Source organism: Hordeum vulgare, chromosome 7H, assembly GCF_904849725.1.
Source record: "Hordeum vulgare subsp. vulgare chromosome 7H, MorexV3_pseudomolecules_assembly, whole genome shotgun sequence".
NCBI classification, from domain to species: Eukaryota; Viridiplantae; Streptophyta; class Magnoliopsida; order Poales; family Poaceae; genus Hordeum; species Hordeum vulgare.
In genome coordinates, this window is record NC_058524.1 from 82,774,142 (window position 1) to 82,846,230 (window position 72,089).

Genomic DNA, 72,089 nt, shown 5'->3' on the forward strand with positions numbered 1-72,089 from the left:
ATTATAGCTCTCTTAAACACAAACAGTGATAATTCTTGTGGAATCTTCTCTCACATTAATGTGTGAAAATTGCAAGTACGGGACAAATAATCGTTCGAAAAAGATAAATTGAGCACTCAGACATCAAAGTGAATCAGAGCTAGTCATGACTCACCCACCCAGTTGCTCAGTGAGCTTCATGTATTTGCTCACCTCTCAACAAACCGACCACTATGTGGTCTCATGGTTTCATTTGAGTTTTATTTCCGTTATTATTCACCAATGAACCTCGAAAGGAGTAACCAAAGGTATCTTCACATATAACTTACCAGGGCCATCAGATATGGCATAAGCATCCAAAGGTATATTTAGGTATAACTTATATACAACAAACAGAGCCAACCAAAGGTGTCTTCAATTTTGAAGCCATGTAAAAAAAATTGTCATCCGGGAAAAACATTGCATGCTTGAGAGATCTATATGCCCCTTTCCATCTCTATTTACATGTTGAGGCCATATGCGCACGATCTATGTTACCGTAAAAGAAGGCGGTCGACATCTCCTCGACGTTGCCTTCTATGTACAAAACTCCCGTGATGGTGCTCCCCTCGCTGGCCACTGTGTTGACCCTCTCGCACTCCCTGGCAACAACTTCTATAGTATGAATATTGGAATAATATACCTGTAACCAACAAACTAAAACACTAATGACAAAATAACGATTTACATTCTTACTACATCAGAAAAGTTGAATATTGTCAGGTATATGAATCTATGGTACGTACAAGGACATTTGTGCGTGAGCATAATTACATGTGAGAGGATCCTGACGGCGGGGACGTGGAAGGTGAAGCTCAAGGAGTCGCAGGAGAAGGTGTGCAACAAGGGGTGGGAGTGCTCCGGGACCAAGTACTGCTGCAACCAGACCATCACCGACTTCTTCAAGGTGTACAAGTTCGAGAACCTCTTCGCCAAGCGCAACTTCCCCGTCGCCAAGGCCGTCGGCTTCTGGGACTACCAGGCCATCATCACCGCCGCCTCCCTCTTCGAGAACCAGGGCTTCTACACCACCGGCGGCATCGACATGCAGATGATGGAGCTCTGCGCCTTTCTCGGACACGTCGACGCAAAGACCTCATGTATGTAGTATGCTATTTTCATCTTCTTCTACCTGCTCCTTTCCGTCTTTTTCTTCGGTGGTGGTGGATCGATTCCGATGGATTGCTGGCTTTGCTCTGCTTTCCCCTGCCCGCTAGCCTCCCGCGCCGCCCCTGCCTGCTAGCCTCCCGCGCCGCCCAGTGTCGGCCCGGGCGTCCGCATCGCAAGCTGAAGATGCGGTCGCTGAAAACGTTTTTTCAGATGCACTTACACAGGGACCGCGGGTTGATTTCGAAGAAACAGAGGTTTTTGTTTTGCAAAAACGCCAACGACGGACGACAGAAGCGCTCCGTGCTTTATTATTAGGGGAGATATTCGTTAACCCCTGCATTTGCACGGCCAAGTGCATACAATGTTTTCGTGACAATGAGTTTTTGAGAACTCACAAAGTAACATATAGTTCAGCACAAAATTGGAATGTCAAGTATTATGCCTCTAATACAAATTTTCTTCCATTGTTGGCTTTGACTGGACATACTTTGGGTGTTTGCACAATTAACATTGAAATATTACATGTCATACTGTAAATCTAATTAGAGTCTCAGTAGCATAGTAGTATATTTCCGGAGGTCACCACATAATAGACATGACAAGTAATGTATTTCCGTTCTCGGATATTATCGAAGTACTATTGAAACAACACTTACAAATGGGAGGAAGGATTATGATGAAATGATGATATGATTTACGATTTGTGAAGCCTAACCGATTTAGTTTGACTCATGAATAACAATATTTGCATGGTGACCTTATAAGGTTACAATGGAACCAAATATGAAACAAACAGTCCACAGATGTTGATATGGCTCATGGCTCATGGCTCATGAACACTATGCTTTTACATTTTTCCCCCTTACGCAGGAATCTTATTTGAAATCCTCCAGCCTTTAACAACATTGCTTCCCCCTTGCAACCCACCAGCTAACATATGAACTGTATAATCACTCCCTCCATCAATAAAAAAACACCAATAAAATACTCATAATTAACTAATTTATGGAGGTCATGACAACATCATGGATGTGTCGAAATTGACACATACATTACCGCATTGCCTAGTATGAGCATAACTAAACATGGTCACTATAGCTATGTAGCATAAATAATTACCAATTGTTTGACCATTAGGTTAGATCAATCTGTATGCTGTTATGCTTCTATCTTTGTCTTGCAATGTTAGTAAATTGCTTATTTCATTGACTTTGCTAAAACTGTATCGAATTGTGGTATCCAGATGGGTTTTGCTGCATGCATGGTTATTAAGGGCACATGGAAGCATTCAGACTGCTTACAAGTACCGTCTCTCTACCTGCCAAGTGGGGACATCCCTTAAGATTTTAATTTTGTTTGCAACTTAGAACTATCAAAAACATTATGGAAAACATATTGCGTTACAGTTTAGTGGAGAGATATATCAAACAGATACACAACAAAGTATTTTTGTTTTGCGCTCTAAGAGGAGATGAATCACAAATTTTTGATTACCAGGAAAAAAACTCACCTTCAGCACATGCTCATATTGTGGTACGGGTATCTAGCCCCAAGTCGAACTAATTAAGTGACATGCGTGCATGGCTTGCTGCTCGATCTCAAGTGCATGGTGCAAACAGCAAATCAGCTAGCATGCAGCCCTACGAACACAAACATGCAGTTTATGTGTGTGGATTTCTTTTGGAAAGTGACAGGAATGGTGATGCACTTATGGATACAAAATAGATATGCAACAAATTTACTTTTGATAAGCAGATCATGTTTGAGCTTTGATGGAATAAAACTCGTGGTGTGTGTCTTCAAAATCGATAATTTCAAAAGCCTTAGTCTAATTCCTTGCTGCCGATTTAGAAATAAATTAGGAACTAATCAACTTCTCCCGGGAGCACATATGCATGAAGCGATAAATTGTGCATGGTCTTGTGTTGGGAGCATCAACGGATGAACTTGTTAACCACAACAGACATGATTAAGAGAGGAGATCGCGCACCACAAATAAGGAGAGGAAGGGTGGTCGTTCGCAACATAAATTAACTGTTCTATTTCCTCTTTTTTCTGACTATTCAATTAAAGATTTCACATCAAATCTGGATTGTCATAACTCAGACCCATAAAATCAACGTTGTGTTCTTTTTTTTATATATCACTTACGTGGGAATTTCTAGGAAGTAAATAATTAGTATAGTAATAGATAGAAAATAAGCATCTTGTCGCTTTAAAGTGGATGGAAATTCAAAGTGGATGTTACCTTATAATTTGATGCCATGTAAACTGAATCTTCATGCGTAAATAACAATAACTTGTTAGACAATAAACTGACCTCTTCATCTCAAGGTTGTTGTTGTCAAGGCTAATGGAAATATGGAATCCCGTAGGCTAATTACTAATTGCATGAAGCATATCGTACACCATTGTTTTAGATCTTAAATTGTAGAGACAAAGAAAATAGAACTTTAACATAACAGATCAAAGGAACACATAATTGTAAGGATTAGTCAAGCCGCAAATCAGAAAGAAAGGAGTATGGAACTTTGATCAACTCACGTCCTTCTATTACTGTAAGCCGTATATGAAGTGTGTACTCTTGCAGTGTGATTTAAATCGGTACAGCAAACCGCTAGAAGCAAATTGGCTAGAATGCCCTTGGCTAATCCAAATCCAATGGTAAAGTTGGGATAGATTCAAGTATAAACTGGAACAGTACAAAATTGTGTGAGAAACCAACTTCATCCAGATATTCTTAAATAGATATTTTGTCTGTTTGAGGTGAACCTGATCCAAATGAGGAAAAGAAAATTGACGCAACAAGTTCATTGACTACACTGGATCAATGCCCCCAGCTGGCTTGCTTCCGTGCCGCCTCTCAGTTTCTATGCCTCGCTGGAGAAGAGTATCCCGAGGGACATGATCTGGACGGATCTGTTGGATCCCTTGCCGCCGCTCCATTGTCCTTTGTTGGATAAACCTTTTTCGTTGTGGGTCATGGCCTTGCGCCCATCTTGTTGCGGTAAACTGGTGATTTTGTTTTCTATGGGGAAAGAGAGATAAATAGAAAGAGAGAGGAAGACACTGGGAGAGAGAAACAGAGAAAGAGGAGGATACAGAGGACCGTGGGAGATTGCATGCTTTGGTTCAACTTGTTTTGTTTCACGTGGAGAAGAAGAGAAAAAGAGTAGGTTAGATATTGTTATGTTTAACGTGGAGAAGAAGAGACGTGGAGTAGGTTAGATATTTTTGGGATGTCCTTGGCTTGTACGTGACTTCTTCATTTATCCAGATGAAGAACTAAAAATAGCAAGAACAGAAGTTATGGGAATCACAAGAAACATATACGGTGGTGCATGAAGGAATTCAGAATGGAAAAATAAAGTGCATGGATATTACTCTAACAATGCGCATCAAGAAAAACAAATCTAAGATTCTAAGTCAGTCATATACATACCTACATACCTTTGACCAGCAGCACAAAAAACTAACCTGGAAGAAGTAATTAGAAGATCAAAATCACCTCCCGGCCATGAACAAAGGTGCATTTAATTGCTCAAAAAAAGCTAAAAAAGTTTTTGAATCTTTAGGCACTATTTGATGATTCACCACAAAATTAAGATTAACTAAATAATCAATCTGTACAAGAGCACATCATGTAATTTACCCAAGATTAGCATGTGATTGTGCTAAGATGATTGCAGTCAAAAAAACTCTGACCCTACGTGATCATAAAAAATCAATCTGTACAGAAGATTACCATGTGATTTTGTTTTTCCCGGATCGGTGCAGCGCTGAGGAAGGAGGCTGGCCGCGGTGGTGGGCCATTGCTGGGGCAAGGGCACGGACCAAAAGCGCTGGCGAGGCTGGCGAGGTCAACGGGGTGAGGCGGCGCTGGCGATCTGGGTCCCCGATCCAGATCGGGTCGGCGACGCGGCGACGCGATGCAGGGTCTAGCGCGGGACGGCGACTGCTCTTGTGGCCGGATCTGGCGAAGAACGACGGTGAGCGGCGGAGCTCCATGGCCATGGCGGTCCTGCGGAACAGGAGAAGAGAGAGAGACCTCAGATGAGAGAGAGGGAACGGGAGGAAGGAGAAGGAAGGCGCGGCGTGGGCTTCCCTGGCCGGGATCCGGGCGGAGGAGCTGCCGGTGCTCCGGCGGCGGCAGAGCTCCAGTGAACGCCCACCGGAGGCGGTATCGGGTGAAAAGGAGATGAGGGTTGGCTCGTGGTGGCGGCGGAGGGATTTTTTACAAAAAAACAAAACGTTTTCTTCCACTATAGGATTGCGGGTTGATTTCGACAAACCGTAGGGGATTTTTTGCAAAATAGCCACGACGGACGGCAGAAGCACTATGTGCTTTATTATTAGGGAAGATCTTGCAAGTTGTAGTCACCTACTATGTGTTATGACCCGGCAACCCCAGAGTGACAATAGCCGGAACCACTCCCGGAGATGACCATAGTATGGGGAGTTCATGTATTCACCAAGTGTTAATGCGTTGGTCCAGTTCTTTATAAAAAGGAGAACCTTAATATCCCGTAGTTTCCATTAGGACCCCGCTGCCACGGGAGGGATGGACAATAGATGTCATGCAAGTTCTTTTCCCTAAGCACGTATGAATACATACAAAATACATGCCTACATTAGATTGACGAACTGGAGCTAGTTACTTATCTCTCCGTGTTATAACTGTTGCATGATGAATCACATCCGGCATAATCATACATCACCGATCCAATGCCTACGAGTCTTTTACTACTGGTCCTTGCTACATTACTTTGTTGCTACTGCTGTCACTACTGCTGTTACTTTGCTGCTACTGCTGTCACTTTGCTGCTACTGGTTACTGTTGCTACTGCTGCTATCACCCTACTTTGCTACTGATACTTTGCTGCAGTTACTAAATCTTTCAGGTGTAGTTGAATTGACAACTCAACTGCTAATACTTGAGAATATTCTTTCGCTTCCCCTTGAGTCGAATCAATAAATTTGGGTTGAATACTCTACCCTCGAAAACTGTTGCGATCGCCTATACTTGTGGGTTATCATGCATCATTTACATCATGTGCAACATCTTTCATCAGTTGTTGATCCACATCTTCACATGCATCTCGTTAGCATCACTAGGCAAACTCGATTTATCCCTCTCTTCCTTATCTTGATCATCTAGTGGAATGCCAATATTTTTGGCCATCCCAATGTCAGCCATTGGCGCAATGACCAAATCAGTAGTGTCTTCTAATTCCATTTAATTCCAATAAACCAAAATAACCCTTGCAGCACTATCACATCCTTCTTGTGCATCTGCATCACCCCCTCTATCACTGCCACTTCAGCCATACACATGGACGTTATCTGTCTCTTTGAATCCCAATCATCATCTACCATCTCTGAAGCCAATTTTGATGGCACGTATCCAACCTTAGAATATGATTTTAGCTCATCAAGCTCCGCATGAAATGTAGTCTGTTTGATTACCTAGCCGTCTAGCCAATCGATTTCATCAACCATCTCTTCACCATTCTCAATTCTCACATATGCACCCTTCCAACTATCAAACCGTAACAATGCTACCTCTTGCTTTGGACCCCCAAAAAATACTCTCCCCAATTTTCTCGACAACATTCTTCATGTCCCTCTCTTCCATGCTCTGCATTTCTTGTGAATCAATCTCTGCAAATACAACGTTCCATTTCACAATTGTATCTCTTTCTATGTCCCACACACTACCATCAACTAGCTTCTCCTTAGATGGAAAAAATCAATAGTGAGTTCGAATGTCCGAGCACCATCACCCCTGTTTGTCAATGGCGCGCAATGTGAGGCAGCGGAAATAGACGAGTCACACATCGCATAGGTTGGAAAGGGTGCATATTACCTAGTCTCCGGTGGCTCCATCTAGTTCACGTAGTCCAACGCCACCACCACCACTCTCCCCCAATCCGGACCCCGTCGAAAACAGAGGCCACCCCACTTGGTCAGATCTAATTCGAGACGGAGGGTAACGTAGGGTGCCGAATACACTCACCACATACACCGCCGTGACTCTGAACGAAAGCTCCACCGACGACGTAGCCTAGAACGAAAGCTCCGACACCGCCGCTGCCGTCGAGAAAAAAGAAGAGAACAAGATGGATTCAGTCACCGAGAAACGTTAACTTCGACTGCCAAGTGGGACCCATCACCAGTTGCACTCAGTGTTGACGACCGTTCCCCTTGTTTTAACCACCTGGTCTCATTCGGGCTATTATTGCCATAAAAACAAAGCACGTGAGCTATTCTCATGAACGACGTCGCTTTCTTTCTAATTCACGTCAAACGTGACACACAAGAGCTATTCACCCCTCAATGTTCCGTGGTGGTGAACTTCTGTACTTTGTCAGAACAGTAACTGTTTGTGTTTGTCGCTTTACGGTTGTTGTCTGAACAACTTTATACTCACTCTCTCCCAAAATAAGTGTTTTAAACTTAGTACAACTTTTTATTAGAGCTAGTATAAAGTTGAAACACTTATTTTGAGACGGAGGGAGTATGACATAACATGACAAAAGGAACGAAATTTCAGTATGCATGACGAAATTGGGGACTCTGTTGATTTCCTCATTTCGACTTGATGAGCTGATTTAGTGGTCAATTGGCAGTTACTAGTGACAGTTTCCAATTGCTCGAGAGAGCCTGAGATGTGCTAATTCAGTGTAGGACTTGCAAACTAATACATATTAGAAGGGTTAGGCGTGCTTTGCAACATTGTTGTGTTGTTGGGTTTGCTTTTTTACTCCTGTTGGGCCCATTGGACAAGGTGTATCCAGGCCCGTATACCCGCAGGCCCAGGCAAAACTCATGCCAAGGACCGAATGTAATCCGTCTTCGGATATCATGACCAAAGCCCTCACGAGGGCCCTGCCTCATGAGATGGATTCCTGCGGACGTCGCCGGGCGCCGCGTCAAGCCCCGCCTCACGAGGAGGCCTCTCGAGGTTGCCCTTGGGGCTCTCGTGAGGCGGACTAATCAAGGGTGGCTCGGCGAGGTTGGACGATCCTGCGGTGTCGCATGGGTGACACGCGTCGTGCCATGCGGTGCCAGGAGGCATGCGAGCGAGCGTAGATGAGGGGGTTTTCCCCTTTGGTGCTAAGAGAGCAGGGCCACCGCTAGTTCCCAAAGAGGTCCCTAAATTTTTTCCTCTGCAGTGCAAAGAGACCAGGACGGGACAATCGCCAAAGGAGGGGGCTACCCCAAGCCCACCAATGCATCACAACCGGGGATTTTGCAGGCGGAGACCTGATACGTCTCCAATGTATCTATAATTTTTGATGGTTCCATGCTATTATCTTGTCAACTTTGGATGTTTTATATGCTTGAATATGCTATTTTATATCTTTTTTGGGACTACCCTATTAACTCAGTGCCAAGTGCCAGTTTCTGTTTTTCCGTGTTTTTGACCCTTTTTCAGACGGAGTCCAAATGGAATAAAACTTTACGATGATTTTTTGGGACCAAAAGAGACCCACGAAGGTTTGGAAGAAGGCCAGAAGTGCCACGAGGGAGTCACAAGCCCGGGAGGCGCGACCACCCCCCTAGGCCACACCTACCAGGCTTGTGACCTCCTCGTGGGCCCAACTGACGTAATTCCACCGCCATAAATTCCTATAAATACACAACCCCCCAAAAAGATACCTAGATCGGGAGTTCCGCCGTCGCAAGCCTTTGTAGCCACCAAAAACCAATCTGGAGCCCGTTCCGGCACCCTACCGGAGGGGGAATCCATCTCCGGTGTCCATCTTCATCATCCCGACGATCTCCATGACGAGGAGGGAGTTGTTCTCCCTCGGGGCTGAGGGTATGTACCAGTAGCTATGTGTTTGATATCTCTCTCTCGTGTTCTTGAGATGTCTTGATCTTGATATATCGTGGGCTTTGCTACTATAGTTGGATCTTATGATGTTCTTCCCCCTCTCCCTTCTTGTAATGAATTGAGTTTTCCCTTTGAAGTTATCTTATTGGATTGAGTCTTTGAGAACACGTGACGTATGTCTTGCACGTGTCTATCTGCGGTGATCAACTTGCGGGTTTGTGACATTGGGAACCTATGCATATGGGTTGGCACACGTTTGATTCATGTGAGTACTCGATGTATGTTTTGGTGATCAACTTGCGGGTTCGTGACATTGGGAACCTATGCATAGGGGTTGGCACACGTTTTGACTCTCCGGTAGAAACTTTGGGGCACTCTTTGAAGTTTTATGTGTTGGTTGAATAGATGATTCTGAGATTATGTGATGCATATCGTATAATCATTCCCAAGCATACTTGAGGTGACAATGGAGTATCTAGGTGACATTAGGGTCTTGGTTGATATGTATCTTAAGGTGTTATTCTAGTACGAACTCTATGAAAGATCGAACGGAAAGAATAGCTTCATGTTATTTTACTACGGACTCTTGAATAGATCGATCAGAAAGAATAACTTTGTGGTGGTTTCGTACCCGACAATAATCTCTTCGTTTGTTCTCCGCTATTAGTGACTTTGGAGTGACTCTTTGTTGCATGTTGAGGGCTAGTTCTATGATCCAATTATGTTATCATTGTTGAGAGAACTTCATCGTATTGGCCTTGTTTCCACGCATTGCAATACCGCTCGTGCGCACTTTTGTTACTATTTACCTTGCTGTTTTTGTAATTTCAGATTACAAAAATCTATATCTACCATCCATATTGCACTTGTATCACCATCTCTTTACCGAACTAGTGCACCTATTCAACTTACCATTGTATTGGGTGTGTTGGAGACACAAGAGACTCTTTGTTATTTGGTTGCAGGGTTGCTTGAGAGAGACCATCTTCATCTTACACCTCCTGCGGATTGATAAACCTTAGGTCACCCACTTGAGGGAAAATTGCTACTATCCTATAAACCTCTGCACTTGGAGGCCCAACAACGTCTACAAGGATAAGGTTGCGTAGTAGACATTAAGCTCTTTTCTGGCGCCATTGCCGGGGAGGCTAGGTAAGCGGCACTCACTTCCCATCAACGAAGCTCTTTTCTAGCACCGTTGCCGGGGAGGTTAGCGCTTGAAGGTATATCTTTAGACCTTGCAATCGAATCTTTTTGTTTCTTCTTCTTTCTCTAGAAAACTACAAAAAAATTGGAATTGAGGATGCCTCATATGCTCCATCTTTTCAATGTCTTTCGTGAGCATGATGGGAAGGAAAATTGTGCTCAAGTGCTGAAAGAAGAATTACATAGAATGCTTGGCATAGAATATGTGAATGATGAGCATGATTGCAATGTTGTTAGCATGAATTCTTTGAATACCTATGATGCTAATGATATGCAAAGCCACAAGCTTGGGGATGCTATATTTGATGGAGATGATCTTTTTAGTTCTTCCACTTTGAATGATCAAAATCATTTTGATGAAAGCATGCCCCCCATCTATGATGATTATTGTGAGGATACTTATGCTATAAAGAAGATGGATGATAAAACTTGTCATACTCTCGAAAACCCCTTTGCTAAACCTTGCTTTTTCATTGTGGACACAATTTGTAGTGCTCAAGTCTTTTACGATACTCCCACTACTATTCTTGAGAATAGATTTCCTTATGTGGAGAGTAGTAAAATTCCTATGCTTGTAGATCATGAAAAGAAAGCCTTAGGTGCTGGTTATACTCATGATGCTACTGAAAATTACTATGAGAGAGGATCATATGCTTCTACTTATTGCAATAGTATCAAGTTTCCTCTCCATGTGTTGAAATTTTTGAAGCTATACTTGTTTTGCCTTCCTATGCTAGTTGATTCCTGCTCCAACAAGTTGTTTGTTCACAAAATCCCTATGCATAGGAAGTGGGTTAGACTTAAATGTGCTAGCCATATGCTCCGTGATGCTCTCGTTGTGCTTCAACCCTTATCTTTTATGTGAGCATCATTGAAATCATCATGCCTACCTAAGGGCGTTAAACAATAGCGCTTGTTGGGAGGCAACCCAACCAATTTATCTTTTTCTTTCTGTTTTGTTGCGTCCACACTATCTTAGTTCTATTATGATTGTGTATTTTGTGTTTCCTTCTGTGTTTGAGCCAAGCAAAACCTTTATGACTAGTCTTGGTGATGGTTGTTTGATCCTGCTGGAAAAAGACAGAAACTTTTCGCTCACGAGATTATTTTTCATTTTTATTAAGAAAGAGATTTTGCGTTAATTCTTTTTGCTCATGGTTGATATGCCTTTTTACCAGGCTGTCGTAAGTTTTAAGAATTTTTGCTGTACCATAAGTATATGAAGTATACAGATTGCTACAGACTGGTCTGTTTTTGACAAATTCTGTTTTTTGTTGAGTTGGTTGCTTGTTTTGATGAAACTATGGATAGTATCGGTGGGTACTAGCCATGGAAAAGTGAGAATACAGTAATCTAATACCAATATAAATAGAAGTCAATATTTCTACAGTACCTAAAGAGGTGGTAGTTTGTTTTCTTGTGCTAATGATATCACGAGTTTCTGTTTAAGTTTTGTGTTGTGAAGTTTTCAAGTTTTGGGTGATGTTCTCATGGACAAAGGGATAAAGAGTGGAAAGAGCTCAAGCTTGGGGATGCCGAAGGCATCCCAAGCCAAAGTCAAGGACACCAAAAAGCCTAAGCTTGGGGATGCCCCGGGAAGGCATCCCCTCTTTCGTCCTCAATCCATTGGTAACATTACTTGGAGCTATATTTTTATTCACCACATGATATGTGTTTTGCTTGGAGCGTCTTGTGTCATAGGAGTCTTTTCTTTTTGTTGTGTCACAATCATCCTTGCTGCCCACCTTTTGAGAGAAACATGCACTCATCGTGAATTTGCTAGAATGCTCATTATGCTTCACTTATATCTTTTGAGCTAGACCATTTTGCTCTATGTGCTTCACTTAGATCTTTTAGAGCACGGCGGTGCGTTGCTTGGTATTTGTCTTGTGCTATGAAAGTTGTCCCATAGGTGATAGGTACCCAAAGAGGATACAAAAACCTTCCATCTTCACGTGCATTGAGTAGAAAGAGAAGTTTGATTCCTCTCAGTTAGTTTTGAGACGTGGATTTGGTAATATTAAGAGTTATGATAGTAGGGTGTTGTGAATCTAGAAATACTTGTGTTCAAGTTAGTGATTCCCGTAACATGCACGTATGGTGAACCGCTATGTTAGGAAGTCGGAGCATAATTGATCTATTGATTGTCATCCTTTGTGTTGCGGTCAGGATCACGCGATGGTTAACACCTACCAACCCTTCCCCTAGGAGTATGCGTTTAGCACTTTGTTGCGATTACTAATAAAAACTTTCGTAATAAGATGTGAGTTCTTCATGACTAATGTGAGTCCATGGTATAGATGCACTTTCACCTTCCACCATTGCTAGCCTCTCTAGTACCGCGTAATTTTCGCCGGTGCACAAACCCACCATATGCCTTCCTCAAAACAGCCACCATACCTACCTACTATGGCATTTTCATAGCCATTCCGAGATATATTGCCATGCAACTCCCACCGTTCCGTCTCATGACTTGTGCCGTCACTCTCATATTTCCATTGCATGATCGTAAGATAGCTAGCGAGATGTTTCAACGTCATACGCCAAGCTAGATCGTTGCACATCCCGGTACACTGCCGGAGGCATTTCCTATAGAGTCATCATCGTTCTGAGCTTTGAGCTATGAGTAAATAAAAGTGTGATGATTATCATTATTAGAGCATTGTCCCATGTGAGGAAATAATAAAAAAAAAGAGGCCAAAAGTTGCCCACAATAAAAAAGAGAAAAAAAGAGGCCCAAGAGCCCAAAAAAAGAGAGAGAAAAAGGGAGAAGGGACAATGCTACTATCTCTTTCCACACTTGTGCTCCACGTTCTTCATGATTGAGAGCCTCTCGTTTTGTCACCGCCATATACTAGTGGGAATCTTCATTATATAACTTGGCTTGTATATTCCAAGGATGGACTTCCTCAAAATTGCCCTAGGTCTTCGTGAGCAAGCAAGTTGGATGCACACCCACTAGTTCTCCTTTTTGAGCTTTCACATACTTATAGCTCTAGTGCATCCTTTGTATGGCAATCCCTACTCATTCACATTGATATCTATTAATGGGCATCTCCATAGCCCTTTAATACGCCGAGTCAATGTGACCATCTCCTCCTTTTTGTCTCACAACCACCACCACACTCTATTCCACCTATAGTGCTATATCCATGGCTCACGCTCATGTATTGCGTGAGAGTTGAAAAAGGTTTGAGAAAGTAAGAGTGCAAAAACAATTACTTGGCCAATACCGGGGTTGTGCATGATTTAAATTAGTTGTGTGGGGATGATGGAGCATAGCCAGACTATATGATTTTGTAGGGATAATTTTCTTTGGCCTTGTTATTTCAAAAGTTCATGATTACTTTGCTAGTTTGCTTGAAGTATTACTATTTCCATGTCAATAGTAAACTATTGTTTTGAATCTTACGGATCTGCACATTCATGCCAGAATAAAGAAGTTACAAAGGACAACTATGCTAGGTAGCATTCCACATCAAAAATTCAGTCTTTATCACTTCCCTACTCGAGAACGAGCAGGAGTTAAGCTTGGGGATGCTTGATACGTCTCCAACGTATCTATAATTTTTGATGGTTCCATTCTATTATCTTGTCAACTTTGGATGTTTTATATGCTTGAATATGCTATTTTATATCTTTTTTGGGACTAACCTATTAACTCAGTGCCAAGTGCGAGTTTCTGTTTTTCCGTGTTTTTGACCCTTTTTCGGACGGAGTCCAAATGGAATAAAACTTTACGAGGCTTTTTTTGTGACCAAAAGAGACCCTCGAAGGTTTGGAAGAAGGCCAGAAGAGCCACGAGGGAGTCACAAGCCCGGGAGGCACGACCACCCCCTAGGCCGCACCTACCAGGCTTGTGACCTCCTCGTGGGCCCAACCGACGTAATTCCACCGCCATAAATTCCTATAAATACAGAAACCCCCAAATAGAAACCTAGATCGGGAGTTCCGCCGCCGCAAGCCTCTGTAGCCACCAAAAACCAATCTAGAGCCCGTTCCGGCACCCTGCCGGAGGGGGAATCCATCTACGGTGGCCATCTTCATCATCCCGGTGATCTCCATGACAAGGAGGGAGTAGTTGTCCCTCGGGGCTGAGGGTGTGTACCAGTAGCTATGTGTTTGATCTCTCTCTCTCGTGTTCTTGAGATGTCTTGATCCTGATATACCATGGGCTTTGCTACTATAGTTGGATCTTATGATGTGCTTCCCCCTCTCCCTTCTTGTAATGAATTGAGTTTCCCCTTTGAAGTTATCTTATCGGATTGAGTCTTTGAGAACACTTGATGTATGTCTTGCACGTGTCAATCTACGGTGATCAACTTGCGGGTTTGTGACATTGGGAACCTATGCATATGGGTTGGCACACGTTTGATTCATGTGAGTACTCGATGTATGTTTTGGTGATCAACTTGCGGGTTCGTGACATTGGGAACCTATGCATAGGGGTGTTGGGTAACGTAGCATAAATTCAAAATTTTCCTACGCATGTTCAGATCTTCCTATGGAGAGACCAACAACGAGAGAGGGGTAAGAGCATCTTCATACCTTTGAAGATCGCTAAGCGGAAGCGTTGCTAGAACGCGGTTGATGGAGTCGTACTCGCGGCGATTCCGATCTAGTGCCGAACAACGGCACCTCCGCGTTCAACACACATGCAGCCCGGTGACGTCTCCCGCACCTTGATCCAGCAAGGAGGAGGGAGAGGTTGGGGAAGAACTCCAGCAGCACGACGGCGTGGTGTCGATGGAGAGACGAGGTCTCCCGGCAGGGCTTCGCCAAGCACCGGCAGAGAGGAGGAGGGAGAGGAGCGGGGCTGCGCCGAGAGAGAGATGAAACCGTGTCCCAAACAGCCCCGAACCCTCAACTATATATAGGGGGAGAGGGAGGGGGCGCAGCCCTTAGGGTTCCCACCCCCAAGGGGTGCGGCAGCCCCAGATGGGAGAGGGGGCGGCGGCCAGGGCAGGGAGGAGGGGTGGCGCACCCCTCTGGTGGGCCTTAGGCCCACCTATGCTAGGGTTTCCCCCTTCCCCCTCTCTCTGGTGCGCATGGGCTGGGTGGGGGGCGCACCAGCCCACCTAGGGGCTGGTTCCCTTCCCCACTTAGCCCATCTAGCCTCCCGGGGTCGTTGCCCCCCTTCGGTGGTCCCGGTACATTACTGGTGACGCCCGAAACACTTCCGGTGTCCAAAACCATCCGTCCTATATATCAATCTTTACCTCCGGACCATTCCGGAGCTCCTCGTGACGTCCGGGATCTCATCCGGGACTCCTAAAAACTTTCGGTAACCTCGTACAACAATTCCCTATAACCCTAGCGTCATCGAACCTTAAGTGTGTAGACCCTATGGGTTCGGGAGACAGGCAGACATGACCGAGACACCTCTCTGGCCAATAACCATCAGCGGGGTCTGGATACCCATGGTGGCTCCCACTAGCTCCACGATGATCTCATCGGATGAACCACGATGTCAAGGATTCAATCAATCCCGTATACGATTCCCTTTGTCTGTCGGTATAGAACTTGCCCGAGATTCGATCATCGGTATACCTATACCTTGTTCAATCTCGTTACCGGTAAGTCTATTTACTCGTTCCGTAGCATGTCATCGTGTGACTAACTCCTTAGTCACATTGAGCTCATGATGATGTTCTACCGAGTGGGCCCAGAGATACCCCTCCGTCACACGGAGTGACAAATCCCGATCTTGATTCGTACCAACCCAACAGACACTTTCGGAGGTACCCGTAGTGCACCTTTATGGTCACCCAGTTATGTTGTGACGTTTGATACACCCAAAGCACTCCTACGGTATCCGGGAGTTGCACAATCTCACGGTCGAAGGAAAAGATACTTGACATTAGAAAAGCTTTAGCATACGAACAATACGATCTAGTGCTAGGCTTAGGATTGGGTCTTGTCCATCACATCATTCTCCCAATGATGTGATCCCGTTATCAATGACATCTAATGCCCATGATCAGGAAACCATGATCATCTATTGACTAACGAGCTAGCCAACTAGAGGCTTGCTAGGGACACATTGTGATCTATTCATTCACACATGTATTACTGTTTCCTGTTAATACAATTATAGCATGAACGATAGACGATTATCATGAACAAGGAAATATGATAACAACCATTTTATTATTGCCTCTAGGGCATATTTCCAACAGTCTCCCACTTGCACAAGAGTCAATAATCTAGTTACATTGTGATGTATCGAACACCCATAGCATTATGGTGTTGATCATGTTTTGCTCGTGGAAGAGGTTTAGTCAACGGGTCTGCAATATTCAGATCCGTGTGTACTTTACAAATATCTATCACTCCACTCTGGACATGGTCCTGGATGGAGTTGTAGCGGCGCTTGATGTGCTTCGTCTTCCGGTGAAACCTGGGCTCCTTGGCTATGGCAATGGCTCCAGTGTTATCACAAAAGAGTGTCATAGGACCCGACGCGCTTGGAATGACTCCAAGGTCGGTGATGAGCTCCTTCATCCAAATTCCTTCATGAGCCGCTTCTGAAGCAGCTATGTATTCCGCTTCACATGTAGATGCTGCCACGACTTCTTGCTTGCTGCTGCACCAGCTCACTGCCCCACCATTCAACACATATACGTATCCGGTCTGTGACTTAGAGTCATCCGGATCTGTGTCGAAGCTAGCGTCGACGTAACCCTTTACGACGAGCTCTTCGTCACCTCCATAAACGAGAAACATTTCCTTAGTCCTTTTCAGGTACTTAAGGATATTCTTGACCGCTGTCCAGTGTTCCGTACTGGGATCACTTTGGTACGTCCCTACCAAACTTATGGCAAGGTTTACATCCGGTCTGGTACACAACATGGCATACATTAGAGAGCCCACGGCTAAAGCGTAGGGGACATAACTCATCTTCTCTCTGTCTGCTGCCGTGGTCGGCGACTGAGTCTTACTCAATCTCATACCTTGCAAAACTGGCAAGAACCCTTTCTTTGAGTTTTCCATATTGAACTTCTTCAATATCTTGTCAAGGTATGTACTTTGCGAAAGACCTATGAGGCGTCTCGATCTATCTCTATAGATCTTGATGCCTAATATGTATGCAGCTTCTCCAAGGTCCTTCATTGAAAAACTCTTGTTCAAATAGGCCTTTATGCTCTCCAACATTTCTATATTATTCCCCATCAATAATATGTCATCCACATATAGTATGAGGAAAGCTACAGAGCTCCCACTCACTTTCTTGTACAGACAGGCTTCTTCGTAAACCTGTATGAACCCAAACGCTTTAATCACCTCATTAAAGCGAATGTTCCAACTCCGAGATGCTTGCACCAGCCATAGATGGAGCGCTGGAGCTTGCATACTTTGTTAGCACCCTTAGGGTCGACAAAACCTTCTGGTTGCATCATATACAACTCTTCCTTAAGGTTCCCGTTAAGGAACGCTGTTTTGACGTCCATTTGCCAAATTTCATAATCATAAAAGGCGGCAATTGCTAACATGATTCGGACTGATTTCAGCTTCGCTACGGGAGAGAAAGTCTCTTCGTAGTCAACTCCTTGAATTTTTCGAAAACCCTTTGCGACAAGTCGACCTTTGTAAACGGTTACATTACCGTTTGCATCAGTCTTCTTCTTGAAGATCCATTTATTTTCTATGGCTCGCCGGTCGGGCAAGTCCACCAAAGTCCATACTTTGTTCTCATACATGGATCCTATCTCGGATTTCATAGCCTCAAGCCATTTGTTGGAATCCGGGCCCGCCATTGCTTCTTCATAGTTCGAAGGTTCACCGTTGTCTAACAACATGATTTCCATCACAGGGTTGCCGTACCACTCTGGTGCGGAGCGTGCCCTTGTGGACCTTCGCGGTTCAGTAGTAACTTGATCCGAAGCTTCATGATCATCATCATTAAGTTCCTCTTCAGTCGGTGTAGGCGCCACGGGAACAGCTTCCCGCGCTGCGCTACTATCCTGTTCGAGAGGGGGTGTAATTACCTCATCAAGTTCTACCTTCCTCCCACTTACTTCTTTCGAGAGAAACCCTTTCTCTAGAAAGGATCCGTTCTTGGCAACAAAGGTTTTACCTTCGGATCTAAGATAGAAGGTATACCCAATAGTTTCCTTAGGGTATCCTATGAATACGCATTTCTCCGCTTTGGGTTCGAGCTTTTCTGGTTGAAGTTTCTTCACATAAGCATCGCAGCCCCAAACTTTAAGAAACGACAACTTAGGTTTCTTGCCAAACCATAGTTCATACGGTGTCGTCTCAATGGATTTAGACGGTGCCCTATTTAAAGTGAATGCAGCAGTTTCTAATGCGTATCCCCAAAATGATAGCGGTAAGTCGGTGAGAGACATCATAGATCGTACCATATCTAATAAAGTGCGATTACGACGTTCAGACACTCCGTTGCGCTGCGGTGTGCCAGGCGGTGTCAGTTGTGAAACGATTCCACACTTCCTTAGGTGTGTGCCAAACTCGTGACTCAAATATTCTGCTCCACGATCAGATCGTAGACATTTAATTTTTCTGTCACGTTGATTCTCAACCTCACTCTGAAATTCCTTGAACTTTTCAAACATCTCAGATTTGTGCTTCATCAAGTAGATATACCCATACCTACTCAAATCATCGGTGAGAGTGAGAACATAACGATAACCACCACGAGCTTCAACGTTCATTGGACCACACACATCAGTATGTATTATTTCCAATAAGTCGGTTGCTCTCTCCATTATTCCTGAGAATGGAGTCTTAGTCATCTTGCCCATGAGGCACGGTTCGCATGTGTCAAATGATTCAAAGTCAAGAGACTCTAATAGTCCATCAGTATGGAGCTTCTTCATGCGCTTAACGCCGATATGACCAAGGCAGCAGTGCCACAAGTATGTGGGACTATCATTATCAACTTTGCATCTTTTGGTACTCACACTATGAATATGTGTAACATCACGATCGAGATTCATCAAGAATAAACCATTCACCAGCGGAGCATGACCATAAAACATATCACTCACATAAATAGAACAACCATTATTCTCTGACTTAAATGAGTAGCCGTCTCGCATTAAGCAAGACCCTGATACAATGTTCATGCTTAAAGCTGGTACTAAATAACAATTATTAAGGTTTAAAACTAATCCCGATGGTAGATGTAGAGGTAGCGTGCCGACGGCGATCACATCGACCTTTGAACCATTCCCGACGCGCATCGTCACCTCGTCCTTGGCCAGTCTCCGCTTATTCCGCAGTTCCTGCTTTGAGTTGCAAATGTGAGCAACAACACCGGTATCAAATACCCAGGAGCTACTACGAGCGCTGGTAAGGTACACATCAATAACATGTATATCACATATACCTTTAACGTTGCCGGCCTTCTTGTCCGCTAAGTATTTGGGGCAGTTCCGCTTCCAGTGACCTTTTCCCTTGCAATAGAAGCACTCAGTCTCAGGCTTGGGTCCGTTCTTTTTCTTCTTCCCGGCATCTGGCTTACCGGGCGCGGCAACAGCTTTGCCGTCTTTCTTGAAGTTCTTCTTACCCCCGCCTTTCTTGAAACTAGTGGTCTTGTTGACCATCAACACTTGATGCTCCTTCTTGATTTCTACTTCTGCAGACTTGAGCATCGAGTACAACTCGGGAATGGTCTTCTCCATCCCTTGCATGTTGTAGTTAAGCACAAAGCCTTTGTAGCTTGGTGGGAGAGACTGGAGGATTCTGTCAATGATAGCATCATCCGGAAGTTCGACTCCAAGTGAAGTCAGACGACCGTGCAACCCATACATTTTGAGTATGTGCTCACTGACAGAACTGTTCTCCTCCATCTTACAGCTAAAGAACTTGTCGGAGACTTCATATCTCTCGACACGGGCATGAGCTTGAAAAACTAGCTTCAGCTCCTGGAACATCTCATATGCCCCGTGTTGCTCAAAACGCCTTTGGAGCCCCGTTTCTAAACTGTATAACATGCCACACCTGACCAGAGAGTAGTCATCACTCCGCGTTTGCCAGACGTTCAGAACTGCTGCGGGAGCGGGAGGGTCACCTAGCGGCGCATTAAGGACATAAGCCTTTTTAACTGCTTCAAGGATGAGCTTCAAGTTGCGAACCCAGTCCGCATAGTTGCTACCATCATCTTTCAGCTTGTTTTTCTCTAGGAATGCATTGAAATTGAGGTTGACGTTGGACATATACAATATTTATAAAGACAACTTTTAGACTAAGTTCATGACAATTAAGTTCATTTAATCAAATTAAGTATGAACTCCCACTTAAAACGACATCCCTCTAGTCATCTAAGTGATACATGATCCATGTTGACTAACCCGTGTCCGATCATCACATGAGACGGACTAGTCACCATGGTGAGCAATTTCATGCTAATCGTATTCAACCATACCACTCATGTTCGACCTTTCGGTCTCTTGTATTCGAGGTCATGTCTGTACATGCTAAGCTCGTCGAGTCAACCTAGGTGTTTCGCGTGTGTAAATCTGGCTTACACCCGTTGTATGCGAACGTTAGAATCTATCACACCCGATCATCACGTGGTGCTTCGAGACAACGAACCTTCGCAACGGTGCACACTTAGGGGAATACGTTCTCGAAATTTTAAGAGGGATCATCTTATTATGCAACCGTCGTTTTAAGCAATAAGATGTAAAACATGATAAACATCACAATGCAATCATATAGTGACTCTTTGTTGCATGTTGAGGGCTAGTTCTATGATCCAATTATGTTATCATTGTTGAGAGAACTTCATCGTATTGGCCTTGTTTCCACGCATTGCAATACCGTTCGTGCGCACTTTTGTTACTATTTACCTTGCTGTTTTTGTAATTTCAGATTACAAAAATCTATATCTACCATCCATATTGCACTTGTATCACCATCTCTTTACCGAACTAGTGCACCTATTCAACTTACCATTGTATTGGTTGTGTTTGGGACACAAGAGAGGAAATTTTGTAATCTCTTTCGCATCCAACCAATCGAGATAAGCACAGGTAGGGTCTTACACCGCGAGGTGGCCCGAACCTGGGTAATCTTTCGTGTCCACTATCCCACTTCCTGAGCTCGATCGCGTCATAGCATCATTGTGAGGTAGCGCTGTATAGTAGAGTAGAAGAACTTGCGCACTCCAGAGTTCGAACCTCTTCGGGTCCCTGGAGCCCCGATTCCGACATTTGGCATGCCAGGTAGGGGTGCGCTGCAATTCTTTGGCTTCATCTCGGCTCCAGCTCCGCCCACTCGACGGTTGACGCCCGTCGTGTTCATGTCGAGTGCCGGACGGCGCGCATCGCCTAGAGTGCCCCGGCAGGCCACAACAGCGACGATCGCCACTCCATCGGCTAAGCGAGTGGTGCCGACCCTGTTGGTCGCACACAATAAGACTCCTCCTTCCACCCTTCCATGCAGCAGGACGGCCGCACCTCCACGACTTCCTCCCCCACGCCCTCCTTGAGCACAAGAACGCACAAGCTGCGCTACTCATGGCGCGCGAGCTGCTTTGCTACCGCTCGGCGAACATCCTCTATGACGCCTGGCTTGTCCATGTCACCGTGCTCGTCATGGCCGGTGGAGAGGCCCCGACACCCTCCCGCTCGCTTTGCCCTCATCTGTCTTACGCTGGGGACGTGGCCTATTGAGCTTCTCCGCCACCTCTCTTGCGCAACGACCCGGTCGAGCCACGGTGCGACGTGTGCCCGCTCGACCAACATGATGGAGCCCCTCAGCGGGCCCAAGATGAGGCCTGCTACTAGGTCGTTTGCCGCGCGCTGCCGGATGCGCAACAGATCCTTGAGGAGCAATGCCAGCGTCAGGACGAGATCATCCAAGATGTCGCGGCGACCGGGCACCAGAAATGGGCCGCCCTCGCTCGCGGTGTCCCCTCAAGCAGCGTGGGTTGTTGGCCTTCACCCGCGAGCTGCATCGGGTGGTTCGGCCCGTCAAGTTCAAGCATGAGCTGCCCCCGCGTTACGATGGCATCCCCGACCCCATGGAGTTCCTCCAGTTCTACGCGCTTAGCATTGAGGAGCCGAGTGGAGACAACAAGGTTATGGCGAACTGGTTCCCCATGGCCCTCAAGGATAGCGCATGCTCGTGGTTCTATGTGTCGGTGCCTCAGAAGACTGGGAACGTCATCCTGCTGGATGCGACATGTTACAACCCGCAGCACGAGGCTCCTCAAGCTCCTGGTCACTATTCCCATCTCCACCCTCAGTCATGTACACATCTGTAATCACAAGATTATCCTCAACATAGGGGTGATCCTCAATGTCAACCTCCAAGTCATAAACCACGCCAACATAAGCCCATGGTACCTCATGTGGCACATAATCCAAGTGTAGCACACTGACCAGCAACCACGCAATACCATGTGTACGTGTAAAGGGCATGTCCACCTTCATAGTCTTACCAATTATAGACTCCAGACTCGAGACCATGAGAAAATCATTAAGGAATCCTCTTGAAACCCTGTGAGCCTAATCCAGGTATGTTTGACTGTTCTCTCCTTTGGCTCTGGTTTTTTGCATTCATCAAACTCAACAAGACACTTACTACCAGGGACCTTACTAAAGCCAAATGTCAGAAGTCGACCAAGACCCTCCCTCCTAGGGAACTCTACATGGTATACCTGATCCTCCACTCTCACACGAGACTAGTGGAAAGAGTTTGATACAAGCCATCCGAGCTGCTAATCCACCCGCTCTGCTGTCAAAGTCCCATGTGAAACCTTCACCAATCCGTTTCTCGAACTCTCCAAGTGAGGCCTCTCTGAGACCACATGTGGAGTCTCGAAAAACATGAGCCTAATATCATTGACTCCATATGTCGTCACACTCGGTTTAGGCACCAACAACAGCGGGCACCCGTGTGCCGGGTGGCTTGGTTTCATACAATTGTTGCAAAGATCTATTACGTAGTCAATCGCAAAGTGTCCTCGCTCCCCTCACATGTAGAAACACATCTTTACTTTCTTTCATGCCACCTTATTAGGGCGCACATTATGAGATTTGTCACTTTGTTTGTTGCTCGCTGTGTCCTCAAGCTCCTCAGAACTGGCAACATGAACACTGACTGCCGCCAAAGCCATAACAACCGTTGTCGCTTCCTCGAATAGCGGTGTTGAAGTGTCGTCCATAGCCCTTAAAGAACTCGTCGACGTGTTGTCCACTACGGCAACAATCGCTCCCATCGGAATCACCGCTTTAGGGTTCGATAACCTCCTGAGAGGGAGCGTACGGCCAAAGTTACGCCCTCCCTCACCACGTCCGCCACCACCATAGAATTTGTACCGCGGCCCGGATGCTCTGTTGACAAAGTTTCCGGCGGGAGGGATGAACCCACGATCATCTCGGCCCTGCTACCGGTTCCCCTTGAATCCTCGGCCCCCATAGGTGGACGAACCGTGCTTAATAACACTGATTTCTGTCGAACCGATAGTCGAAACGCCGCCCATCATTGCCGGACGCTCCATCGCGACCAGCAACGGTGCCGTCCCGGCCAGCTCCGAGATCGCCGTGACCCGCAGTATCGCCGCAAGGAGCCACACCTTCGCCGACACGAACGTCAACCAAAAACAAAATATTTTCTCATACAGAAAAAGGAATAGACAACACAATTGACAAAATGCAAAATATGCCGTGGCAGCCTACCAATAAAGTAGTTACATGGCATAAAGGCCAAAGTAAATGTAAAATAATAAACCAACAAAAAAATTGTGGTCCAAATGGTAGATAAAAGAAGATCATGCATGGCAAGTTTGCATATTAATTAAAAAGACATACAAGGAAATTTGCCTTGCTTTATATTTTCAATTTCATAATCACATAGAAATCAAACACTGGAAGTTGGCATGATCCAAAAATAAACAATATTGCCGTGCTCTCATAATAATAAAATTTCCATCCTCTTAGTAATAAAATTGCCATGTGTGAAGGTATTTTTTCTCTTCCACAATTGCTATGAAAATAATTTATAAAAAATCCCAAAGCTTGCCATGGTAGCATTACAAAAAAGACTAAATTTGCGTGTTTGAAACTAAAAAATGTTATGATTTGTCATGGGACCATAAGAATATTTTACTAGTAAAAGTTTCCATCTGTACAAACAAACTTGACATTTATAACCTGAACATGCAGAGTTTAGCAAATCAAACAGTGTTATTAAGTTGGCAACGTATAGTTGAATGATGTAATATTCACTGATAGTTACAATTACACAAGGCATGCCTATATATACATGAGGAGGAGAGAGTACCCATAGGAGTCGGCACGCATGCCTTGTGGGCATCTGTGATCGTATAATCTAGGCATGTATAACCGAAGCTGTTACAACAGTTTAACACCCCCGCTCAGCCGGAACTCCATGACCGTGGATGTTGAGGCTGGTTCTGAACTCGTGGAACACCAGCGATGGCAAGCCTTTGGTGAAGACATCGGCGAACTGCGAGGATGATGGAACGTGGAGAACGCGAACGTCTCCCATGGCAACCCGATCACGTACAAAGTGAAGATCAATCTCGATATGTTTGGTACGTTGATGTTGTACAGGGTTGCAGGCGAGGTAGGATGCGCTGATGTTGTCACAGTAAACCACGGTTGCACGTGTGGGAGGATGTTGTAGTTCGGCTAGGAGCTGCCGTAACCAACAGGACTCGGCGACGCAATTAGCGACGCCCCGGTATTCGGTCCCGGCGCTGGAACGTGAGATGGTGGCTTTGCGTTTGGAAGACCAAGAGATGAGGTTCGAGCCAAGAAAGACACAGAACCCTGAGGTGGACTTGCGAGTGTCGGGGCACCCGGCCCAATCAACGTCGGTGTAGGCGACCAAGTCCAGTGAGGTGGATCGATAGAACTGCAAGCCATAGTGGGACGTACCTTGCAGGTAGCGTAGTATGCGTTTGATGAGTTGCATGTGTGTGTCCCTCGGTTCATGCATGAACAAGCATACCTGTTGCACAACATAGGAGATGTCGGGCCGGGTGAGTGTGAGGTATTGGAGAGCCCCGGCCAGACTCCGGTAGTGTGTTGGGTTGGAGAGAAGGCGACCGTGAGTAAGAGACATCTTAGAGCTGGTGTCCACAGGGGTTGGAACGGGCTTGCAGTTGAGCATGTCGGCACGCTCAAGGATCTCTAGCGTGTATTGTTGCTGGCTCAGGAAGAGACCGGACTCGGTGGACGTCACGTTTATGCCAAGGAAGTGGTGGAGAAGACCGAGGTCCGTCATGGAGAACTCGGTCTTGAGCGAGGAGGTGATGGTGTGGAGGGTGGTAGTGGATTTGTCCGTGAGGATGATATCATCGACATAAACTAGCAAGTAAGCAAGTGTGGTACCATGATGGAGAATGAAGAGGGACGTGTCACTCTTGGATGCATGGAAGCCGATGGAGAGTAAGAAGGCCTGAAAGCGAAGAAACCATGTGCGAGGAGCTTGCTTGAGGCCATAAAGTGATTTGTGGAGACGGCATACATGATCCGGGGAGTGTGGATCGACAAAGCCGGCTGGTTGGGAGCAGAAGACGGTTTCGTTTAAGGCGCCGTGGAGAAATGCATTTTTCACATCCAGTTGATGGATGGGCCAGGAGTGTGATGTGGCAAGGCTGAGAACCACACGGATAGTTGCTGGTTTGACGACGGGGCTGAATGTTTTGTCGTAGTTGACACCCTCGCGTTGCGTGAAGCCGCGAAGCACCCAACGAGCCTTGTAACGAGCCAAGGAGCCGTCCATGTTGAACTTGTGACGAAAGATCCACTTGCGAGTGACCACGTTGACACCTGTAGGCTTAGGCACCCAAGACCAAGTAGAGTTATTCATTAGAGCATTGTATTCATCGAGCATAGCTTGGCGCCAATGGGGGTCTTTGAGTGCTGATTTCTAGCTGGCTGGTATGGGGCAAATGGCAGAGGACGTTGCGTCGGCGAGAAAGAGGCGACGGGGCATGTAGAAACCAGTTTTGGAGCGGGTAGCCATGTTGTGGGAATTTTTGGTGGGTGCGACGGGTCGTGCACGTAGCGGAAGCGGTCAAGGCGGTGTGCATGGGGGAGAGGAGTCCGATGCAGATTGTGTGGGGCTGTCGGTGTCTGGGGTTGGTCGGGAATGCGCGCGTCGCGAGGAAGATCTGGTCGTGGCGAACGGAGTGGACGCGGAGGCAGCGGAGTGGGAGTGGTGATTGGCGGAGTCAGAGATGGTAGGTGGGGAGGCGGTCATGGCGCCGGGAGGGTCGGCGCGAGCAATGCCGGGCGGACGCGTTGGAGGAGCGGTCGGCGCGGGGGGTGCGCGAGCGGGCTGGCGCGACGTGCATGGGGTGGAAATCGAGGGCGGGAGATTTGGTCGGGGTGGTTGTGACCCGTACGAGGTGGCCGGATGTGATGGGTGATTTGGTGGGTGGTTAGGTGGGATTCTGCATGCAGGATTGTTTGTGGACGTGGGATCTTGTGGCAGTGTGTACGGGAAGCAGGTCTCGTCAAAAACGACGTGGCGAGATACGATTACGCGGCGAGTTGTTAAGTCAAAACAACGGTACCCTTTGTGTTCGAGGGGGTAACAGAGGAAGACACAGCGGACAACGCGCGGGGAGAGTTTATGTGGCATAGTAGCTGCCGTGTGGGGAAAGCACAGACAACCAAAAACTCGTAAGTGATCGTATGTTGGGTGGACGCCGTGTAGGAGAAAGTAGGGCGTGCGATCGGCAATGGCGCGTGATGGACACCGGTTTAGGAGATAGGTTGCAGTGTGTAGGGCCTCAACCCAAAAGGGTGGTGTGAGGTTAGTTTGAAAAAGGAGAGTTCTGACAATGTCATTGGTGGTGCGGATGAGACGTTCCGCCTTGCCGTTTTGGGGAGAGGTGTGGGGGCATGAGAACCTATAAGCAATGCCATTGGAGGAGAAGAAAGAGCGTAGTGTATGGTTGATAAACTCGCCGCCGTTGTCACATTGCATTGCCTTGATGACGACATTGTATTGGGTGTGGACAAAGGAGAAGAAGCGTTGGAGGGTGGTGGAGGTGTCGGATTTGTTACGCAGTGGGAACGACTAGGAATAATGGGTAAAATCATCCAACACAACAAGATAATATTGATATCCAGAGAAGCTTACAATAGGGGAGGTCCACAAATCACAATGTATACGATCAAATGGTGCAAATGTTTTACTAAAGGAAGAAGAAAAGGGTAGGCGAGGCTGTCGGCCTAGTTGACAAGCGGTACAAGGGGGTAGAGGGTCCTTATTGCAGTCGGGAAGGAAGTCCCGAGCTAATGTGGAGAGTGACTGTGTGCGAGGATGGCCGAGGCGACGATGCCAGAGAGCTGACGAGGCGTGGGCGAGGAGCGCGGATGCCGGTGAAGGTGTGTTGCCAGTGAAGGGGTAGAGGCCGTCGTGGCTAATGGAGATCATGAGGACCCTCCGCGTGCGTAGATCCTTCACAAGAAAGCCACAAGGGTAAAATTCAACAGAGCAAGAATTATCCTTGGTGAATTTACGAACGGAAATAAGGCTGGTGATGACAGTGGGGGAGACGAGGACGTCGGTGAGGCGGAAGTCGTTGGGTGGTAGTGTGGTGGTGCAGGTGGCTGTGACAGGGAGCGATTGACCATTGCCGACCAAGATTCGAGACGGTAAATGCTTTAATGAAGAACTAGACGAGATTAGGTTACCTGAGGTGCCCGTAACGTGGGAAGAGGCGCCGCTGTCGAAGTACCAGTCGGTGGAGGGAGTAGCCAGGACGCCGCCGTTGCTGTACGCAGCGTTCAACATGGCGAGATGATCCCATGACGGCGGCTGCGCGGTGAAGTATGGTGATGGTGGAGACGGCATCGGCGGGAACACGGGGTAGGCGTGGGCGTGGGAGCCAGGGCGTGGCCCAAGGACACCGGCGGCATTAGGAGGGACCTAGCCAGGACGTGGAGGAGCGATCGCCATGCCGTAGGGGGCGAAGTAGCCCGTGAACGGGGTGGCCGGGGGGTGGGATGGCTGGCCACGACCACGACCGCGTCCACGGCCACGGTCACCACCGTCGCCACGGTCGCGTTGCTGTTGGGGAGGATAGGGGTGATTCGCAGGCGGGCGATCAGAGGGGCGATCGGGTGCACGGTCGCCTTGGGGGCGGCCGCCCGAGCTAGAGGCGTTGGTGGAGGAGCCGGCACCGGGGAGGGCGAAGGCAGACGCGCTCTCCTCGGCGGCGCGGTGTGTCATGGACTCTTCGGCGAGGACGACGCGGGAGAGCACGGTGTCGAAGGGCAGTCCTTGATCGCCAAGGACGACGCGGATGGTGTCCAAGCGCTTGTCCAAGCCGTGGAGGAATTGGGTCGTCAAGTCCACCTCTGTGACGGCGTAGTCGATGTCGGCGAGGCCGTCGGTGAGGAGCTTGAGGCGGCGCGCGTACTCGGTGACGGAGAGGTCGCCCTGCTTGAGATTGCGATACTGGCGGTTGAGGAGCATGAAACGAGCGGCGCGGTTGGGAAGGAAGTAATCCTTGATCTTGGTCCAGACGGCATAGGTGGTGGTGGCGCCGACGACATGATCAATGAGGGGGTCGGCGAGAGTGGCGTAGATCCATAGGGCGACATGGGCGTCGAGCTCGCGGTACTGGGTGTCGGCGTTGGGTGGTGGGGGGTGTTCGATCAAGAAGGAGACGCCATAGCGAACGAGCACCATGAGGAAAAATGATTTCCACTTTGTGGTAGTTGTGATCGGCGGGGTTAAGAAGAAATTTGATGTGGTTTGTGATATGATCATTGAAGATCGGGTGGCGAGGAGGAGGCAGAGAGGGCGCCGGGTTGGAGGTGGTGAAGAGGGGGGCCAACTGGGAGATGGGGGTGCTCGCAGTGGCCTGGAAGGTGAAGGGAGGTATACCAGAGGAGGTGATGGGCGACGTCGCGGCGGAGACGGCCGGAGTGGTGCCCGGAGGTGGCGCCGTGTTGGAGGAGAGGGAGCTGGACGATGCGGCCGAGCTGGGGGTGCCGGAGCCGGAGGAGGGGGAGGTCATGGCGTCACCTGGTAACTGATACCAAGTTGAATGATGTAATATTCACTGAGGCATGCCTATATATACATGAGGAGGAGAGAGTACCCATAGGAGTCGGCACCCAGGCCTTGTGGGCATCTGTGATCCTATAATCTAGGCATCTATAACCGAAGCTGTTACAACAGTTTAACACGTATTAGCATAAGCAATGCAGTTGTGTGTTGCTTTTCATGTGATTCTACCAAAATATATGGCCAAGGGCACCAAACGGTAGGAAATCGTTGCAACACTAGTCCAACTTTGAAAGCAAATCATTTGTGCCCGACGTAGCTGAGCAGATCAAAAGTTAGCACCACCCAATCTAAAAAAAAAAGAGTTAGCACCACCCATGTGGCCCTAATCGTAGTACATCAGGCAACACGAATCGTAAATCTGTGGCCTCCGGATCTTTCTGGAAGGCTCGAGGTGCCAACCGATCTCTCGAGAAGCTTCTAAATCCAGTTTCCCAAGAAATCTCTCCCGCTCCTTCTTTACAAAACCCCCTCCATTTCGCACCCCGTCTAGCTCACCACAAGAATCCAAAATCATCACAGCAGAGAGAGAGCGAGAGAGAAAGAGGGAAAAAGAAAAGAGAGAGAAGAGGGAGAGAGAGACCATGGCTTCCGCCGTCGCTTGCAAAGTTGCCGCGCCGGCCAGCCTCCTCAAGTCCGGCGCTCCCGTGGCCTTCTGCCCCCTCAGCACCACCGCCGTCACCGCCGACCGCCGCCCGTACAACACCATGGTCAAGGAGGCCATCCGCTACGACGACGATGACGACGACTACAGCGGCCGCCACCTCGTCCTCCCCAGCTTCTTCTCGCAGGGTATGTCTTCCTTGGCTGTGACCTCTCCTCAGCCGCTCTTTTGCGTTCGTTCTGCACATCGCGAGGCAGGGTTCTGATCTGTTTTTGCCGTCCTCGATGTTGATTCTGCAGACGTGGTCGACCCGCTCGGCGCGCCGACCAGCATGGCCCGTCTGCTGTCTCTGATGGAGGACGTCGCAACTCAGACCGGCCTCTCCTCCACTGCTGGGGCGTCGCGGCTCGGACGCTGGGTGGCCAAGGAGGACGACGGCGCGGTGTACCTCGAGGTGCCGATGCCGGGGCTGACCAAGGAGCACGTCCAGGTGCGCGCGGACAAGAACATCCTGGTGATCAAGGGCGAGGGCCAGAAGCAGCCCTGGGACGGCGACGACGACTCCGCGGTGCCGAGGTACAACCGCCGCATCGAGTTGCCCGCCGACGCCTACAAGATGGACAAGATCAAGGCCGAGATGAAGAACGGCGTGCTCTGGGTCACCCTGCTCAAGCTGAAGGAGGAGGAGCGCAAGGACGTCTTCCACGTCAAGGTCGAGTAGTCCTCCTTGTAGTTCCACGTGGTACTGCTCATGGAGGATGGCCGGTGCGCGAGTTTCTGAGAGGCGCCGTGTTGATGCGGTCATGTTTGGTGTCTTTCTTCCTTGTTTTGCTTCCTTGAGCGTCTTGGATGGAAGTTCGACTAGGTAGTGGTCTGGCGGTGAAGTCTGTTATGAACTCTGTTAGTTTCTTCTATGTTCGGCATGGGACGAACTTGCTTTGGTGGTGAAATTGGTCATGAAATTCTGTTGATTTCCTCAAGTTTGGCATATGGTGAACCGATTTGGTGCTCAAATTTGTCATGAAACCTTGGTGATCTCCTTAAGTTTTGCATGCTGGCCTAATTTAGTAGTGAAATTGGTCATGATCTTTGTTGATTGTCTCAAGTTTGGCCTGATGAACTACTTTGATTGTCTTAAGCTAGTCTCGCATGTCTAGGCATTGCTTTTGCTTTAAGCTTTGCTCGTCCTTGATCTGCATTGCTTTTGCTTTAAGCTTTCTGTAAAAAGCTAGGCAGTTAGACTTCATGGAGTTACAGCTTTTGCTTTAAGGTCTCTGAAAAATTGACGACTGATGGAGTTATCCCCTCCAGTTTGACGTCATGGAGTTGGTGAACGGGCAGTTAGCCAGCTACTGATTGATGATTTTTTGCTGGCTGTTCCGTGAATTTTGTGTGCTTATCCTTGAGTTTAACTTCTTGTAAGAACTGTAACTTCTTACGTGAACAATCACATCAGATGGCCGTTTGTTTGTTTATGTAAGAACTGTAACTTCTTACGTGAACAATCACATCAGATGGCTGTTTGTTTGTTTATGTAAGGACCGTAACTTCGTTGATTTACTCACGTACTTATAATGTGATGAACTGATTTGCTGGTTCCCTGAATGTTTTGTGTTTATCCTATGTGTGACATTATCAACTGTACTTTGGTGGAGAAGTTGATCCTGAACTCTGTTGATTTTTCCAAAAAAAAAAAAAAACTGCATGGTGAACTACTTTGCTGGTGAATATTCGTCATTAAACTTTGTTGATTTTCTCTAGTCTGAGGTAATGAACTGATTTGGTAGTGAAACCGATCGAGTTTTCGTTCACATACACAATCGAATTGTTAGAAAAGATCCCTTTACATGAAATTGGCAAAAAAGACCCATCGGCCGTGGCAGCTGGCGCGCCAGCCGAAACGTGGCACCTGCCGCCACGCCCAGAGGCGACAACACTGTTCAGTCGGACACGGAGACATTAGTGTTCACCCAAAAATGAACAATATTTACAAGAAAAATAAAAAAACAAAAAAACACAAAAAAATCTGAAATTTTTCACCCATCTAGAACACTCGATCATCTTTGCTGCCAAATTTTTTCACCTTTTTAAAAAATTTCTGCTATTTTGACTTTTTTTTCAAGAATACCGTTCATTCCTTGTAAACCGGGCCTCACATGAATGGTGATGTGAGCAGTGCTGCCGCCTCTGTCCGTGGCGGCAGGTGCCACGTGTCGGCTGGCGCACCTGCCGTCGCGATCTGGGAATTTTTTTTATCAATTTCAACTCGAACTGGTCTTTTTTAGCAATTTCATTGAGCAGGTGGTTCTTTTGGACAAAAAATCAAACTGATCATGAACTTTTTCTTTTTTTTGGGGGGGGGGGGGTCAATAACTTGTTGATTTCCTGAAGTTTGACGTGATTACTTGATATATGGTGAATGTGTGTATGTTCCTCAATGTTGCATGCTGTTGATCTTCTGTACTTTGTCAGAACAGTAGCTATTGTGTTTGTAGTTGGACGATTATTGTGTGAACAGTCTTATATGGCATGACATGACAAACGAAACGGAATTTCAGTATGCATGACGGAACTCGGACTGTGTTGATTTCCTCAGTTCGGCGTGATGAGCTGATTTAGCGGTCGATTGGCAGTTACTAATGCATGGTTGTTGCTTGCTGTTGCGTGACATATTTGTGTTTATCCAACGTGTTTACCTATAAGAAAAATAGCCGTTTCAGATAAATGAGATGGACATTTGTTTATCTCATACTTTGCCGGGGTCAATAGCTCTTGTGCGACGTTTTTGACGTGAATTGAAAATTATTCAACATAGTTGATGAAAATGGCTCCTGTGCGACATTTTAGTTGGCAATTATAGCTCATATGCGGCATGATCCTCTTTTAACTCTAAAACGGAAGACACAAGGAGTTAGCGATTTGAGCTATGACACGGGAGCCACCGGTTATCCACATCAAAGCGGGACCCACAAATTACTAATATGCCTGGGGGACCCACAACTTATCCACATTAGCATGCGTGTGCTAATCAGCGTGCCCAAGCCAGCCACGAGCTCGAGTCGGCCCCATTCTTCTTGCCCTTACCCTTTCCTTTCCCCACCCTCTTCTTCCTCGTCTCCGGAGACGAAGCATGGCAACATCGGCCGACGAGTAATGTCTAGCTTGATATCGACCTCCCGCCAATCATGGCTATAGTACGGTCCACTATGATTGACAAGATGCCCCAATCGCCCGCGCATTGAGCCTTTGAAGCGTTTGACTTGTGTGAAGGAAGAAAATGGCAACCGTGGGCGCGAGTTCGTGAAATGCTTGAGGTGGCCACAACAGGGGCAGGTTACCTCTGTGTACTTCACCAATCGTATGGTCTAATTTCTCCCGATTTCTTTCTTTTTTTCATCGATTTTGGGCGGTGAATCTGTGGTTCATGCGCTGCCGACCCCCGCTTTTCATGTTCACAAGAAATATGGGCATTTCGAGTGGCTCAATGAGTACGTTGAGAGGTTAAAATTGGAGGGATCAACCCAAGAGCTCAATTTTGATGGGAGCCGCTTGCTGTGGAACCCGCCCCTCATTTGGCTGACATAGCCGATCCAATGATAGACCTGAATGGGGAAGTGAACAAAATAAACAAGAAACTAAAGGAGATGATCGATTTGAAGCATCAAGCAAATATGATGGTGGGACATTTTATTGTTTTGATGTTCATAAACCACTAGAAATCGTTAGAGTTTCAGTTTTGTGTGTCGAGCTAGTTTCAGGGGTCCTTAATTTAAGTTTGTGTGTCAAGCTAGTAGTTTCAGTTAGACCATGAAGCATTTGCTAGCAGAAGTTATATCAAGAAAAACTTGCCCGAATTCTTGTAATGACCATATTTCGAGTTAAAATTCTAGCCCCTGATGAATAAAATGCAACAATTCATGAAGTCTGTCTCCTCTGTCCATGGATCATTTGCTTCACCTGATAATAAAATGTAGTAATTTGGTCTCCTCTGTCGCATACACTTGCATCCCCTTCTTCAGTTAACAAAGAGTTCAGTGCAGACTTGAGGGTCAAAAAAAGTTGTTGGACCATGGGCTGATGACGACAGAAAGAAAAAGCATTTGTGATGGGTCATTTTGTGATACACAATGTTTCTGAATAAATAATGAAGAAAATAAACGAGATGTGTCGTGCACAATTGCACATACCATAGCATGTTTGTTTTCGGATAAATTAGTTGAATCATATTTAAGGGGGATAGATAGATCCATTCATGTATGGCTGCATGAACATATGTATGTATTGTAACTTGTCCACTATTGTTGATTGTTCTGATGCATGAAGTAGATAGATTCTTTGTATGCATGAACATGGTTGCATGTCCATCGTTGCATGTCCATATAGTGGAATCTTACTTTTATTACCAACACATAAATCAACTAGATAGAACATCAAGCACGACATAAATCAACGGGTAGATGGAACAACATCAATATAGTAGCATACATGGTACCATTATCACTTACATAGATATTTTGGGTCATCCAGGCCACAACACGAACATACACTACTGGAATTCAGTTTTTTGTCGTCTGCCAAATCTTTGTCGTCCGCTGGCTGATGGCAAAGAGTGTCTTTGCCGTCAGCTTCCACAAAGCGGATGCAAAGAACTGGCCGATGGCATAGAATGTCTTTGCCATCAGTCACTTCTTTGCCGTCAGCCGCAGATGGCAAAGATTAGGACAGCAGACGGCAAAGCTTTGGACTGGGCCCACCTGGCCGAGGGAATGTTAGGTCAAACTACAGTCGCTTCGTTGCTGTCTGCTAGCGGACGACAAAGAGTCCGGAGGTAGACGACAAAGCTTAGGAATTATGTAACAACCGTTCCTATCCACCCTGGCCCTCTCTCTCTCTCAAACGGCCACTCTCTTCCACTCCTCTCCCCTGATGCCCACCGCCACCACCACCGTCGCGCCGCCGCCCCGGTGCCCCACAACACCGCTGCCGCGCCACCGCCCCCGGCGCCCCCGGCGCCGCCCCGAGGCCCCACAGCACCGCCGCCGCCACCCCACCGCACCCGGCGCCGCCCCGGTGCCCCACAACACCGCCGCCGCCACCCCACCGCCGCCGCCACCCCACCGCCCCTGTCGCCGCCCCGCCGCCCCAACACCCCCAGCCCCGCCGCCCACGACGCCCCTGCCGGTGAGCCCCCACACCCCAGCCGCCACTGCCACTAGTTAGTTAGCTTAATAGAAAGAAGAGGAAGAAGAAGAAGAGGAGGAGGAGGAGAAGAGGAGAAGAAGAGGAGGAGGAGGAGGAGAAGAAGCAGAAGAAGAAGAAGAAGAGTAGAAGAAAAATAAGAAGGAGAATAATAATAATAATAAGAAGAAGAAGAAGAAGAAGAGGAGAAGAAAAAAATAAGAAGGAGAAGAAGAAAATAAGAAGAGAAGAAGAGAAGAAGAGAAGAAAAAAAAAAGAAGAAGGAGAAGAAGAGAAAAAATAAGAAAAGAAGAATAAGTAGAAGAAGAGGATAAAGAAAAATGGAAATAGAAATAAGAGGAAGAAGAAGAAGAAGAAGAAGAAGAAGAATTAGAGGAAGAAGAGGAGAAGAGGAGGAGGAGGAGGAGGAGGAGGAGGAGAAGAAGAAGAGAAGAGGAGAAGAAAGAGGAAACATGAAAAGAAGAAGAGAAGAAGAAGGAGAAGGAGGAGGAGGAGAAGGAGCCCTCCTTCTTCTCTCCTCCTTCTTCTCCTTCTTATTCTCCTTCTTCTTCTCCTTCTTCTCTCCTCCTTCTCCTTCTTTTCTCCTTCTTCTTCTCCTTCTTCTCTCCTCCTTCTTCTCCTTCTTCTTGTCTTTCTTCTTGTCCTTCTTCTCTCCTCCTTCTTCTCCTTCCTCTAAAATGACATAATTAGCCCATTTAACTCCCAAAAGACATAATTAGCATATTTGTGTTGATCGGGTGGATTTACATGTGACAGTTGTCTCGTCACTGTGAGGTCTGCTATGCGAAGACCTCCCCGTGTGTTGTACGAGCTCCGCCCCTGCATTCGTGGGTCAGTACAAATGTCATCTCCTCCTCGCCCCTTCATTTACTGTGGGTCGGTTTTGGATGAAACTTGCTAGATTTAGGTAATTAAATTAATTTATGAGTATGCGTGACCAATATGCGTCTCCCGTTCGAAAGGGTTACAATTTTAAATATGCATGCATTTTCTTATATTTATAACCGTGATTCTTTCGAATTGTCCAACGTTATCCATGGACTGCCCGAGTATATGTAGATTGGGTTCGTTTTCCCATATGCTTTGGTACGGATCCGATGCATAATTTCGTCAGTGCCCCCTATTGTTCTCCGGATACACATCCTCTCTGATTATTGCGGAGACGTGTATCAGGAGAACATCGGGGAGGTGCTGCCGAAATTTTGCGTTGGATCCGGAGCAGAGCATGGGAAAACGAACCCAATCTATACATAATCGGGTGGGATTAGGACCTATCTTTACCTATTAGCGTGTAGGTTGCATGGACGTAATAAAAATGGCGAACTTGATTAATTGATGAATATATATGCTAAATTATATAAATATATTTCTTGTGTCTTTAGTAGCTAGGCAAGATGAGTGATCGTGCGTGGATGTATACCTGTCACCCTAGTCAGAAAGAGATGACGAAAGAATGGTTTCTAAAAACCAAGGAATTTGTGAAAGCCGCATTTGCAAATGGCCAGGAAAGAAACTATTGCCCCTGTCCTGGATGCGACAACTATAAAGAGACGACAGAGGGTGTTATGATTAAACACCTGCAGAGGAGGGGTTTTAAGCTTAATTATACGGTGTAGACATTTCATGGTGAGTCTATACAACGCACCAGAGCTGAGGTGGTCCGTCGTTGCACCGACGAGCATGGTACCGGGATCGAAGACATGGTGTAAGACTTTGATGATGCTCGGGATTCGAAAGATGAGATGGAGGAATCTGCAAAGGCCTTCTATGAAATGTTGGAGTCTTCAAAACGTCCTCTCCATGAGCACACTGAGCTTTGTCAGCTGGATGCAATTGCACAAGTAATGGCTCTGAAGGCTTAGTTCAACTTGGGAAGAGAATTCTACGACGCGATGATGACACTATTTGGACGCTTCCTACCCAAAGGCCATGTCATGACTGCAAACCTGTACCAGTCGGACAAAATACTTTGTGTACTTAAGATGCCCTATGAGAAGATAGATGCATGTGATAAAGGATGTGTCTTATTTAGGAAGGAGTATGCACACTTGGACTATTGTCCCAATTGCGAGTATGGGTGAGAAGAGGCAGACCAAAATCGCAGTTAGTGTTCTTCGGTATATGCCAATCGTACCAAGGCTTCAACGTCTTTTCATGGTCGAAGAGACAACAAGACAGATGACATGGCACAAACTGGGCAAAAGAACCGAACTATATGCGGTTGGGAATAAGATGGCGGTACACACATCGGATGGGGAAGCATGGAAACATTTCGATGGATTGCATCAGGATAAAGTGGCAGATCCAAGGAATCCTCGAGTATGCGTCGTCATGGATGGTTTTAATCCATTTGGTATGACGACAACCCAATACAGTTGTTGGTTTGTATTTGTCATTCCACTCAATCCCCCCCCGGGCAGATTATGCAAAGAAAGAACATATTTCTGACGTTGATAATTCCAGGGCCCAATTATCCGGGGAAGAATATGAATGTGTACCTACAGCCGCTTAAGGATGAATTGGAAGAATCTTGGGATAATGGGGTCAAGACATACGGTGCTGCTAGAAAACAAAACTTCAAAATGCATGTGTGGTACATGTACTCTATGCATGACTTGCCGGCGTATGCGCTATTCTCTGGATGGTGTGTGCGTGGAAGGTTCATGTGCCCCCAATGGAAGGCAACTCTTCAGTTTCATTGGTTGCAGGAGGGTCGGAAGTATTCTTGCTTTGACTTGCATAGACAATTCCTGGATCCTGACCATTAGTTCAGAAAAGACAAGAAGAACTTTACCAAAGTTAAAGTTGTCAAAAACTTGGCACCACCTGCGTTGACAGGCCAACAGATCCTGGATCAGTTAAACACCCTCGAGCCTGATCCAGAGCATCCAGGGTATTTCAAGGGGTATAATTCAAAACACGCGTGGACTCACAAGCCATGCTTCTGGGATCTGCCTTACTTCAAAGACCTCCTTCTTCCACACAATATCGACATGATGCACACTGAGATGAATATCGGACAGGCTATTTTTGGTACATTGTTCGACATAGATGGGAAGACAAAGGATAATATTAAGGCTAGAGTTGATCAAGAGACATTATGTCATAGACCGTTACAAAACATGCGAGAAGGCAAAGGAAAGCAGAAGTGGTCGAAGCCAAAGGCCTGGTTCAATCTTGGAAGGCCAGCTATGAGGGAAATTATCTTGTGAGTCAAAATGCACTTGATGTTCCCCGATGGGTATGCAGCGAATCTAAAGAGGGGAGCGAGTCTTGAAAAAATAAAAATCTTTGGTCTCAAGAGTCATGATTGGCACATATGACTAGAGCGGGTAATATCGGTGATGTTACGTGGCTTTATTCCTGAGAATGAATGGCTAGTACTGGCGGAGCTGAGCTATTTCTTCCGTGTTCTTTGTGCGAAAGAATTGTCGCCTGGCGTGGTAGATGACATGGAGGAGTTTGCACCAGAGTCGTTGTGCAAATTAGAGAAGATCTTTCCGCCGGGCTTCTTTAATCCAATGCAGCATTTGATTTTACATCTACCGACCGAGGCAAGATTGGGTGGGCCCGTGCAAAATCATCGGTGCTATGCAACTAAGAGGATGCAGAATACGCTTCGAGCTAAATGTAAAAATAAGCATAGAATTGAAGCATCTATGGCTGAGGCATTCATTACTAAGGAGGTGGCAAACTTTGTGAGAGCACACTACAAAGCCAAAAATCATCATTTGCGTAATCCGAAGCTTCGGCACAATGATGCAGACCCTAAGAAAGGTGGGTCCAACCACAGTCTATTCAAAGGGAAGCTCGCAACAGCCGGTGCTTCGAAACCAATAATGTTGGATGTCGAAAAATGGCGGAACATTTCGTTGTATATATTTAACAACCTAACAGAAGTGCGGTTGTACATTGAGTAAGTTCTCGGCACATTTTCCCGTAACTTCTAATTCCTTTGAACTGCTCTTATTCCTGGATATTACATACAACCGATACGTCGCCAAATTCTCGGATGGAGCGGTGATCGAAAATGATTCCATCGAAGAGTATGAGCTTCTGGCAAAGACAGGAGGCGGCTATCCCGGTTTCATCTCTTGGTTCAAACAAACGGTAATTATCAATAACGAACCATTTCATTTCTTGTTCTAACTTGCGGCTAATGCAACAATCGTTTCGTATTAAACTTGTAGGCTAATTCAGAGTCTATGGTCACCGACTTGAGACAAGCCGCTAATGGTTTTGACTATAAGGTCCGTTCATTTGAGAAATACAACATCAACGGGCATCTCTTTCGTACCTTTGGCATAGAGCTATCTATGCCCGACCGGAAATCTACAAATTGTGGTGTATCTGCTATCGGCGAAGGTGTTATCGAGTATTATGGAAGAGTTGAAGCAATTTATGAACTTCAATTCTATAGTGAAAACCCACCGAACGTCGTAGTCTTCAAATGTTATTGGTTCCACCCGAAGGAGACTAAAAGGACTCATGAACATATAGGACTAGTTGAAATCAATCTAAACACCCATTTAGATGTTCCCGATGGCTATATTACGGCTCAACAGGCGACCCAAGTTTTCTATCTACCGTGGGCATGCCAAACTGATAAGAATCTGGAAGGTTGGTATGTTGTTTATGAAGTGCCGCCACATGTTAGACCACCTCTCCCAAATGAACAGGATTATGAACCTCACATTAACCTAGACACATATCATGGAGAATTCTTTCAAGAAACACGTCTTTCCAAGAAACGTTTCAAGAACCGCCGTGCTTCACCCTAGAACATGGAAGTAGACAGCGACAATGAATCCAACTTCACCCCTGAGCCGGAACCAGCAGAGCTGGAACTAGAAGAGGTTACTGATGCGGATGACCTGTCAATGCTTGACCGATTACAGAAAGGCCTTCCACAACTTCATGCCGTTGAACCCGATGAGCACAACATTCATGAAGATATGCGTGATAGTGATGATGATGATGCATTTATTGATGATGATTATTAGTTTGTAAGATTCACAACTTAAATTATGTATGTACATATTATTATTCATGATAGTGATTATGTTGTACTAATTTATTTTAATCTTTATCATGGCAGGTTAAGTCCCTCTGCCGATGCCCGTATTCTCTGCGATTGGCACGGTGAGTTTCATTTCATTGGTCATTATAAACTAGTATTAACAAGAGGAGAAGAAATAGGAAAAAACCTTGGTTAGCTCATGAATATTATATTCTTAGTTTGTTTTCCTGTAAAATGACATAATTAGCCCATTTAGCTCCAAAAAGACATAATTAGATAATTTAGCTCCATCAAGAGGAGAAGAGGAGAAGAAATAGGAAGAATAAAAAGAAGGAAGAAGAAGAAGAAGAAGAGAAGGAGAAGGAGAAGAATAAGAAGAGGGAGAAGGAGAAGGAGGAGTCCTTCTCCTCCATCTCCTTCTTCTGCTTCTTCTCCTTCTTCTTGATTTCTTCTGCTTCTTCTCCTTCTTCTCCTCCTTCTCCTCTTTCTTATCCTCCTTAACTTATTTTCCCCAACAATGACAAAATTAGCCCATTTAGCTCCAAAATGACATAATAAGCTCAGAATGGAATAAAAACCTTGGTTAGCTCATGAATATTACATTCTTAGCTTGTTTTCCTCTAGAATGACATAATTAGCCCATATAGCTCCAAAAAGACATAATTAGATAATTTAGCTGCAAGAAGAGGAGAAGAGGAGAAGAAATAGGAAAAATGAAAAGAAGGAAGAAGAAGAAGAAGAGAAGAAGAAGGAGAAGGAGGAGGAGGAGATGAAGGAGAAGGATGAGGAGGAGAAGAAGGAGAAGGAGGAGGAGAAGGTCACCTTATCCTCCTTCTCCTCCTCCTTCTTCTTCTCCTTCTTCTTGATTTCTTCTTCTTCTCCTCCTCCCCCTCCTCTAAAATGACATATTTAACCCAAGTTAGCTCCAAAACGACATATAGTTAGCTTGGCTTCCACCTAAATGACATAATTATCTTAGTTAGCTCCAAAATGACCTATTTAATAAAACAATGACCTATACTTAGCTAAGTTCTCTCCTAAATGACATAATAAAGCTTACATAGATCCAAGATGACCTATATTCCCCCTAACTTAGGTATTAAATGGCCTATAATTAGCTTAGCTAGCTCCAAAATGGCGTAATAAGCATAGTTTGCTCCGGAAATGACCTATTTTACCCAAGTTAGCTCCGAAAGGACCTATAGTTAGCTAGGCTTCTACCTAAATGACATAATTAGCTTAGTTAGCTCCAAAATGGCCTATTTAATAAAAATGACCTATACTTAGCTAAGTTCTCTCCTAAATGACATAATAAGGCTTACGTAGCTCCAAGATGACCTATTCCCCCGAACTTTGGTATTAAATGGCCTATAATTAGCTTAGCTATCTCCAAAATGGCTTAATAAGCATAGTTTGCTCCGAAATGACCTATTTAACCCAAGTTAGTTCCGAAAGGACCTATATTTAGCTAGGTTTCCACCTAAATGACATAATTAACTTAGTTACCTCCAAAATGGCCTATTTAATTAAAATGACCTATACTTAGCTAAGTTCTCTCCTAAATGACATAATAAGGCTTACGTAGTGATACGTCTCAAACGTATCTATAATTTTTGATGGTTTCATGCTGTTATCTTGTCAACTTTGGATGTTTTATATACCTTTTATATCTTTTTTGGGACTAACTTATTAATTCATTGCCAAGTGCCAGTTCCTGTTTTTTCTGTATTTTTGACTATTTTCAGATCTGATTTTGGAACGGAGTCCAAACGGAATAAAATCCCCGAAAATAATTTTTCCGGAACAGAAGAAGATCGGGGGACTTGAGGGCCAAGGCAGGAGGCCCACAGGGGGCCCACAAGACCTGTAGCCGCGGCTAGGGGGCTCGCGGCTACCAGGCTTGTGGCCCCCCTGGAGCTCCCCTGCCCTAGCTCTTTCGCCTATATATTCCCTAAAATACCACAAAAAATTAGGGCGTCCACGAAACCACTTTTCCGCCGCCGCAAGCTTCCGTTTCCGCGAGATCTCATCTGGAGACCCTTCCCGGTGCCCTGCCGGAGGGGACTTTGGAGTTAGAGGGCTTTTACATCAACATCATTGCCTCTCCAATGACTCATGAGTAGTCTACTTCAGACCCACGGGTCCGTAGTTAGTAGCTACATGGCTTCTTCTCTCTCTTGGATCTTCAATACAAAGTTCTCGATGATCTTCATGGAGATCTATCCGATGTAATCCTCTTTGGCGGTGTGTTTGTCAAGATCCGATGAATTGTGGATTTGTGATCAGATTATCTATGAATTATATTTGAGTCTTTGCTGATTTATTATATGCATGATTTGATATCCTTGTAAGTCTCTCTGAGTCTTGGGTTTTGTTTAGCCAACTTGATCTATGATTCTTGCAATGGGAGAAGTGCTTGGTTTTGGGTTCATACCGTACGGTGACCTTTCCCAGTGACATAAGGGGCAGCAAGGCACGCATCGTGTTGTTTCCATCAAGGGTAACAAGATGGGCTTTCATCATAAATTTGATATTGTCCTTCTACATCATGTCATCTTGTTTAAGGCGTTACTCTCTTCTTATGAACTTAATACACTAGATGCATGCTGGATAGCGGTCGACGTGTGGAGTAATAATAGTAGATGCACAAAGTATCGGTCTACTTGTTTTGGACGTGATGCCTATATGTATGATCATTGACATAGATAACGTCATGACTTTGCGCGGTTCTATCAATTGCGCGACAGTAATTCGTTCACCCACCGTCTACTTGCTTTCATGAGAGAAGCCACTAGTGAACACTACGGCCCCCGGGTCTACTCACAATTATTATCTCAGCTTTTACTTTTACTTTGCTTTGTTTACTTTTTGCTTTCAGTTCTCACTTTGCAAACAATCTATAAGGGATTGACAACCCCTTCATAGCGTTGGGTGCAAGCTCTTTGTGTTTGTGCAGGTACTTGTGACTTGACGCGATCCTCCTACTCGATTGATACCTTGGTTCTCAAACTGAGGAAAATACTTACTGCCGCTGTGCTACATCACCCTTTCCTCATCAAGGGAACACCAAAGCAAGGCTCCAAGGCCACGGGGGAATCCTTTGCATACTTGCCAAGGAAATCCCTATAGGCGTAGCCAGCAGCACGTAGCTCCAAGATGACCTATTCCCCCTAACTTAGGTGTTAAATGGCCTATAATTAGCTTAGCTAGCTCCAAAATGGCTTAATAAGCATAGTTTGCTCCGAAATGACCTATTTTACCCAAGTTAGCTCTGAAAGGACCTATAGTTAGCTAGGCTTCCTCCTAAATGACATAATTAGCTTAGTTAGCTCCAAAATGGCCTATTTAATAAAAAAATAACCTATACTTAGCTAAGTTCTCTCCTATTTTACCCAAGTTAGCTCCAAAAGGACCTATACTTAGATAATTTAGCTCCAAGAAGAGCAGAAGAGGAGAAGAAATACGAAAAATGAAAAGAAGGAAGAAGAAGAAGAAGAAGATAAGAAGAAGAAGGAGGAGTAGGAGAAGAAGGAGGAGAAGACCTTCTCCTCCTTCTCCTCTTTCTCCTTCTTCTTCTCCTTCTTCTTGATTTCTTCTTCTTCTTCTCGTCCTCCTCTTTCTTCTCCCCTTTCTTATTCTCCTTACCTTATTTTCCACAACAATGACATAATTAGCCCATTTAGCTCTAAAAAGACATTATAAGCTCAAAATGGCATAATAACCTTGGTTAGCTCATTAATATTATATACTTAGCATGTTTTCCTCTATAATGACATACTTAGTCCATTTAGCTCCAAAAAGACATTGTTAGCTAATTTAGCTCCAAGAAGAGGAGAAGAGGAGAAATGAAAAGGAAGAAGAAAAAGAAGAAGAGAAAAAGAAGAGAAGGAGAAGGAGAAGAAGGAGGAGAAGAAGAAGAAGAGAAGAAGGAGAAGGAGGAGAAGAAGGAGAAGGAGCCCTCCTTCTTCTCCTTCTTATTCTCTCCTCCTTCTTCTCCTCCTTCTTATCCTTCTTCTTCTCTTCTTCTCTTCTTCTGCTCTTCTCCTCCTCCTTCTCCTTCTCCTTATCCTTCTCCTTCTCCTCCTCCTCCTCCTTATTCTTGTTTTTCTTCTCCTTCTTCTCTTTCTTCTTCAATTTAGCTTTTTTGTCATATATATGTTGTTGTTCTTCTTCTTATGACTATCTTATTCCCATTTTGCAGATTGGATGTACTACATGCATGGAAGCTGGCATTGGAGTGCTTTAATTCTAGTTTTCATTTGAGTTGATGAACAATGTCGAACTATATGTATATGTATATATGGATGAATAATATATGTGGAACTATATGGATGAACAATATATGTGGAACTATATGTATATGTATATATGGATGAAACTTTGTATGTGTTGGTTCTTTCGATATATAGGATGTACATTGATGAACAAATGACATTGATGAACTTTATATGTATATCATATATGTGTTGTGACCTATATATCATATATGTGCTATGAATTATATATATATGTGCTGTGAAATAGAAAAACTAAACAAAAATGTGACAATATTGGCTCTTTGCCGTCTGTCAGCCGATCACAAAGGCCTTTGCCATCAGGGAGCAGACGGCAAAGAGGCCACATGTCACCCAGCTGTGCAACCTAGGCAGCAGCAGCTGGCCATATGGGCTCTTTGCCGTCCGCTGCCTCGGGAGGCTGACGGCACAACGGTAGGGAGGCTGACGACAAAGAGGGGGAGGGAAGCAGATGGCAAATAGGGGACAGGGAAGCGGACGACAAAGCCTCCGTTAGCCCTAACGGAGCCGTCGCCTGTCGGCTGCCGTCTCAAATTCTTTGTCGACTGCTCGGTGCCAGATACTAATGACAAAGCTCTTTGTCGCCCGCTTAGGGAAGGATGACGACAAAGAAGCTACAATGCTGTCGTAAGCTGACGCAGAATCTTTGCCGAGAGGAGTTTTCTTTGCTGTATGTGTATTACTCAATGCCGTCGGTGGAGTCCTCTTTGCCGTCTGTTATGGCAGACGGCAAAGAAGCTGATTCCTGTAGTGATATAATATGCTTACAACTTAGGATAACAAAAGACAAACATAGATAGATAGATTTTGCGGAAAAAGATAGATAGATAGATAGATGGATAGATCTAAACGCCTAGCTCCCACCTGGGTGTTGCCTTCTCCACCTTGCTCCTCCTCGCTCCCTCTCCACCTCGCTCCTCCTTCGGGCGCCTTTCACTGTTCCTCCGGGGTGCTCTTGATGGGTACGGGAGAGTATGCATGCGCTACACGGTAGGGAAGATGTTGGTGTAATCCGTGAAGATATTGTGGGTGGTGAAAGCGATGAACTCACAACCACACCAGAACATGCGACCAAGGAGATAGATTGCGTCGATGGAGTTGGTGAAGTGGGCAAGGATGGCAACCAAAACACTATTGTGGGTGACCTCCTCAACTCGGGACATCCTTTGGAGATCCCCGGGGGAGGTTGTAGTAGCCGAGAGCAAGGAAGAAGTAACTAAAGTCCCTTGCACCCCTCCACCTTGGCATCGATCACACACGGAGGGTTCTCTCAACATACACGTCGCCGGGTAGAGGAACTTCGGCATGGTGGGGGGCATGCGGTAGGTTAGTCCGGTGAACTACATGGTTGCTGTGGGCTTGTTCTTGGCTGCTTGCTGGTCTTTGGGTCTGCCTTGTAGAGAAGCAGGGAAGATGGGAGAGGATGGGATATGGATGAGTGTGAGAGGAAGAGGAAGACGATAGGTGGCTTAAATAGCCATAATGCGACGTGCCGATTCACGGGTTCACTGGTTTCACTGTGGAAGTAATGATAGTCGGGCGGCGGGGTGTGGGTGTGTATCATCGGAAGTGTGTACACGTGTGGGAAACCAACCCTTTCATCGAGGGGAGTGTACACATTGGGCATCAATAGCCATAATGCAACGTTTCAGCGTTGCACGCATATGTGGTGTCGGTCGGTGGTCGGGGACACGCCTGCTCGTTCTTCTCTGTCTGTGCATGCATGCATCGTTGGCGGCTCGTGCCCATGCATGCAATGTAGCCTGCTGGCTATGGCCAGGCAAGAGGCAAGAATGGCAACATTCGGTCCAAGGGTCCAAAGGGGGGCTTCTTTTACCAGATCCCAACGGCGCGCATCCATTGTAGCCCAGTCACCCCATTCGAGCGTAGAACGAGCACGCTGGTAGATCATTGATGTGGAATTGCATGCCGATCCACAGCATTGAACGCGCGATGATCTAACGGTCCACAATTGGGGGAGGGTGGTCTTATCTAGCGTTCTAGAATGTAACTAATCATACCGTAGAATGAGCCTCACTTGGATCAGTGACGTATCCCTTGTGCGCGATCCACACCGTCCACTGCAACGGCGACACAGATCTTCTGTCGTCTCTTGAGCTTGCATTCGTTTTTTCCTTGAAGAGGAAAGGGCGATGCTGCACAGGAGCAGTAAGTATTTCCCTTAGTTTGAGAACCAAGGTATCAATCCAGTAGAACAATCTCGTCAAGTCCAGAGTACCTGCGCAAACACAAAAGAGCTTGCACCCAACGCTATAAAGGGGTTGTCAATCCCTTCAAGATTGATTGCAAAGTGAGATCTGAAGGCGGAAAGTGCAACGAAGTAAAAGTGTAAGGCTGAAAATATGATGTGAAGTAGACCCGGGGGCCATAGTGTTCACTAGAGGCTTCTCTCAAAATAGCAAATATCACGATGGGTGAACAAATTACTGTCGAGCAATTGATAGAACCGTGCAAAGTCATGGCGATATCTAAGGCAATGATCATACATATAGGCATCCCGTCCGAGACAAGTAGACCGATACTTTCTGCACCTACTACTATTACTACACACATCGACCGCTATCCAGCATGCATCTAGTGTATTGAGTTCATGACGAACAGAGTAACACCTTAAGCAAGATGACATGATGTAGAGGGATAAACTCAAACCAATGATGAAAACCCCATCCTTTTACCCTTGATGGCAACAACACGATACGTGCCTCGCTACCCCTTCTGTCACTAGTTGAGGTCACCGCACGGTATGAACCCAAAACCAAGCACTTCTCCCATTGCAAGAATCATAGATCAAGCTGGCCAAACAAAACCCACAACTCGAAGAGAATTACAAGGATATGAAATCATGCATAAGAGAGATCAGAAGAAACTCAAATAAGATTCATAGATAATCTGATCATAAATCCACAATTTATCGGATCTCGACAAACACACCAAAAAAGAAGATTACATCGTATAGGTCTCCATGAAGATCATGGAGAACTTTGTATTGAAGATCCAAGAGAGAGAAGAAGCCATCTGGCTACTAGCTATGGACCCGTAGGTCTATGGTGAACTACTCACGCATCATCAGAGAGTTCATGGTGTTGATGAAGAAGCCCTCCGTGTCCGAATCCCCCTCCGGCAGGCCACCAGAACGTGCCCCAGATGGGATCTTGCGGAGACAGAAGCTTGCGGCGGCGGAAAATTATTTTCGATGATCTCTTGATTTTTTCGAGGATTTTAGGGAATATATAGGCGGAAGACCTAGGGCAGGGGAGCCGAGGGAGCTCACAAGCCTGCTAGGCCCGCCCCCCTAGGCCGGGTCTGGTGGGCTTGTGACCTCCTCCGAGGTCCCCTGCCTTGATTCTCAAGTCTCACGCGTGTCTTCTATTATGGAAAAAATAATTCCGCATATTATATTCCCTTTAGACTCCGTTTAAAATTCTCCTCTGAAAAGGGTCAAAAACACGGAAAAACAGGAACTGGCACTTGGCACTGAGTTAATAAGTTGGTCCCAAAAAATATATAAAAGGCATATAAAACATCCAAAGTTTGACAAGATAATAGCATGAAACCATAAAAAATTATAGGTACGTTGGAGACGTATCAAGCATCCCCAAGCTTAACTCCTGCTCGTCCTCGAGTAGGGAAGTGATAAAGAATGAATTTTTGATGTGGAATGCTACCTAACATATTTGTCCTTTGTAACTTCTTTCTTGTGGCATGAATGTTCAGATCCGTAAGATTCAAAACAATAGTTTGCTATTGACATGAAAACAGTAATACTTCAAGCAAACTAGCAAAGTAATCATGAACTTTCAAAATAATAAGGCCAAAGAAAGTTATCCCTACAAAATCATATAGTCTGGCCATGCTCCATCATCCCCACACAACTAATGAAAATCATGCACAACGCCGGTATTGGCCAAGTAATTGTTTTCGCACTCTTACTTTCCAAACTTTTTATAACTATCACGCAATACATGAGCGTGAGCCATGGATATAGCACTATAGGTGGAATAGAGTGTGGTGGTGGTTGTGAGACAAAAAGGAGGAGATGGTCACATTGACTCAGCATATCAAAATGCTATGGAGATGCCCATTAATAGATATGAATGTGAATGAGTAGGGATTTCCATACAAATGATGCACTACATCTATAAGTATGTGAAAGCTCAAAAGGATAACAAGTGGGTGTGCATCCAACTTGCTTGCTCACGAAGACCTAGGGCAATTTTGTGGAAGCCCATAATTGGAATATACAAGCCAAGTTATAAAATAAAGATTCCCACTAGCATATGGTGATGACGCAACGAGAGGCTCTCAATCATGAAGAACATGGTGCTATTATGAAGCACAAGTGTGGAAAAAGATAGTAGCATTGTCCCTTCTCTCCTTTTCTCTTTTTTTTATTTGGGCTCTTGGGCCTCTTTTTTTCTTTTCTTTTATTTGGGCTCTTTGGCCTCCTTTTTTCCTCACATGGGACAATGCTCTAATAATGATGATCATCACACTTTTATTTACTCACAGCTCAAAGCTTAGAAATGACTCTATAGGAAATGCCTCCGGCAGTGTACCGGGATGTGCAACGATTTGGCTTGGCGTATGACGTTGAAACATCTCGCTAGCTATCTTATGATCACGCAATGGCAATATGAGAGTGACGGCACAAGTCATGAGACGGAACGGTGGGAGTTGTATGGCAATATATCTCGGAATGGCTATGAAAATGCCATAGTAGGTAGGTATGGTGGTTGTTTTGAGGAAGGCAAATGGTGGGTTTGTGCACCGGCGAGAATTGCGCGACACTAGAGAGGCTTGCAATGGTGGAAGGTGAAAGTGCATCTATACCATGTACTCACATTAGTCATGAAGAACTCACATACTTGTTGCGAAAGTTTTTATTAGTAATCGAAACAAAGTGCTAAACGCATACTCCTAGGGGAAGGGTTGGTAGGTGCTAACCATCGCGCTATCTCGACCTCAACACAAAGGATGACAATCAATAGATCAATTATGCTCCGACTTCCTAACATAGCGGTTCACCATAACTGCATGCTACGGGAATCACTAACTTCAACACAAGTATTTCTAGATTCACAACACCCTACTAACGTAACTCTTAATATTACCAAATCCATGTCTCAAAACTAATTGAGAGGAATCAAGACTTCTCTTTCTACTCAATGCACATGAAGATGGAGTTTTTTGTATCCTCTTTGGGTACCTATCACCTTTGGGACTACTTTCATAGCATAAGACAACTACCAAGTCATGCACCGCCGTGCTTTAAAAGATCTAAGTGAAGCACATAGAGCAAAATTATCTAGCTCAAAAAGATATAAGTGAAGCATGATGAGCATTCTAGCCAAAATCACGATGAGTGCATGTCTCTCTCAAAAGGTGTGCAGCAAGGATGATTGTGACACAACAAAAAGAAAAGACTCCTACGATACAAGACGCTCCAAACAAAACACATATCATGTGGTGAATAAAAATATAGCTCCAAGTAATGTTACCGATGGATTGAAGACGAAAGAGGGGATGCCTTCCCGAGGTATCCCCAAGCTTGAGCTCTTTCCACTCCTTATCTATTTGTCCATGAGAACATCACCCAAAACTTGAAAACTTCACAACAGAAAACTTAAACAGAAACTCGTGATAACATTAGCACAAGAAAACAAACTACCACCACTTTAGGTACTGTAGCAATCTTGATTTCTATTTATATTGGTGTTGGCCTACTGTATTATCACTTTCCCATGGCTAGTAACCCCAATAATATCCATAGTTTCATCAAAACAAGCAACCAACTCAAGAAAAACAGAATCTGTCAAAAACAGACCAGTCTGTAGCAATCTGTATACTTCGTATACTTCTCATACCTTAAAAATTCTGAAAAATTACGACTGCCTGGGCAAAAGGCATATCAACCAGCAGCAAAAATAATCAACTCAAAATCCCTTTCTGAATAAAAATGAAAAATCATCTCGTGAGCGAAAGGTTTGTGTATTTTTCTAGCAGGATTAAACAACCATCACTAAGACTAGTCATAAGGTATTGCTTGGCTCAAACACAAAAGGAAACACAAAAGACAAAACCATAACAGAATTATGATGGTGTGGATGCAACAAAACAGAAAAGAAAAATATAAATTCAGTAGGTTACCTCCCAACAAGCGCTATTGTTTAACGCCCTTAGCTAGGCATTGATAAATCAATGATGCTCACACAAAAGACAAGAACTGAAGCACAACGAGAGCATCATAAAGCATGTGAAAATCACATCTAAGTCTAACATACTTTCTATGCATAGGCATTTTATAGGAGAACAAATTGTCAAGACAACCAATAGTTACCAAATGAAAGGAAGAAGAAGGAGACAATAGCAATCTCAACATAACGAGAGGTAATTTGGTAACATGAAAGTTTCTACCACAATATTTTCCTCTCTCATACCAATTACATGTGGTATCATAATCAAATTCAACAATATAGCTATCACAAAGGATATTATTTTTATGATCCACATGCACGCAAACTTGACGCTCTTCAAAAATAGTGGGATTATCATGAACTAAAGTCATGACTTCTCCAAACCCACTTTCATTATTATTGCTAATATCATTGCAACAAGTTGTGGACATAGCAAAACTAGCATCCCCAAGATTAGGGTTTTGCATATTTTTGGCATGATTGTCATTAACATAATTTATAATGAAATCATTGCAATCATGCTTTTCATTCAAGGAGCCCTCGTGAATCACATCAGAAATTTCTTCATCACGATTTTCAGATTCACGCATCTCAAGCAAAACTCCATAGAGAAAGTCAAGTGCACTCAACTCACTAGCAATTGGTTCCACATAAGTGGATCTCTTAAAGATATTAGCAAGTGGGTGAGGATCCATATCACTAGATTTTCAGCAAGCGAAGATGCCAGCATATTGAAGGCACATAGCACACAAGCAAAGGAAAGGCAAACGAAAAAAGGCAAATATTTTTGTAATTTTTTTTTCAGAAGTGGGGAGAGGAAAACAAGAGACAAAAAAGGTAAATGCAACAGATGAGTTTGCGACACTTACTTGGATGAGTTCTTGACTTGATCCTCCCCAGCAACGGCGCCAGAAATTCTTCTGCTACAGCGACAGAGATCTTCTGTCGTCTCTTGAGCTTGCGTTGGTTTTTCCCTTGAAGAGGAAAGGGCGATGCAGCACAGGAGCAGTAAGTATTTCCCATAGTTTGAGAACCAAGGAATCAATCCAGTAGGATAATCTCGTCAAGTCCAGAGTACCTGTGCAAACACAAAAGAGCTTGCACCCAACACTATAAAGGGGTTGTCAATCCCTTCAAGATTGATTGCAAAGTGAGATCTGAAGGCGGAAAGTGCAACGAAGTAAAAGTGTGTTGATGAAGAAGGCCTCCATATCATCGCATCATCGGAGAGGTCATGGTGTTGATGAAGAAGCCCTCCGTATCCAAATCCCCCCTCCGACAGGGCACCCGAACATGCCCAGATGGGATCTTTCGGAGACAGAAGCTTGCGGCGGCGGAAAAGTATTTTTGATGATCTCTTGATTTTTTTGGGGATTTTAGGGAATATATAGGCGGAAGACCTAGGGCAGGGGAGCCACGGGGAGCTCACAAGCCTGCTAGGCCCGCCCCCTAGGTCGGGCATGTTGGGCTTGTGACCTCCTCCGAGGTCCCCTGCCTTGGTTCTCAAGTCTCACGCATGTCTTCTGTTATGGAAAAAATCATTCCGCAGATTTTATTCCGTTTGGACTCTGTTTAAAATTCTCCTCTGAAAAAGGGTTAAAAACACGGAAAAAACAGGAACTGGCACTTGGCACTGAGTTAATAAGTTGGTCCCAAAAAATATATAAAAGGCATATAAAACATCCAAAGTTTGACAAGATAATAGCATGAAACCATCAAAAATTATAGATACGTTGGAGACGTATCATCCACTAACAGAGAACCAACGGCACGGAAGGGTTCAGGGTTTCAGATGGGTTTTGAGGGGTTTTGAGAGGGTTATGTGGGGTCTTGAGAAGGTTTTGAGGGCTAGGGTTGAGCATAACTATTTCAAAAAAATGATAAGAATATGAAACTTGCAGGCATCATCGTTTTATGTGACTGAGTTGGTGGCAAAAATAAGGAACTTAGTCTATTAGCATTTTCGTGAAAAAACCTTCACAGAACATAGCTATCATGAATGAGGTTGCATGGGATTCAAGCCAAGGTTTAGGGCTAAGCATGTGATAGTTTATCCAAATGATCTCATAATGGGCATGGACCCTATATTTGCACTAGATGTCAAGTTTTGATTTTTGTCTCATTTAGAAATGGTCGGAAATTTTTCTTAGGAATGGGGTGTTTAGCCTACCTTCAAAGCTCATTTGGAGCGCATATTTTAGACTAGTGTTTCACATCAACAATAAGTGCTCGGATTGATCATTTAACATGCATATGTCTAATATTTGAGAAAGCATTATAACATCGATACCACATACTAAAGAATTTCAATTTTGAATTTTGTGTCAAGCATGAATTTTGGGTCAAATTTAAAATTCGGCCAAAATTTGAATAGCATTACACAAATTGGGGTAACCCCACAAATACCATATTACACACATACACATCAAATTAAAAATAGCATTACACTAATTGGGGTAACCCCACAAATTGAGGCAAGTTTGTTATTCTACTTCTTACTGTAGGGGAATGTAGTAATAATTCAAAAACAAATTTCTACGTGTCACCGAGATCAATCTAGGAGATGCTAGAAATGAGAGAGAGGGAGTGCATCTTCATACCCTTGAAGATTGCTAAGCGGAAGCGTTGCAGAGAACGCGGTTGATGGAGTCGTACTCGCGCCGATTCAAATTGCGGAAGATCCGATCCAAGCGCCGAATGGACGGCGCCTCCCCGTTCAACACACGTACAATCTGGGGACGTCTCCTCCTTCTTGATCCATCAAGTGGGAGGAGAAGTTGAGGGAGAGCTCCGGCAACACGACAACTTGGTAGTGGTGGAGCTCGTGGTTCTCCGACAAAGCTTCGCTAAGCACCACGGAGGAGGAGGTGTAGGAGGTGGAAGGGCCACGCCAGGGGCAAGGGGTGAAGCTCCCATGCGCCTCGCCACTATATATAGGGGTGGAAGGGGCTGGTTTCTTGCCCTCCAGGTCCATTGGGGCGTTGGCAAAGGTGGGAGGAAAGAAATCCCATCCTTTCCCTTCCGCACCAATTGTTATCCCCTTTTTTAGGGATCTTGATCTTATCCCTTCGGGATATGATCTTATTCCTTCTAACAGGGGACCTTGGTGTGCCTTGATCAGGGGTGTGGGGCCTTTACCCCACTACCCACGTTCATGTGGGTCCCCCCATGCAGGTGGGGCCCACTCCAGAACCTTCCCGGTACAATACTGAAAAATCCGAACATTTTCCGGTGGCGAAAATAGGACTTCCCATATATAAATATTTACCTCTGGACTATTACGGAACTCCTCGTGACATCTGAGATCTCATTGGGATTCCGAACAACTTTTGGTAAATACATACAATTCCCATTACAACTCGAGCATCACCGAACCTTAAGTGTGTAGACCCTACGGGTTCGGAAACCATGCAGACATGACCGAGACACCTCTCCGACCAATAACCAATAGGGGGATCTGGATACCCATATTGTCTCCCACATGTTCCTCGATGATCTCATCGGATGAACCACGATGTCGGGGATTCAATTAACCCCGTATACAATTCCCTTTGTCTATCGGTATGATACTTGCCCGAGATTCGATCGTCGGTATCCCTATACCTTTTTCAATGTCGTTACCGGCAAGTCTCTTTACTCGTTCGGTAACACATGATCCCATGACTAACTCCTTAGTCACATTGAGCTGATTATGATGATGTATTACCGACTGGCCCCAGAGATACCTCTCCGTCACACGGAGTGACAAATCCCAGTCTCGATTCATACCAACCCAACAGACACTTTTGGAGATACCTGTAGTGCACCTTTATAGTCACCCAGTTACGTTGTGATGTTTGATACACCCAAAGCATTCCTATGGTATCCGGGAGTTGCACAATCTCATGGTCTAAGTACATGATACTTGACATTAGAAAATCTCTAGCAGACGAACTACATAATCTTTGTGATATGCTTAGGATTTGGTCTTGTCCATCACATCATTCTCCTAATGATGTGATCCCGTTATCAATGACATCCAATGTCCATGGTCAGGAAACCATGACCATCTATTGATCAACGAGCTAGTCAACTAGAGGCTCACTAGGGACATGGTGTGGCCTATGTATTCACACATGTATTACGGTTTTTGGTTAATACATTTATAGCATGAAAAATAGACAATTATGATGAACAAGGAAATATAATAATAACCATTTTATTATTGCCTCTAGGTCATATTTCCAAGAGCCTCCCACTTGTACTAGAGTCAAAAATCTAGTTCACATCACCATGTGATTGTAATGAATCCAACACGCATGGGGTTAGATCATATCTTGCTTGTGAGAGAGGTTTTTAGTCAACGAGTCTGAACCTTTTAGATCTGTGTGTGCTTTAAAAGTTCCACATGATTGAAACCTCACTCTCCTGTGCATCTTTGACTCCAAAGTATCCTTTACACTTGGCTTCGTATGAAATTCTCGAGCCACCGTTCAATGTACCGATCACTCTTCAGTCCGGATATTATCCAACATACTAAAGATCAAGTCCACATTTTTCATGACAATCTGAAGGCTGGTCAGTCTCGTCAGATCAGTCGGTATGACCGTCATCATCGGGATATGGTCTATCAACCTGGCGAAAATGCTTATCTTCACATCACACCAATGAGAGGTGCACATCGTTTCGGAATCAAGGGCAAGTTAGCTCCTCGTTATATTGGTCCTTTCACTGTTCTCGAAAGGCGTGGAAGAGTGGCTTATCAATTGGAACTGCCGGCGAACCTTTCTCAGGTTCACGATGTCTTCCATGTGTCTCAGCTCTGCCATTGCTTCAATGATCCTATTCGAGCAGTGGATCATGATATGCTTGAGATGCAACAAGACCTCTCTTATAAGGAGCATCCGGTCCGCATTCGCAACCAGGCTAAACGTAAGACTCGTCGCAAAGTCACCAAGTTCCTTAAAGTGCAGTGGTCAAACCATTCTAAAGATGAAGCCACTTGGGAACGCGGGGTTCATCTTCGTGATGAATACCCCGGGCTCTTTCCCTCTACCTCTTAATTCTCGGGACGAGAATTCTTGTTAGTAGGGGAGAATTGTGACATCCTCGACTTTTGCTATAGTAAATATTGTAATTAAGCTACAGTGATCACCCGCTAATGATGCCACATCATCGAGAATTACCGTCGTTGACCCGCATTGAATTTCTATCCGGATTCAGAAATTGAAAACAAAAGAAAAGTATATTTATAAATTCATATTAACTATTAAAGGAAGATATGTATAGAAAGAAAGTATTAAAAAAAATAATAATAAAAGAAAGAAAAGAAAAGAAATTAAAAAGAAAAAAAAGGAAATTAGAGAGAGGAAATAATAGAAAAACAAAAACAAAACAAGACAAAAAAAAGGAACCCCCCCTGGCCGACTCGGCCAAAGTGGCCCAGCCGAGCCGGCCCAATCACGCCCCTGGAACCCTAGCGCAGGATCCCCCTTGCGTTCCCCCTCGCTCCCCTGGCAGCCGCCGCCACCCCACCCATCGCGCCACCCACCCCTCGTGGGGCCCCCTCCCCACCGATCTCCTCTCTCTCTCCGTCGGTGCACACCCACCCCACGTCCCCCGCTCTCTCCCTCCTCTCTCGGTCTTTACCGAGAGCCCCCAGCAACCCCCCCCCCCGTGAGACCCCTCTTCCCCATGACAACTGCCCCCCCACCTACCAAACCGAGCCCCTCCTCTCGGTACCCTCTCCCTTCCGAGATCCACTCTCTCCCTCCCCACGCATCAACCTCCACCGCCGGCTCCCCCACCGGCCGACGAGCCTCCCCATCTCGGCCTACCAACCTCCCGCCGGCCAGCCCCACTTCCTCCCTCACCACCGGCCGGCCACCTCCCTCTCGGCCCCAACCCCCCCCCCCCCCCGTCGGCCTTCCTCCCGCTCGGTCCAGGAGGGACCGGGCAGGGAGACACCTCCACCTCGCCGGATCCGGCCGGCCTCACCTCGGCCGGCCCCCTCCTTCAACGCCGCCCCCCCTCCGGGAGGGTCTCTTCCTCATTGGGGCTCTCTCGACGTCCTCACCGGCCCCATCGTCATCACCGCGCCATCACCACCGTCACCTCCGCCTTCCCGAGAAATCCGGCTTCACCGGGCCGTCTCATCTACGTTGGTGAGCCCCTCCTTGGGATCCTCCCACGATCTCGTTCCCCTCGCCGTCCCGGTTCCGTTCCGACGAACGGCACTCCGATCCGACGCCGTTAGGTTCATGTAGAAGTTCGTGGAGATGTAGCTATCTCTGTGTGTGAAGTTCTCTGTGTTAACAGAGAGGTGAGAGTTGTGAGAGTTAAATAAATAAATAAAATAAATGATGTATTAGATGCGTATGTATGTATGTATGTATGAGATGCGATGTATGTATTTGCGTATATAGATATTTGGAGGAATATGATATTTGCAAGATTATGTATCTGTGAATAAAATCGAGTATTTGGCCTAAGGTCACTTACCGGTGGAGCCAACGCACCCGCTGTCTATGACAGGGAGGCCCCACGCGATAATTAAAAATAAATAAAAATAATGTTAATGTTTTTATTAAATAAATAAATAGATATATTAGTTAAATTAATTAATTGGATAATTAGAATAATTAGAGTATGACACGTGGGTCCCCCACTAAATTAATCTGATTAATTAATATTTAATCTTAATTAAAACTTGTGCCTATGACGTTCGGGACCCGCTGGTCAGTTGACCAGTCAACTGTTGTTGTCAGTATGACATCATGCTGATGTCATAATAGCTTTTTATTAAATTATTTAAATCTGTTTTTAATTCCTAATTATTGAATAAAACTTTAAAAATTAATATTAAATAATCCGTAAGTCAAATCAGAATATTTTCTACATGAAAGTTGATCAGCAGAACGAGACGAACCCGGATACAGGATCCATTCGTCTGTCACGCGTCCCTAGCATAGCAAACATGGAACATTTCCATCGTTTCCAGTATGACCGGTAGTAGCCCGAGACCCAGAAAATATCGTCAGATATTCTTCCGACCCGTCTATGACGGATGTTGTTGCGTTAGCTCATGTCTAGCCTGCATCTTGCCATGTCATGCTTTGTGTTGCACCGTTGCTATTATTTATTGTTTCTTCCCCCTCTTCTTCCCGGTAGACCCCGAGACTGACGCTGCTGCCTGGTACATCTACGACCAAGCCGATCAGTCCTTTGCCGCAGAGCAGCAAGGCAAGCAAACCCCCCTTGATCATTCCTATATCGCCTATGTCTTTCTTCCTACTGCTTGCATTAGTATTTTGCTACTGTTGTAGTTAGCTCCTATATCTGATGCATAGCCTATTTTTTGATGAACTGCTACTTTCAGTCCTGTACCTTTAATATGCCTAGTATAGGTGGAGCAGTCATCCCCTCTAACCCCGTATTTCAGTTGCCCCGCTTGTTCTCAAACCTCAATCCCTGATCGACGAGCCAGACCTGACACAACACATACACCCCCCTTCGTTGTACGACGCTACAGAGATACTATCGGGTACCGAGGGTGACACCTCGCTAAGTACTCTTGATGATATCTCTGTAGTATAGCTAGTCGGTCGTGGTTATCGAGGGTGATTCCTCTTTCACCATTCCCGATGACGCCTCTGTCGTTCAACCCCTCAAGTGTGGGACCCCCGAGGGTGATTCCTCTAAGCCCACCTTGACGAGTACATCATTCAGAATCCAACGAGGGTGATACCTCAGATTCCCCCCCCCCCGATGTTACAACCACACAGTTACTTGACCATGTTACTGGGATCATTGGTGATTAGTTGTAACACGGGTGGATTCCCGTGAGACTGTGTTGTTGGCCTAATTAAAATGTTAATGGATTTGGGTATTTGATCTGGGTTGGTCGGAGACCTTTTCGCACTAACCGGCTATGCGGGAAGAATTATGGGTACTCGGCGTCGCGGTATCAGCCGAAGCTTTTCAGATGCCAGCAATGTAGCGGCGCGTGCCCGAGTGGTCCCGAGATGCATCGCTCTTGTGATTAAGGGATGCTAGGACTGACGTCGGCCGCCCACGCCACGTGTCGGATCGCGGAGGGGAACTGGGCCCACGAACCCTTTGTGCTTAGGAATTAGACCGGCGGGTTGGCCTCTCTGATTAGTCTTAGGTGGGGCTGTGACGTGTCGATATTCCGAGGCCGGGCAGGACCCAGAAAAGTATGTCCGTCCAGAGTGTTATCGAGCGTGATGGGACATGTGGTGCGCCCCTGAAGGGATGAAAGTTAACTATTCGGATAGCCGTGTCCACGGTTACAGGACGACTTGGAGTTGTGCCCCGATCTTTTACAACTACATTTGTACTTAACTGGATTTAGTTTGCCTCGGGATTGCTTCCTCGCAGGGAGCCCAGGGAGGATCTTTAGGCGTGACCTCACTTTAATAATGCTGCAACAATATGACTATTATTGTGTTACCCCTGTTCTACTCTCGTCTATTGCTGCAAGACCCTGAAGATGCTAGTCTTCGATAGGACTAGGCCTTCTCTCTCTATTCTCGCATTGCTGCAGTCAGTCCACATATAACCCCCCCTTCTTTGATACTGATGCATAATTAGAATAGTTCTGATGTAAGACTTGCGAGTACTTTGGATGAGTACTCACCGCTGCTTTCTCCCCTCTTGTCCCCTCGATCCGTTGCTGTGACCAGATGATGGAGCCCAGGAGATGGAGGTCCCCGCTGGCGACGACTGCTACCCCGACAGTGCCTACAACTACGTGGAGGCCGCTGATGATCAGGAGTAGTTAGGAGGTTCCCAGGCAGGAGGCCTTGCCTCGTTCGATCGTTGTATCTTTTGTGCTCGCCTTCTCTAAGGCACCTCATGTTTTATGTCTGTACTCAGATATTGTTGCTTCCGCTGACTCGTGTGTTTATCGAGCTTCTGTATTCTAGCCCTCGAGGCCCGTGGCTTGTAATATGCAGCTTGTATTATTTTATTTGTGTCTAGAGTTGTGTTGTGATATCTTCCCGTGAGTCCTTGGGTTTGATCGTACGCATTTGCGTGTATGATTAGCGTACGATTAAACCGAGGGCATCATAGTTTGGATCTATTTCAAATAACTGCTCCACTATATGAATCTGGTTTACTACTCAGAGTCATCCGGATTAGTGTCAAAGGTTGCATCGACGTAACCCTTTACGACAAACTCTTTTACCACCTCCATAATCGAGAAAAAATTTCTTAGTCCACTAGTTACTAAGGATAACTTTAACCGCTGTCGAGTGATCTGTTCCTGGATCGCTCTTGTACCCCTTGACTGACTCATGGCAAGGCACACTTCAGGTGCGGTACACAACATAGCATACTATAGAGCCTACGGCTAATGCATAGGGGACGACCTTCGTAATTTCTCTCTCTTCTTCCGTGGTCAGGTTTTGAGTCTTACTCAATACTCACACCTTATAACACAGCCAAAATTCCTTCTTTGTCGATCTATTTTGAACTCCTTCAAAATCTTGTCACACTATGTATTCATCTGAAAGTACTATTAAGAAATTTTGATCTATCTTTATAGATCTTGATGCTCAATGTTCAAGTAGCTCAATCCAGGTTTTCCATTGAAAAACACTTTTCAAACAACCCTATATACTTTCTAGAAATTCTACATCATTTCTGATCAACTCATCAGAAATTCTATATTGCTCCCACTCACTTCATTGAAATACAAGTTTCTCATAAACTTTGTATAAAACCAAAATATTTGATCATCTCATAAAAGCGTATATTCCAACTCCGAGATGCTTGCTCCAGTCCATAGAAGGATCGCTGGAGCTTTGCATACTGGTTAGCATCCTTTAGGATCGACAAAACCTTCCGGTTGTATCCATACAACCTTTCCTCAAGGAAACCATCGAGGAAACAATATTTTGACATCCTATCTGCAAGATTTCATAAATGATGCAACAACTTCTAACATAATTCCAACAAACTTTCAGCATCGCTACAAGTGACAAAGTCTTCATCGTAGTCAACTCTTTGAACTTGTCGGCAACATCTTTGCGACAAGTCGAGCTTTCTTAATGGTGACTTTTCACCCTCATCGTGTGTCTTCCTTTTAAAGATCCATCTGTAGTTAACAGTCTTACGACCATCAAGTAGTTCTTCCAAATTCTATACTTTGTTTTCATACATGGATCCTCTCTTGGATTTCATGGCCTCCAGCCATTCGTCGGAATCCGGCCCTACCATCGCTTCTCCATAGCTCGTAGGTTCATTGTTGTCTAGCAACATGACCTCTAAGACAGGATTACCGTACCACTCTGGAGTAGTACGCGTCCTTGTCGACCTACGAGGTTTGGTAGTAATTTGATCCGAAATTTCATGATCACTATCATCAGCTTCCACTTCAATTGGTGTAGGCGCCACATGAACAACTTCTTGCGCCCCGCTACACACTGGTTGAAGTGATGGTTCAATAACCTCATCAAGTTTCCACCATCCTCCCACTCAATTCTTTCGAGAGAAACTTTTCCTCGAGAAAGGACCCGTTTCTAGAAATAAACACTTTGCTTCCGGATCTAAGATAGGAGGTATACCCAACTGTTTTTGGTGTCCTATGAAGATGCATTTATCTGCTTTGGGTTCGAGCTTATCAGGCTGAAACTTTTTCACATAAGCATCGCAACCCCAAACCTTTTAAGAAACGACAACTTAAGTTTCTCGAAACCATAGTTCATACGGTGTCATCTCAACAAAATTACGTGGTGCCCTAATTAATGTGAATGTGGTTGTCTATAATGCCTAACCCAAAAACGATAGTGGTAATTTGATAAGAGACATCATAGTATGCACCACATCCAATAGGGCGGGACTATGACGTTCGGACACACCATCACACTATAGTGTTCCATGTGTCATTAGTTGTGAAACAATTTCCACAATGTCTTAATTTTGTACCAAACTCGTAACTCAGATATTCATCTCTATGATCATATCGTAGACATTTTATCTTCTTGTCACGATGATCTTCAACTTCACTCTGAAATTACTTGAACCTTTGAATAATTAAGACTTGTGTTTCATGAAGTAAATATACTAGTATCTACTCAAATCATCTCTAAAGTAAGAACATAACGATATCCACTGTGTGCCTCAGCACTCATTGGACTGCACACATCAAAATATATTACTTCCAACAAGTTACCTTTTTGTTCCATCTCACTGGAAAACGAGGCCTTCAGTCATCTTGTCCATGTGGTATGATTTGCATGTCTCAAGTGATTCAAAATCAAGTCAGTCCAAACGATCCATCTGCATGGAGTTTCTTCATGCGTTTGTACCAATAGACATGGTTCGCATGTCTCAAACTTTTCAAAAATGAGTGAGTCCAAAGATCCATCCGCATGGAGCTTCGTAATGCGTTTTATACCAATATGACTCAAGTGGCAGTGCCACAAGTAAGTGGTAATATCATTACTACTTTATATCTTTTGGCATCAATATTATGAACATGTGTATCACTACGATCGAAATTCAATAAACCATTCATTTTAGGTGCAAGACCATTGAAGGTATTATTCAAGTAAACAGAATAACCATTATTCTCTTTAAATGAATAATCATAATGCGAAAAACATAATCCAATCAAGTTCATGCTTAATGTAAAACACCAAACAACATTTAGGTTCAACACTAATCTCGAAAGTAGATGGAGCGTGCGATGGTGATCACATCAACCATGGAAACACTTCCAACACATATCGTCACCTCGCCTTTAGCCAGTCTCCGTTTATTCTTTATCTTTTATTTCGAGTTACTAACACTTAGCAACCGAACCGGTATCTAATACCCTCGTGCTACTAGGAGTACTAGTAAAGTACACATTAATATCATGTATAACCAATATGCTTTTGTCGACTTTGCCAGCCTTCTCATCTACCAAGTATCTAGGGTAGTTCCTCCTCAATGATTGTTCCCCTCATTACAAAAGCACCTAGTCTCGGGTTTAGGTTCAACCTTGGGTCTCTTCACTAGAGCAGCAGCTGGATTTCCGTTTCTTGAAGTATCCCTTCTTGCCCTTCTTGAAACTAGTGGTTTTACTAACCATCGACAATTGATGCTCCCTTTTGATTTCTACTTTTGCGGTGTAAAACATCGCGAATAGCTCAAGGATCATCATATCTATCCCTGATATGTTATAGTTCATCACGAAGCTCTAGTTGCTTGGTGGCACTGACTTTGGAGAAACATCACTATCTCATGTAGAAGATCAACTCCGAGTCGATTCTAGCGATTGTAGCACTCCGGCAATCGGAGCACATGCTTAACGGTTGAGCTCTTCTCCCTTACTTTGTAAGAATCTTGTCGGAGGTCTCATACCTCTCAACAAGGGCATGACCCTGAAATCCAATTTCATCCCTTGAAACATCTCATATGTCCTGCGACGTTCGAAACGTCTTTAGCGCCTCAATTCTAAGCCGTTTAAGCATTATGCACTGAACTATCATGTAGTTATCAAAAACATGTATTCAGATGTTTGCAACATCTACAGAAGACGCTCGGGGTTTAGCACACCGAGTCGTGCATTAAGGACATAAGCCTACTGTGCAGCAATGAGGACAATCCTCAGTTTACACACCTAGTCCGCATAATTGCTGTTATCATCTTTCAACTAAATTTTCTCTAGGAACATATTAAAAATAGTAGATCTACAACTCAAGCTACAACATAATTTGCAAAGTCCTTTTGACTATGTTCATGATAATGAGTGCAATTAATCATATTATTTAAGAACTCCCACTCAAATTGACATCCCTCTAGTCATTCGAGTGATACATGATCCATATTGACTAGGCCGTGTCCGATCATCACGTGAGATGGACTAGTCATCAATGGTGAACATCTCCATGTTGATCGCATCTACTATACGACTCATGTTCGACCTTTCAGTATCTCGTCTTCCGAGGCCATGTGTGTACATGCTAGGCTCGTCATGTCAACCTAAGTGTTTCACATGTGTAAATCTGGCTTACACCCATTGTATGTGAACGTTAGAATCTATCACACCCGATCATCATGTGGTGCTTCAAAAAACGACCATTCGCAACGGTGCACACTTAGGGGGAACACATTTCTTGAAATTTTAGTGAGGTATCATCTTATTTACTACCGTCGGTCTAAGCAAATAAGATGTAAAAACATGATAAACATCACATGCAAATCATAAAGTGACATGATATGGCCAGTATCATCTTGCGCCTTTGATCTCGATCTTCGGGGCGCGGCATGATCACCATTGTCACTAGCATGACACCATGATCTCCATCAACGTGTCTTCATGAAGTTGTCTCTCTAGCTGTTACTTGTACTACTATGGCTACCAGTTAGCAATAAAGTAAAGTAATCATATGGCGTTTTTGATTGACACGCAGGTCATACAATAAATTAAGACAACTCCTATGGCTCCTGCCGGTTGTCATACTCATCAACATGCAAGTCGTGATTCCTATTACAAGAACATGATCAATCTCATACATCACATATATTTCATCACATCCTTTTGGCCATATCACATCACATAGCATACCTTGCAAAAACAAGTTAGATGTCCTCTAATTGTTGTTGCATGTTTTTACGTGGCTGCTATGGGTTTATGCAAGAACGTTTCTCACCTACATTACGTAAACAACGGTGATATGCCAATTGATATTTACCCTTCATAAGGACCCTTTTCATTGAATTCGACCCGACTAAAGTGGGAGAGACAGACACCCGCTAGCCACCTTATGCAACAAGTGCATGTCAAGCGGTGGAACCAGTCTCACGCAAGCATACATGTAAAGTCGGTTCGGGCCGCTCCATCCCAAAATGCCGCCGAATCAAGATAGGACTAGTAAGAGTAAGCAAATTGACCAAATCATCGCCCACAACTACTTTTGTTCTACTTGTGCATAGAATCTACGCATAGCCCTAGCTCATGATGCCACTGTTGGGGAATGTAGTAATAATTCAAAAATTTCCTATGTGTCACCAAGATCAATCTAGGAGATGCTAGCACCGAGAGAGAGGGAGTGCATCTTCATACCCTTGCCCCTGGCACATGGGAGCCTCAATACTGAAAAATCCCGAACATTTTCCGGTGGCCAAAATAGGACTTCCCATATATAAATCTTTACCTCCAGGTCCAATACTGAAAAATGTTCGGGATTTTTCAAGGTGGAAGGGGCTTGTTTCTTTCCCTCCAGGTCCATTGGGCGTTGGAAAAGGTGGGAGGAAAGAAATCCCATCCTTTCACTTCCCCACCAATTGTTATCCCCCTTTTTTAGGGATCTTGATCTTATCCCTTCGGGATATGATCTTATTCCTTCTAAGGGGGGATCTTGGTGCGCCTCGATCACGGGTGTGGAGCCTTTACCCCACAATCCACATTCATGTGGGTCCCCCCATGCAGGTGGGCCCCACTCCGGAACCTTCTAGAACCTTCCTGGTACAATACCAAAAAATCCCGATCATTTTCCGGTGGCCAAAATAGGACTTCCCATATATAAATCTTTACCTCCGGACCATTTCGGAACTCCTCATGACATCCGAGATCTCATCTGGGACTCCGAACAACTGTCGATAACCACATAAAATTCCCATTACAACTCTAGTGTCACCGAAACTTAAGTGTGTAGACCCTATGGGTTCGGGAACCATGCAGACATAACCGGGACTCCTCTACGGCCAATAACCAATAGCGGTATCTGGATACCCATATTGGCTCCCACATGTTCCACAATGATCTCATTAGATGAACCACGATGTCAGGGATTCAATTAATCCCGTATACAATTCCCTTTGTCTTTCAGTAAGATACTTGCCCGAGATTCGATCGTCGGTATCCCTATACCTTGTTCAATCTCGTTACTGGCAAGTCTGTTTACTTGTTCCGTAACACATGATCCCGTGACTAACTCCTTAGGCACATTGAGGTCATTATGATGATGTATTACTATCTGGGCCAAGAGATACCTCTCCGTCACACAGAGTGACAAATCCCAGTCCCGATTCGTACCAACCCAACAAACACTTTTGGAGATACCTCTAGTGCATCTTTATAGTCACCCAGTTACGTTGTGATGTTTTATACACCCAAAGCATACCTATGGTATCTGGTATTTGCACAATCTCATGGTCTAAGTAAATGATACTTGACATTAGAAAGGCTGTAGCAGACAAACTACACAATCTTTGTGCTATGCTTAGGATTGGGTCTTGTCCATCACGTCATTCTCCTAATGATGTGATCCCATTATCAACGACATCCAATGTCCATGGTCAGGAAACCATGACCATCTATTGATCAATGAGCTAGTCAACTAGAGGCTCACTAGGGACATGGTGTGGTCTATGTATTCACACATGTATTATGGTTTCCGGTTAATACATTTATAGCATGAACAATAGACAATTATCGTGAACAAGGAAATATATTCATAACCATTTTATCATTGCCTGTAGGGCATATTTCCAACACTTACCACTCGATTTCTTCTTGTTCTTACCACTTCTTGATCTACCACACCTAGTTCGCCCAAGCTCTTAGTTTTGTTCACGGGACTAGCTCGGACAGCTTCAGTTAGCACCACAACATCTACATGAGGCTCAGTATGCACAACATCAACCAGAGTAGCGTCAGTTGGTAACACAACTTTCAATATAGGCCCAATTTGCACAACATCAGCCGCAACAGCTTCAGTTTGCACCACATTCTTCATCACATCATCATCCAAATATTTTTCATGATGCACCACAACGTCATCCAAATATTGCCCATTTTGCACCACAACATCATCCGAATATTGCCCATTTTGCACCACAACATCATCCAACTCTTGCTCATTTTGCACCGTGATACGTCCATTTTGCATCATGCTTTCATGTTAATATTTATTGCTTTATGGGCTTTTTCATTACTTTGTGGTACCATATTTATGCCTTTTCTCTCTTATTTTGCAAGGTTTATTTGAGGAGGGAGAATTCAGGCAGCTGGAATTCTGGACTGGAAAAAGGAGCAAATCTTAGTCCAGTATTTTGCACATATCCAAATGCCCTGAAAATTTACGTGGAATTTTTGGGATTATATAAAATATACTGGGCTAAAGAAGTACCATAGGGGAGCTACCAGGGCGCCACAAGCCCTGCCACCGCCAACCCCCTGGTGGCGGCTAGCAAGCTTGTGGGCTCCCTGACGGCCCTTTGGCCTCCCTGTTTTGCTATATGAAGGGTTTCGTTCCAGAAAAAAATCAATCAGGAGCTTTTTCGTGGTTTCGCCGCCGCCACGAGGCGGAACTTGAGCAGATCCAATCTAGAGCTCCGGCAGGACGATCCTGCCGGGGAAACTTCCCTCCCGGAGGGGGAAATCATCGCCATCGTCATCACCAACACTCCTCTCGTCAGAGGGGAGGAATCTTAATCAACATCTTCATCAACACCATCTCCTCTCCAATCCCTAGTTCATCTCTTGTACCCAATCTCCGTCTCACGACTCCGATTGGTACTTGTAAGGTTACTAGTAGTGTTGACTACTCTTTGTAGTTGATGCTAGTTGGATTACTTGGTGGAAGAGTTTATGTTCAGATCCTTGATGCTATTCATTATACCTCTCACCATGATTATGATTATGCTTTGTGAGTAGTTACTTTTGTTCCTGAGGACATGTGATAACTCATGCTGATAATAGTCATGTGAATTTGATATTCGTTCGGTATTTTGATATGTTGTATGTTGTTTTTCCTCTAGTGGTGTTATGTGAACGTCGACTACACAACACTTCACCATACTTGGGCCTAGAGGAAGGCATTGGGGAGTAGTAAGTAGATGATGGGTTGCTGGAGTGACAGAAGCTTAAACCCCAGTCTATGCGTTGCTTCGTAAGGGGCTGATTTGGATCCACTAGTTTAATGCTATGGTTAGACGTTGTCTTAATTCTTCTTTCGTAGTTGCGGATGCTTGCGAGAGGGGTTAATCATAACTGGGATGCTTGTCCAAGTAAGGGCAGTACCCAAGCGCCGGTCCACCCACATATCAAACTATCAAAGTAACGAACGCGAATCATATGAACATGATGAAACTAGCATGACAGGAATTCCCGTGTGTCCTCGGGAGCGTTTTTCCTACTATAAGACTTTGCTCAGGCTTGTCCCTTGGTACAAAAGGGATTGGGCCACTTGCTGCACCGTTGCTACTACTTGTTACTTGTTACTTTTCGCTTGATACGTTTCACCTCACTACACCATCACTTGTTACTACAATCGGTTGAAATTGGAATTTATCAAAAGTTCTATCCTATGCATTTAGTACATCGTGATCGGAACTTTATTTATAAATTTTGGCCTCGTGACAGGGAAAGCATAGCTCAAGCTTGGGGGAGGCTTAAATCAATGCTATATTCATGCCCCAATCATGAGCTCTTGAGAGAAATTATCACTCAAAACTTTTATGCTCGGCTTTCTCATGAAGATCGTACCATGCTTGACACTTCTTGTACCGGTTCTTTTAAGAAGAAGGATATTGACGACAAGTGGAATTTATTGGAAAGAATCAAACGTAACTCTAAAGATTGGGAGCTGGAGGAAGGTAATGAGTCAGGTATGAATTTCTAGTTTGATTGCGTTAAATCTTTTGTTGAGACAAACACCTCTAGAGATTTTAGCGCTAAGTATGGACTTGACTCTGAGATAGTAGCTTGTCTATGTGAATCTTTTGCTGCTCATGTTGATCTTCCCAAAGAAAAGTGGTTTAAGTATCATCCTCCTGTAGAAAGCAACATAGTCAAAACCAATCTAGTTGAGGAGAAAGTCATTGCTTTTAGTGATCCTGTTGTTCCTTATGCCTATGCTGAGAAACCACCATACCCTCCTAGGATAAAGGATTATTCTAAAGCTCCAACTGTGATACGTAGGGGTTATATTAGACCACTTGCACCCCCTGAGGAGATTAGAGTTGAACCTAGTGTTGCTATTATCAAAGATCTCTTAACCGAAGATGTAGACGGGCATGTTATCAAATTCTGTGAGGACTCTGCTAAAATTGCTAAACCTCACGCGAAAGACAAATACAGACATGTAGTTGGCCTGCCCGTTGTTTTTGTCAAGATAGGAGATCACTATTACCATGGTTTATGTGATATGGGAGCTAGTGTTAGTGCAATACCCCGTTCTCTGTATGATGAAATCAAAGATGAGATTGCACCTGCTGAGCTAGAACCTATTGATCTCACTATTATGCTAGCTAATAGAGACACTATCTGCCCTCTGGGAATTGTGAGGGACATAGAAGTCCTATGTGGTAATACGAAGTATCCTACTGATTTCCTCATCCTTGGTACTGCACAAGATAGCTTTTGTCCCATCATATTCGGTAGACCCTTTCTCAACACTGTCAATGCTCACATTGATTGCATTAAGCAGACTGTCACAGTTTCAAGGGTGTGTCTCATGAATTTAACTTCCCCAAGTTTGGAAGACAACCCCATGAAAAAGAGTCGTCTGGTAGGGATGAAATTATTGCTCTTTCCTCTATTGTCGTACCTCCTACGGATCCTTTAGAGCAATATCCGCTTGAGCATGAAAATGATATTCATATGGAGGAGAGAGATGAGATAGATAAAATTGTCTTAGAACAATATCCTATTCTCAAGAATAATCTGCCTGTTGAACTGCTTGGGGATCCTCCCCCACCAAAGGGTGATCCTGTGTTCGAGCTTAAACAGTTTCCTGATACTCTTAAGTATGCCTATCTTGATGAGAAGGAGATATATCCTGTTATTATTAGTGCTCTCCTATCAGAGCACGAAGAGAAGAAGTTACTAAGAACTCTGAGGAAGCACCGTGCTGCTATTGGATATACTCTTGATGATCTTAAGCGTATTAGTCCCACTCTATGTCAGCACAAGATTAAAACTGATCCTAATTCTAAACCAGTTGCTGATCATCAAAGGAGATTAAATCCTAAGATGAAAGAGGTCATTAGAAAAGAAATATTAAAGCTTGTGGAAGCAGGAATCATTCATCCTGTTGCTCATAGTGATTGGGTAAGTCCAGTACATGGCGTACCCAAGAAGGGAGGTATCACCGTCGTTCCTAATGATAAGGATGAACTAATCCCACAAGGGATTATTACTGGCTATAGGATGGTGATAGACTTCCGGAAACTGAACAAGGCAACCAGGAAAGATCATTATACTTTGCCGTTTATCGACCAAATGCTAGAAAGGCTATCCAAGCACACACACTTCTGCTTTCTAGACGGTTATTCAGGTTTCTCGCAAATACCTGTTGCACAATCCGATCAGGAGAAAACCACTTTCACATGCCCCTTCGGTACCTTTGCTTATAGACGTATGCCTTTTGGCTTATGCAATGCGCCTGCCACCTTTCAAACATGTATGATGGTTATATTCTCTGACTTTGTGAAAAGATTGTAGAGGTTTTCATGGATGACTTCTCCGTTTACGGGTCTTCCTTTGATGATTGCCTCAGCAATCTTGATCGAGTCTTATAGAGATGCAAAGATATCAACCTCGTCTTGAATTGGGAGAAGTGCCACTTTATGGTTAATGAAGATATCGTCTTAGGACACAAACTTTCTGAAAGAAGCATTGAAGTTGATAAGGCTAAAGTTGATGCAATTGAGAAAATGCCTTGCCTCACAGATATCAGAGGTATACGAAGTTTCCTAGGTCATGCTGGTTTCTACAGAAGGTTCATTAAAGTCTTCTCTAAGATTTCTAGGCGTCTTACCAACCTCTTGCAGAAGGATGTTCCTTTTGTTCTGATGAGGATTGTAAGGAAGCTTTCGAAATACTTAAGAAGGCTTTGATAACCGCACCTATTGTTCAACCACCTAACTGGAACTTGCCCTTTGAAATCATGTGCGGCGCTAATGATTATGCTGTTGGTGCTGTTCTAGGACAAAGAGTTGACAAGAAGTTGAATGTCATTGACTATGCTAGTAAAACTCTAGACAATGTCCAAAGAAACTATGCCGCTACGGAGAAGGAATTTTTAGCAGTCGTGTTTGCATGTGAAAAGTTCAGATCTTATATAGTTGACTCCAAAGTCACTATTCACTCTGATCATGCTCCTATTAAGTACCTTATGGAAAAGAAGGACACTAAGCCTAGGCTGATCAGATGGGTTCTCCTGCTACAGGAATTTGATTTGCATGTCGTTGACAGAAAGGGTGCTGATAACCCTGTAGAAGATAACTTGTCTAGGCTAGAGAATGTCCTGGATGAACCACGACCTATTGATGACAGCTTTCCTCATAAGCAATTAAATGTCATCCGCACTTCATATAGCGCACCGTGGTATGCTGATTATGCAAATTATATCGTAGCCAAATACATACCACCCAGTTTCACCTATCAGCAAAAGAAGAAATTCTTCTTTCATTTGAGACACTACTTTTGGGATGATCCTCACCTTTATAAGGCAGGAGTAGATGGTGTTATTAGAAGTTGTGTGCCCGAACATGAACAGGGACAGATCTTGCAGAAGTGTCATTCCGAAGCCTACGGAGGACACCACGCTGGAGATAGAACTGCCCATAAGGTATTGCAATCAGGTTTCTATTGGCCCACTCTCTTTAAGGATGCCCGTAACTTTATCTTGTCCTTTGACGAATGCCAAAGAATAGGGAATATCAGTAAGCGTCAGGAAATGCCTATGAACTATTCACTTGTCATTGAACCATTTGATGTCTGGGGCTTTGATTATATGGGACCCTTCCCGAGTTCCAATGGGTACACTCACATCTTACTTGGTGTGGATTACGTCACTAAGTGGGTAGAAGTTGTCCCCACTAAAAATGCTGATCACCACACCTCTGTTAAGATGCTTAAAGAAGTCATTTTCCCAAGATTTGGAGTCCCTAGATATTTGATGACTGATGGCGGTTCACACTACATTCATGGTGTTTTCCCCAAGATGCTCGCTAAGTATGATGTCAACCATAGAGTTGAATCTCCTTATCATCCTCAGTCTAGTGGTCAAGTGGAGTTGAGTAATAGGGAGATCAAATTGATCCTACAAAAGACCGTCAATAGATCTCGAAAGAATTGGTCTAGCAAACTTGACGATGCACTATGGGCTTATAGGACTGCTTATAAGAATCCCATGGGCATGTCACCGTATAAAATGGTTTATGGTAAGGCCTGTCATTTGCCTCTTGAGCTGGAACACAAATCTTATTGGGCAATCAAAGAGCTCAACTTCGATTTCAAACTTGCCGGTGAGAAGCGGTTGTTTGATATTAGCTCATTAGATGAATGGAGGGGCCAGGTATATGAGAATGCCAAGTTGTTCAAGGAAAAGGTTAAGAGATGGCAGGACAAACGAATACAAAAACGAGAGTTCAATGTAGGTGATTATGTCCTGCTATACAATTCTCGTTTGAGATTCTTCGCAGGCAAGCTTCTCTCTAAATGGGAAGGTCCTTACGTTATCGAGGAAGTATATCGTTTTGGTGCCATCAAAATCAATAACACGGAAGGAAATTTTCCTATAGCGGTAAATGGGCAAAGAATCAA

General features: G+C 44.9%; 2 protein-coding genes across 2 annotated transcripts; both read left to right on the forward strand.

Moving 5' to 3' along the window:
• Positions 1-745: 745 nt before the first annotated feature.
• Positions 746-21,816, forward strand: LOC123408352 (chitinase-like protein 1). The gene is made up of 2 exons (XM_045101476.1): positions 746-1,118; positions 21,587-21,816. Exons 1-2 carry the CDS (start codon positions 746-748, stop codon positions 21,814-21,816), a joined length of 603 nt encoding a protein of 200 aa, XP_044957411.1.
• A 7,866-nt stretch (positions 21,817-29,682) lies between these two features.
• LOC123408774 (26.2 kDa heat shock protein, mitochondrial-like) lies at positions 29,683-30,836 on the forward strand. Its single transcript, XM_045101818.1, has 2 exons — positions 29,683-29,998; positions 30,110-30,836. The coding sequence occupies exons 1-2, from the start codon at positions 29,791-29,793 to the stop codon at positions 30,529-30,531; spliced, it is 630 nt and encodes a 209-aa protein (XP_044957753.1). The 5' UTR covers positions 29,683-29,790; the 3' UTR covers positions 30,532-30,836.
• Positions 30,837-72,089: the final 41,253 nt, after the last annotated feature.

Bases quoted from the DNA above. Each gene is read 5' to 3' on its own strand.
- LOC123408774 (XM_045101818.1), top strand. From the start codon at position 29,791: ATGGCTTCCGCCGTCGCTTGCAAAGTTGCCGCGCCGGCCAGCCTCCTC. The intron at 29,999-30,109 runs GTATGTCTTCCT...TTGATTCTGCAG, and splicing joins CCCCAGCTTCTTCTCGCAGG to ACGTGGTCGACCCGCTCGGC.
- LOC123408352 (XM_045101476.1), top strand. From the start codon at position 746: ATGAATCTATGGTACGTACAAGGACATTTGTGCGTGAGCATAATTACA. The intron at 1,119-21,586 runs GTATGTAGTATG...CCTTCCATGCAG, and splicing joins CGTCGACGCAAAGACCTCAT to CAGGACGGCCGCACCTCCAC.